Source organism: Schistocerca cancellata, chromosome 7 (genome assembly GCF_023864275.1).
Source record: "Schistocerca cancellata isolate TAMUIC-IGC-003103 chromosome 7, iqSchCanc2.1, whole genome shotgun sequence".
NCBI classification, from domain to species: domain Eukaryota; kingdom Metazoa; phylum Arthropoda; class Insecta; order Orthoptera; family Acrididae; genus Schistocerca; species Schistocerca cancellata.
This window is the reverse complement of record NC_064632.1, coordinates 309154561-309226649: the sequence shown is the minus strand read 5'-3', so window position 1 is coordinate 309226649 and position 72089 is coordinate 309154561.

Sequence of the window (72089 nt, the reverse complement as noted above, 5' to 3'; positions counted from 1 at the left end):
AGGCTTTAATATTTTATTTGTGGGATCTGAAATTTGAAAACCTCTCTCACACCAGCCTGATTTAGCTTCACTGATCAGGATAGTAAAAAAACATGCGTATATTAAGGGAATTTTCATTCACAAAGCAGGCATATCACATTCGCACAGTTCAATACTATTCTATCCTGATTAAATTGAGCATAACTTAAATTCCATAAGGCAGTGAAGCAATTTCGAAGTCTCGGTGCGACGAAAATTGTCAGTCGATCTCCTGAAAACATTTGTAATAATTATTAGCTTTCGGTGATCATGGGGAAGACCGGAGATCTGCTGGTAAGACCGTGTTAGCCTATTTATTGGAAGTAATAAACTGGATATCTTGAGCATACAAAACGGCAGGTTCGTCCAGTGTAAGTCAGACGTTCCCCACTGATCCCGTGCAACACAGCGTAGTAAGCAGACACTGTCAATAATAATCAGTTAAATAATACGCGAACACACTTACTTTAGTTTAGTTCATGTATTAAATTCCTTCTCATACAGAATGTCATCAAGATGGCGACTAGCTCAACAATACATACATATACATCTTCGTTCTTTCACGGCTAATCGGCAAGATCTCCTTCATTCTTTTTATAAGAGAAAACATAGATAGCAGAGAAGCTATTCCATGGAGTAAATGCACACTCCAAGAAATAATAGGGCGTGGAACTACTTTGCTTTGATAATCATCGTATATTAAAGTTAAGGAATCGGTAAGATACAAAGAGATATTTCGAGATATGTACTGAGTTATATATAATTTATAAAATTTCTGAAAATATCGCGTAGAGACCGCATCAACAGACATTACAAGGCACAGCTGCCGATGCAGCTTCAACACGATACCACAGTTCATCAAGAGTAGTGACTGGCGTATTGTGACGAGCCAGTTGCTCGGCCACCATTGACCAGACGTTTTCAGTTGGTGAGAGATCTGGAGAATGTGCTGGCCAGGGCAGCAGTCGAATATTTTCTGTATCCAGAAGGCCCGTACAGGACCTGCAACATGCGGTCCTGCATTATCCTGCTGAAATGTAGGGTTTCGCAGGGATCGAATGGAGGGTAGAACCACGGGTCGGAACACATCTGAAATGTAACGTCCACTGTTCAAAGTGCCGTCAGTACGATCAAGAGGTGACCGAGACGTGTAACCAATGGCACCCATACCATCACGCCGGGTGATACGCCAGTACGGCGATGACGAATACACGCTTCCAATGTGCGTTCATCCAAAAAAATGACGTTTTACCATTCGTGCACCCAGCTTCGTCGTTGAGTACACCATCGCAGGCTCTCCTGTCTATGATGCAGCGTCAAGGGTAACCGCAGCCATGGTCTCCGAGCTTATAGTTCATGCTGCTGCAAACGTCGTCGAACTGTTCGTGCAGATGGTTGTTGTCATGCAAACGTCCCCATCTGTTGACTCAGGTATCGGGACGTGACTGCACGATCCGTTACAGCCACGCGGATAAGATTCCTGTCATCTCGAGTGCTAGTGATACGGGGCCGTTGAGATCCAGCGCGGCGTTCCGTACTACCCTCCTGAACCCACCGATTCCATATTCTGCTAACAGTCATTGGATCTCGACCAACGCGAGCAGCAATGTCGCGATACGATAAACCGCAATCGTGATAGGCTACAATCCGACCTTTATCAAAGTCGGAAACGTGACGGTACGCATTTCTCCTCCTTACACGAGGAATCACAAGAACGTTTCATCAGGCAACGCCGGTCAACTGCTGTTTGTGTATAAGAAATCGGTTGGGAACTTTCATGTCAGCACGTTTTGACACCGGCGCCAACCTTGTGTGAATGCTTGTGCCTATCACAGCATATTCTTCCTGTCGGTTAAATTTCGCGTCTGTAGCACGTCATCTTCGTGGTGTAGCAATTTTAATGACCAGTAGTGTATTAAGGCTGTAAAGCAGTTTAAATACACTCCTGGAAATGGAAAAAAGAACACATTGACACCGGTGTGTCAGACCCACCATACTTGCTCCGGACACTGCGAGAGGGCTGTACAAGCAATGATCACACGCACGGCACAGCGGACACACCAGGAACCGCGGTGTTGGCCGTCGAATGGCGCTAGCTGCGCAGCATTTGTGCACCGCCGCCGTCAGTGTCAGCCAGTTTGCCGTGGCATACGGAGCTCCATCGCAGTCTTTAACACTGGTAGCATGCCGCGACAGCGTGGACGTGAACCGTATGTGCAGTTGACGGACTTTGAGCGAGGGCGTATAGTGGGCATGCGGGAGGCCGGGTGGACGTACCGCCGAATTGCTCAACACGTGGGGCGTGAGGTCTCCACAGTACATCGATGTTGTCGCCAGTGGTCGGCGGAAGGTGCACGTGCCCGTCGACCTGGGACCGGACCGCAGCGACGCACGGATGCACGCCAAGACCGTAGGATCCTACGCAGTGCCGTAGGGGCCACACCGCCACTTCCCAGCAAATTAGGGACACTGTTGCTCCTGGGGTATCGGCGAGGACCATTCGCAACCGTCTCCATGAAGCTGGGCTACGGTCCCGCACACCGTTAGGCCGTCTTCCGCTCACGCCCCAACATCGTGCAGCCCGCCTCCAGTGGTGTCGCGACAGGCGTGAATGGAGGGACGAATGGAGACGTGTCGTCTTCAGCGATGAGAGTCGCTTCTGCCTTGGTGCCAATGATGGTCGTATGCGTGTTTGGCGCCGTGCAGGTGAGCGCCACAATCAGGACTGCATGCGACCGAGGCACACAGGGCCAACACCCGGCATCATGGTGTGGGGAGCGATCTCCTACACTGGCCGTACACCACTGGTGATCGTCGAGGGGACACTGAATAGTGCACGGTACATCCAAACCGTCATCGAACCCATCGTTCTACCATTCCTAGACCGGCAAGGGAACTTGCTGTTCCAACAGGACAATGCACGTCCGCATGTATCCCGTGCCACCCAACGTGCTCTAGAAGGTGTAAGTCAACTTTCCTGGCCAGCAAGATCTCCGGATCTGTCCCCCATTGAGCATGTTTGGGACTGGATGAAGCGTCGTCTCACGCGGTCTGCACGTCCAGCACGAACGCTGGTCCAACTGAGGCGCCAGGTGGAAATGGCATGGCAAGCCGTTCCACAGGACTACATCCAGCATCTCTACGATCGTCTCCATGGGAGAATAGCAGCCTGCATTGCTGCGAAAGGTGGATATACACTGTACTAGTGCCGACATTGTGCCTGTGTCTATGTGCCTGTGGTTCTGTCAGTGTGATCATGTGATGTATCTGACCCCAGGAATGTGTCAATAAAGTTTCCCCTTCCTGGGACAATGAATTCACGGTGTTCTTATTTCAATTTCCAGGAGTGTTGTTAGGATTGATTATCCATTCCTCGGGAAGCTGAGAAGGGGGTGTGGAATGCAGGATCCAGAAGGCAAGAAGAGCAATTGAAATGTTAAAAGGAGTTCTGTGCAGCCGGGCAATATCAAAAGAAACGAAGAAGAGAAGGCTGCAGACATTAATGGAAAGTATACTAACGTACGGTGCAGAAAGATCGTTCGTGGAGAGCTGTAGAGAAGCAGAATACAGGAAGAAGAGATGGACGGAATAAGGAGGGCATCTAGGATATCCAGAACCGAGAGGACAAGAAATGAGAAAATGGGTATGGAACAACCAGTGGTGAATGGAGCAAGGACGATGGCAAAAGCATTCCTGGAGCGGTCGCCGCCAGGAAGGAGGAAGCATGAATGAGAATGGGAGTAATTGGAATGATGAAGAAGAGGAGAGGAGACTGCCACGATCGCGAAAAATGGCGAATGGGAATACAGGGCAATACCTGAAGAGAGGAAAATTCTTTAAATGTAAAAGTAAGTAAGTAACATCGATTTTAAGATGTTTCAAAGAATTCAGTGAACGTATTGAAGTATTTCTGTTGATATTTTGTAAAAGTCGATGCTCATCGAACAGCCGAAGCTCGGACCACGATAGCACGCTGTTTAAGTGCGAGAGATATTTTGTTTTAATGTAGACAGTGACGGGGCTGCAGGACTGCTGTCTGGACGGGCTGCTAGGAACTGGGATGCGGGTGACGGATGGCCCTCCAGACAGTGCAGGTGTGCAGTGCCTGGGTAGAGCGCACGCCGCCGACTCGACGCAGACCGGACTTGATTTGTGTGAGCGGGAAATGGATGGCGCGATGGGCCGTGCGGCCTTATTACAACGCGACGCTCCCTATTACAATCGATTCACGGCGAATGAGTTTATGCGATCGGACACCGGTCGTTGGGGGAGGGGGGGAGGGGGGGAGGGGGGGGAGGGGAGCAACACGGTCGATAGCGCCGCGTCTGGCTTCGACAGCGTTGGCTGGCAAAGGCGAGCCGTCTGCGCTAGGCTAGTGGGAGGGACTTCGCCATTCCCTGGTCCAGTGGAACCGTGTTATCTTACATTTTATCTTCGCTGTCATCGCCTCGATCACAGTGAAACAACTAATGCAAGGAATCAAATGTTTTCAAAAACAGCATCACTCACTGTCACTGCACAGCTGTTCACGTATGGAATCACACAGGCAGAAGGCAGCAAGCCAGGTCGATCGACTGTCTTCGAGCATCCGACAGCCACATTTATTAGGCGATCCATGAGGATGCCATCCACTTCAGGTAAAAAGTATGCCCTGCAATAGACAACATTCGCTCAGAATAATTGAGACGCCTGGGAGAGCTAGCCGTGACAAAAGCATTGCATCTGGTGCACAAGATACACGAGACATCCTTAATGCTCTCACACTTCGATATGAATTTAATAATTCCTATAGATGCAAATGTTACCGAACCATTTGTTTAGTTAGTCGTGGCTGCAAAATGCTGTCACGAATTACTTACAGAATAATAGAAAAACCTCGCAAAAGTCGACCTCACAGAAAATGAGTTTCAGTTCCGGAGAAATGTAGGCAACTACTAGGCAATACAGACCCTACGACTTATGGTGTAAGATAACTCAAAGAAACATAAAACCGCTTTTACATCATTTGTAACTTCAGAGAAAGATTTTGACTCTGTTGACTGTAATACACCCACCGAAATTATGGCGGTAGCAGAGGCAAAAAACAGAGAGCGAAAGTTATCTAAAAGTAACACAGAAACTGTAGTGCAATTATAAGAGTGGAAAGGCATGAAAGGGAAGAAATAGTTGAGGAAGGACTGAGACAGGTTTGTAGCCTCTCCCCAATGTTGCAGTGATCAAGCAGTAAAGGAACAGAAAGAGGAAGTTCAGAAAAGAGAGAAAAAACTTTTAGGTTCGGCGATAACGTTCTAATTCTGCCAGACAGAACGAAGAACGTGGAAGAGTAGCAGCAAGGATTGAACTTTGAACTGTGCCTCGAGAAGGGGTTATAAGGTGAACATCATCAAAAGTAAAACAATGCTGATGGAAATCTTGCAAAAAGGAGTCAGACGATGCCGAGGGAATCAGATTAGGAAATAAGACACTATAAGTGGCCAATTTATTTTTGCTATTCGGCAGCGAAATGACTTACGATGGGCAAACAAGGTAGGACATGAAATGCAAACTCGCAACAGCAAGAAAATCATTCCTGAGAAAGAGAAATTTCTTAATATTTAATAGAAATTTTAGCCAAACGAAGTCCTTCTTGAAACTGTTAGTATGGAATCCAACTCTCTACGGAACTTAAACATGGACGATAAGCAATTCAGGCAAAAAGAGAGCGGACATTTTGAAATGTGACGCTACAGAGGAATGTTGAAAATTAGATGGGTAGATCGAATGACGAACTGGGGAAAAAGAAACTTCTGTCAAAAATGCACTAAAAGAAAGGATCGATTGATAGGATACTTTCTGAAGCGTCAAGAATTTCTTATTCTGATAAGGAAGGGAAGTGCACGGGGTAAAAATTGTAGCGGGATATCATGACTTTAAAACAGGAAGCAGCTGCAAATGGATTTATAACGACCGATCAAAACGTTTCCGTTCGAAAGCTGTACAGTCCAGAATCTGTTTGTCAAGAAGGCAAAATCGCCATGAGTATTCGGGAAATCATCCCCCCGACCCACCAGAATGAAGACTCCCGTTTAGTAAAACACTGTGCCCTGCTGCCTGAAGAAGTCTGTAACTGTCTGCTGCACGTCATCGTCCCACAGTAACCGTCGACCCTTCAAGGGCCCGAAAGACTGGTAATCGCTGGGGAGAGAACTGTAGGGTGGATGATCGACTGTCTCCTACTCGACGTGGATGGCTTTCCACATCGACCAGTGTCTTGTGCTGAACCGCAAACAGCACGGAACTTCGTACACCATTCCACAATGGTGGTTTTCGGCAGACATGTTGCCGCGCAAACATTTTTCCTTCTCTGATGGTTCTCAACCGGCGTTTGTCCTACGGCAGCCGAGGAAAGAATAATAGTGCATTAGTCCTGTTTGGACGCATTTGGTAATAACGTCGCCATAGGTCATGTTTCCGCATTTACGATATGCACGTCGGAAAGACCCGAATACCACATTAATTCCTTGCCTGCATGTCGTTGCTTATATACCCGCATCGCGGTTGCGTTAACTTGCACATAAGCTACAGCAACGCCCTCAAACGGAAACTTTTTGATCGCCCTTTATAGTTTGCAACAGCTATGCAGAGTTGAAGACTGTGGTGTCACCGCCAGACACCACACTTGCTAGGTGGTAGCTTTTAAATCGGCCGCGGTCCGCTAGTATACGACGGACCCGCGTGTCACCACTGTCAGTAATTGCAGACCGAGCGCCACCACACGGCAGGTCTAGAGAGACGTACTAGCACTCGCCCCAGTTGTACAGCCGACGTTGCTAGCCATGGTTCACTGAGAATTACGCTCTCATCTGCCGAGACGATAGTAGCATAGCCTTCAGCTACATTTGCTACGACCTAGCAAGGCGACATTACCAGTATAGATATTGAGATTCTATTAATGTATCATCACGAGCGATGTTCTACAAATGTGGATTAAAGTTAAGTATTCCAGAAGCTACGTACTTTTCTGTATAGCATTCATTACGTATCCTGTTGCAGACTTCACGCCAGCTTGCGTGAGTTTAAGCGCGTGCCTTTCGGCTTCCTCGCATTGTGTCTAGGCTGTCTTGTCTAGACACAACAAAGACACTTGCACAGACTGGCGTGGAGAGGTGCACAAACCAGTCTGCAGACTGAAGACTTCAAGAATATAACGTTTAAAAATAACATTCTTCACGTTCAGTAATGACTGCGATTCTGAAAGAAGAGAAAATTGACAGGAAAATATGATAGGATTATCATCATCATTATCATTTTCTTAGGGACTTTGTCCCATTTCAACGTGGGGTTGGCCTTGTTACTATGGATGTTAGCATCAGAGTGTGGCCAGATGCCCTTACTGTAGGCACCCCGCACCCCCTGGGACGGAATGAATGTATCCCAGCTCTCTGTGTCTAGTTCAAATGACTGTAAGCACTATAGGACTTAACATCTGAGGTCATCAGTCACCTAGAACTTAGAACTACTTAAGCCTAACTAACCTAAGGAGATCACACACATCCATTCCCGAGGCAGGATTCGAACCTGCGACCGCAGCAGCCGCGCGGCGCCAGACTGAAGCCTCAAAACCACTCGACCACAGTGGCCGACCTGTCTGTGTCTAGTGCAAGCCATGAAATAGTGTGAACGTTCCCAGCTGTCTGCGTGTCGTGTAACTGAGGCGGGACGTGAGGTCCAGCCCAGTATTCACCTAGTGGGATGTGAAAAACCGCATAAAGGCCATATCCAGCCTGGCCGGCACACCGGCCCTCGTCGTTAATCTGCCCTTATCGTTAATCCGTCGGGCGGATTCGATCCGGGGCCGGCGCGCCTACCCGAGTCAAGGAAGCCGCGCATTAGCACTCTCGGCTAACTTGGCAGGTGAAAAAATGATAGAATCAGATCCCAGAATTTTGACATATAAGTTACATTCAAATCCCATTATTACGCATGGAAAATAGGCATACTAGACTTCAGGAGACACCACACCAGCGCTCTGTAGCAATAGATAACGGTCTCAGTTCGACGAGGAAGAGACAGCACAACTTTCTGCAGAAGTACCATATCCATCTGAAGTCATTCATTGGTGGTTACGTGCCGCAGAGCTACAAATTTGCTTGGATGTTTCACCCACTGTCCCAAATAGTCCCAGACGTTTTCTATGGGATTAAGATCTGGTAATTTAGCGGGCTACTTGAGATGAGGCAGCGCACCTGAATGTTCTTCAGACCACGACCGTATGCTTGCAGGACCCTGAACACGGTTGTTGTCATCTTGGAGACATCAAGCCCATTATGAAGTTGTAGACGCTTGGTCAACAGCAATTTTGAAATAAACATCCCGTGTCATGTTCACAGTAACCTCAATGAGTGGGCCCAATTCATGGAACGCAAAACACCCTTAAAACATATCATAACCACTTCCGACCTAAACTAGACGATCTAAACACTGCGGGCTAAACACCTCGTCGGTTTGTAAGCGAACTCGGCGGCTTGTATCAACTGGACCATAACAAACTCTTCCAGTCAGCTACTGTCCAGTTTCTGTGTTGATTAGCCCACTGAAGACGTACAGCTTCATGTTCCGCCGTGAGCAATGTCCTTTTAGGGATGAGATTACCGACGGGTTGAAACCGATACCGGTATTTTAGTTGTGAATGACTGCTATTTTTAGATATTTGCTAGGTTTCAGTTATAACAAGTGTTTTTTTATTTTTTAATAATAACCACCGATAGCAGCAGTGCAGAAATTTTCATAATTAAATAAACCTTTGTTCAAAAAGGAGCAGTATTTCCTTGTAAAATTTGCATTGGTTTGAAATATTTTGTTACTATAGGAGATGGGAAACGTGATAAGTGCTATTTTAATACATTACCGACAGAAACGAGCAACAAACACGTGACATTAGAACTGGTACAACATTGCTGAGACAATAATGTCCCTGGTGTGGTGTGTCGTGGCTTAGGGTACGCGTGTACGTGTGGAGTGCAACACTTGGCCCCCAGTTGTCTATGCGGTAGTTCCTCCCTCCTGTTGCCGGTCATCCCTCGTACTGCAGATTGACACCAACACCTGTCTGGAAATGTTTTTAGAAGTTTCACAGCAGTGAAGTACAAAACACCGTTTGCTTTAAAAAATTAAAAATTTGTCTGCCATTTCTAAGAAATAATAAAAGAGGAAGGAAAACAGTTCATTCCTGGTATACATTAAAAATAGAAAGTAGCTGATCTGCTCCCTTTGTCGAGTTCTTCAACCTCTGTTTCCACCCTTTATCACTGACTATTTGTAATGCCCAAATAGTGGTATGATCCCCGCTTACAACATGATTTTTGAGCAGAGTTTCAAGAAACATAGAATCAGTAAGAGAATACTGGTGATTTTTTTGTAGTATTCAACCACTTGTAGAGAAAAGCAACGAATGGTGGACGGACTAAGTTTTCATTTATTTGGCTATTTAATATTTTGAGTCTATGGATCCTGGCACTGAGAGAGTCAATTTTTTTCAATATTTGTTCGATTTCTGACGTTTATTACAGGAAACAATAGAAACAATAAATGAAAATCGGTTACTTCAGAAACCGGTTGTCTTAACCGGTTGTAACGAGTTAAACTAGCGTGGGAAGAAAACGATGTAACCGAATACCGGTTGCTTCAGCGAGAACCGCCATATCTACGGCCTTTGTGAGGTACCCGATACCAGATGCCCAGTGTATGCAGCTATCTTCGTAATACTCGTTCGGAAACTGGTTGATATGGACCTGCGTTCACCTGTCAGGTCTGAAGCCGATTACGAAGACGTGACACTCGTCTCCGGCCCTGTCGCTTATGACGTTTTTAACGACCACTGTTCTTACTCCGTCTTAAAGGGCTGCGAGTGTACACGCTAGACACGTTGTACAGGGAGCATTTATGCACCAACAAAAGGGGAACTTCATTCACAGTGTGGTCTTCGGCACGTCCAAACACTTTCACGCCATTTTACTATTCTGGACGTCACTACGTCGAGTTATTTTACTGCGGTGGTTCCATGCAACTGAATGACTGGGTCATTCACACTACTGTTATATCTTACGTGAAGGTAGCGGTTGACACGGCCGCTAGGTACCAGTTCTACACCACACGCAGCGCTCCGAAATGAGAGGCGTGCTGCATTAAGCGATGGCTTAAATTTTGTCCGGTGATCCTCATCAAGTCCAGATAAAGAGGAAGGGAATAACTTTTCCACAACAATTCTTAGGAAATATATTGTACAAGATAACCGTCTTCTTACTACGAAATAAGGCTGTAAAGTTTCGTTTTCGACTAATAATACTCGTGGAACAAATTTAGTCATTGTGTTAAACGGTAATGGACAGTTTTCTCATTCTGGCGTCTATAAAATAAGGTATAATAATTGTCCCTGTTTCTATCTAGGGCAGATAGGAAAAGCAGTCAGAGTTCGATGCAAAGAACATTAATTGGGTAAAGGGGGCGGCAGCGTTCATGGCTCTACTTATGCCGAGCATCTCATACAATGTGCGCACTCCCCTGATAAACTGGATACACGGTTAAAGTGGTTCAAATGGCTCTGAGCACTATAGGACTTCACATCTGAGTTCATCAGTCCCCTAGAACTTAGAACTACTTAAACCTAACTAACCTATGGGCATCACACACATCCATGCCCGAGGCAGGATTCGAACCTGCGACCGCAGCAGCAGCGCAGTTCCGGACTGAAACGCCTAGAACCGCTCGGCCACAGCGGCCGGCCAAGACACGGTTGTCTTTTACAGGGAAGAGAAGAGTTTTACGTTGAACTTGCTGGAGGAATTTCAAATTTTTAAGCACAATTTCAATTGTAGTCACTTCTTTCTTACTGATCAGTTATAGCTTGGAAACAGAAACTCTTTGGATGGTTTTCAATATTGTCTTAAATTCACATAGCAGCAGTATCGTGTTTTCCGTACTGTTTAGACATATTATATTTCTCAAAGACGCAATCTGTCACTGTCCTACTTTAATGTGCGTCGTAGTTTTATTCACCGTTTGCATACTTCTACATGCTTTTTTTAAATAATTTTTGTTATGTTACTGTTTCTGTAATGTCACTTTAATGTAATTTTATTGGCGTCCCAGCTATCTTTCGTGGCTGGCAGCCCTTCTTATGAGACCGCCACCTGTGCGTAAGTTTCCTGCTGGCTTGTCCCTTCTGTCCTGTTAGTTGTCTGTGTATGTGTGTGTGATGCACGTAGCCTTATATTTTAAATAGATCATTTATACTGTCGACTAAGCCTTGTGGCTATGCCATTGCATTTATACGGATCATTTTACTGTTGACGAAGCCTCATAAATTCGTTTCTCTTTTTACACATTATATAACACGAAAGTTCATTTTCTGTTTACTTTCCATTCATTTTAACGTTTATTTTTACTGCACATGTAACTTTCATGTACGGGTTGTCACATATCCTATTTTTATGTGTTATTACTTCTTCTGAGGAAGACAGGTTTACATCTGACGAAACCTACATAAGGGTTTGAAAAAACTTTTTACGCGCAACTGGTTGGTTTATGATTCCCATTGAATTTACAATTATACAGTTGCTTAGTGCTGCCATATTCAAGATTTCAACTTCTTTAGTTTGAAAGGGACTTCCACTGCCACAATTTGCATTTCTGTGCCTTATTTATTTCTTGTTTTTTTCACATTCTGTGGCTCCTCTTCCTGACTAGCCACTCCTAATTTACCCTTCAACACGTACTTTACATACGCACGTAAATATAACTACAGAAGAGCAGTCAAGGAAAGCAGCTTTATAAGGTTTTCAGTCTACACGCTCTAATCTGCTTCAGCCCGCTAAACCAGTTTGTCAGGTTAAATAATAAAACAACAACGCAAAATTTAATACAAAAACGTAAAAAGCCTTCCTATCTATCCGATTATGCATCAAGCGCCACCTTAAGAAAGCTTTGCGTTTGTTTTGTTAATTTAGGATGAGTACACATTCAAAACAGCTCATTTCTAAACGTCGCACAAAGTTCATTAGTGTCGGTTCTTTGTTTTGAAACACGTTTTGCCTGTAATTTTAAAGGAGCCATGTAAAAATTTTATTTGAAGGTAGTGGGCACCAAGCTCAGCTCGATAGATCGTTACCATTCCTACACCCATGTCCAGATATGTGTCAGTCCGCAGCTCGTGGTCGTGCGGAGGCGTTATCGCTCCCTACGCCCGGGTTCCCGGGTTCGATTCCCGGCGGGGTCAGGGATTTTCTCTGCCTCGTGATGACTGGGTGTTGTGTGCTGTCCTTAGGTTAGTTAGGTTTAAGTAGTTCTAAGTTCTAGGGGACTGATGACCATAGATGTTAAGTCCCATAGTGCTCAGAGCCATTTGAACCATTTTTTTTAGATATGTGACAGGTCTATGTACACGACTTTATACTGTAAGGGTCTGTCGGCTACCAAACCACAGACAGTTCCAGATATATTGTGTGGAAAATGCAAGAGATATTGAAGTTAACGACCACAAATAATATTCCATTTCTACGTGCATTACTCGCGGCCAGACCCAAACTCCCATGTGTCGTCGTTCTTACGTCACAGTCTGCACTCGAACGCACATTATGTGGTTCTCGCGCAGAGGAAGATAATTTAATTCATTCAAAGTGGGTGCTTGGTCTCGACTGATAAATACGATATTGCAGTGCGTTTGTTGTTAATAATCATGCATGTACGCATGTCCGAAGGAACATTGCATCGTTCTTCTTAACAACACAGGAACTGCAATACCGTGGAAATATTTACATTCATTATGTCATATAACAGCTAAGTGCTACGTCCATATGGGTACTTTGGTGGAATCAGTTAATTACATTTAAATGAGTGCTTGGACCGTAACACTGACGGGTGTAACAGAGGTGTGGTGCTAAAAAATGTCAGTCAGGTCAATTCTTTTACTAGTCTCCACTCTTTTCAATGCGAACACTTGCCTGTCAGGTGGACAACATCCGGCGAGGTTTAGTGAACTGGAAAAATATGTGGAAGGCCAAATTTCCAGAGTGAGTTGTGAGATATGTTCCAGAAAACTCAGGGTCCGAATAAAAGAGACTGTAACCTTGAACGTGGAACCGGTTGCTGGGTGCGAGATTGGGATTCGGATCGTTGCTGTCTGGTATCTTCATTACTACGTTCTTACTGCTGACGGCATGCAAGTGGCATACGCATACATCATTATTACAATTATGATGTGCTGCTATAACATAAAATAGAACTGTAGCTTTCCCCACATTACCTGTTAATATATGTCGTTTGCAGCGTTATTGATGTGATGAGCAGATAACAACATATTGTACACTAGTGTTATGCAACAGCAATAAGCCAACATAGCTAATGGTAAGTCGTCTTTTTATTTAGAGGAATAAACCATATTAATTAGAAGAGAAGAATGAATATGAGATAGCAACTCACGTACAAGTTGAATCATGAAGGACATAACACCGCTTTTATTTCGTGAACGGTTCCAAGTTCCGAAACGAGGTTTTCGGCTAATGATAATACGCTAGGTGGTGTACTTTTAATGTGTGATAAAGCGTTTTAAATCTTATATCGATCGAGATATTGCAGCATGTATGGGTATCTAAAGAGCATGATATACTTTCTCTGATGGTTTCCGAAAGATCTTGAAATCACGAACACAGTGAAATAATGCTTGCTAATATTGAGGCTAAAACTCTTCGCAAACGAATCCGAGAATTGCACTGAAATGAGAAAGTAATGTAGCCAGTCAGTTATTGCGGTGTAAACTCCGCCAGGCAGAGCTCTCATGCGAGGCTCCATCGTTGTGTGCCGCAAAATACGCCTACGCTACTAAGATAAAACCTCCTTTCCTGTAGGATATAGATAAAGAGTCAACTATGATTTTTGTATATGGAACTACGGCATATGTTAGCTGTCTGGAGAATCGCATGGGGCTTCGGAAAACTATATCTAATGTACACGTTGTCTTCTTTGTTCTCGGCCTCTTTATTCCACAGTTAAAGTTTCTAAAGACAGTATTTAACCTATTCAACATATATTTCAAATGTGTCTATGTTTCAGGTTTTCGTGGAAACGATTACAGTTTCTTCAGGCAGTTTTCCGTTTAAACCCTCCTCGTTGTTTCTTACTTGTCAAATGCGAAACAGGAACGTCGGGCATTCGAACATCAGTATGACGGACAACCTTAGTCAAGGGGAAAAGGAAACTACCGTATTAACTTTCCCACATTTGAAAAAGATAATTCCCCACCTGTCTTTACCTGGAAACGCCTAAATGCTTCTTAAAGTAAACCATCTGCTTTCAGACAAACGTGTTTGTAAATACTGCTTGAAAGTGTTATTAGACCCAATACACTTTAAACAAAGTAGATAGTTTACTGAGGATGACATGTCACCCACAAAATACTTTCCTTGTCGAAATGTATTTTTACTCCTTAGTTACGTATGTTCTCCAGTTATCTGCCATCGACTGCAAGGCACTTTTGCAATCGCCGTTCGAGAGTTAGATGAACAGAGGAAAGTACACTGGACGATATACCGTTGCATGCTGTGCGATTCAACTGTGCATACCGTCTTGCGTATTTGGTGCTTCATGATAGACTGCAACTTTTAGTGTTCCCCATACAAACAAATCGAGAGGAGTCAAAACAGGAGACCTGGTCAGCCATTATACTGCAGCATTCCGTCCTATCCAACGGTCAGAAAAAATTTCGTTCAGTATTTGCTTTGGCAACAGGAGAAGAGTGAGCTGTGCAGCTGTCGTGTTGGAACCACATACGCTGTCTCTTATCCAACTATCCAGTGGTACCTTTTCTAGAAGCAAGGTAGAATGTTCTTAAAAAATTGTGTGTACGTATTTAACATCGATGGGAAGAAGTAAAGTTCCACAATGGAATTTCTTACGATGCCGCACGATTGTTTTACGATTCACGGTAGTCTTTCTACCTGACGAAGCTAGTGTGTATTATTAGCTACCTCGTAGTGAATATTACGTAAATTTACATTATTGTGTTTCGTAAACGTTGCTTCGTTACTAAAGAGTACACGTTGAAAAAAAGGTAGTGTCGTCTCCCAAGCGATTCAGAGCGAACCAACAAATTTCTATATGACTTTCGAAATCACTTCTTCCGAGTCTCTGATCTGATGAGGAGGGTAGAATTTATGTCAATGCAAGATACGAACGACACTCCTCTGTCTGGTCCCACATTTCTTGGCCTTACGTCTCATGCCACTATTAATCGTATAGCTGGAGCGCGTCTAATTTCTCCTCATTGGTGTACATGTCTGCATTCGGGGAATGTTGAAGCAGAAATGACATGCCGATAGATGACACTGTTCCTGCTAGTTCTGCAGTGAAGACAAGTAAACAGGCTTTATGCAACGACGTAGCCTGGCATAAGTGTGATTACAATGCAATAACCGATTCGAGCCGACTTTCAATTTTAGAATATTTCTTGCAATCTATTGCGAAGAGTTTCAACCCCACCATTAACAAGCGGTATATTATTATACTCGTCTTTTGAAGCGATTTCTGATTCCGTTAAAAAGCATATCACTTTATTTAAAAAAAGCCATACTTGCTTCAACACCTTGATAGATACAAGAGTGAAGTCTTTATCAGATACCAAAGTACATGCCCCTTAAAGTGTTCATTTGCCAAAACTCTCGTTTAGATACCTGGAACTATTCACGAAATAAAAGGGGTGTTACGTCTTACGTGAGTCAATCTGTATATTTCTCTTTGTTGTCCCTGCTACTCTTTTTTAATTCTCACATTGGAGGAGTCTGCGTGGGACTATCAGCACCTATGTTTAACATGTAAATGCACCATTTAATCGACGAATAATTTGTGTCTTCTAATTTATCCTGGCTTAAGGATAATTACAGTTTTCTTGTGCTTCCTAAGGGAAAAATTAAATGCTCAATTATATTTTGAAACAAGTCTGAAGTTTCTTATGTTTATTTCTTTAACAAGGCATTACTTAAATTTTATTTATCTGGATATTACTTTTGTTCTTTCTTCCATTACATTCACGATTGTAGCATCTGGATGTTAGTTTTATATGATACATTTTCCAACACAATCATCGGTCTGGTGTAACAAGAAAGATGATTCGTCCGACCATGTGACACGTTTACATTGACCCGTGATCCAGTTTCAATGATCCTGTGTCCATTACAATCGTAATTACTGACGATGCCACAGGTTCAACAAGGGAACACTTAGGGGTCGTCTTTTGCAGAGCCCCATCTTCAACAAGGTGCACTGAACGGTACCCTAGTTTACAGAGCCTCCATGTACTTTGATCTACATGGATACTCTGCAAATCACATTTAAGTGCCTGGCAGAGGGTTAATCGAACCACATTCACGATTTTCTATTATTCCAATCTCGTATAGCGCGCGGAAAGAACTAACACCTATATGCTTCCGTACGAGCTCTGATTTCCCTCATTTTATCGTGGTGATGGTTTCTGCCTGTGTAGGTCGGTGTCAACAAAATATTTTCGCATTCGGAGGAGAAAGTTGGTGATTGGAACTTCGTGTGAAGGTTTCGTCGCAACGAAAAACGACTTCTTTTAATGATGTCCAGCCCAAATCCTGTATCATTTCAGCTACACTCTCTCCTACATTTTTCTGTAATACAAAACGCGCTGCCCTTCTTTGAACTTTTTCAATGTACGTACTCCGTCAGTCCTATATGGTAACGATCCCACACCGCGCAGCAGTATTCTAAAAGAGAACGGACAAGCGTAGTGTAGGCAGTCTCCTTAGTAGATCTGTTACATTTTCTAAGTGTCCTGCCAATAAAACACAGTCTTTGGTTAGCCTTCCCCACAAAATTTTCTATGTTTTCCTTCCAATTTAAGTTGTTCGTAATTGTAATTCCTAGGTGCCCTTAAACCACAGTAGCACTTGAACAGCGTAACAACTCCCCTCTTTGCTAATGCTGCTTAGGTCAGTGGAGTTCTCCGTTTGCGACCCATATGTGAGTAATTCTCCATTCGTCCCTGCTCCAGTTAATATACTCACTAAGAAACTGGAAATTTTTGGTAAGGTTCTATGGGACCAAGCTGCTGAGGTCATCTATCCATAGGCTTACACACTAATTAAACTAACTTAAACTAACTTATGCTAAGGACAACACATGCACCGATGACCGAGGGAGGACTCGAACCTCCGACAGGGGGAGCCGCTGCGAACCGTGACAAGGCGCCCCAGACAGCACGGCTACCCCGCGCGGCGCTCACTAAGACACATGCCCGCAACACCTCCAGGTGGCTATCGATTTTCCTGTGGCCATAATGTTTTCGATTTTCTTCGTCTTATGTAATGGTCGGTGTTTTGACTCTTGCTACGAAGTCATTCATCGGTAGTTACTTTGTGTTCAATCCCAAAAACCTCTTTCAAGTCATTTAATCTCGAAACAAATTTTATTTATTACTAGTTGACAAACCTGGCATTGCCCAGGTATTCATTTTCACAATTTTCTGTTAAAAACGAAAACAAAAACTAGCTGTGTTTCTAGTGTAATATCTAAAACATTTCAGTTCCACGTTTTCGTGAAGACACCTTTGAAATTATGAAACAGTCGTACAAAGAAATATGCACAAAATACAGATGTATAACTACAGTAGCCAAATCAAGAAAGAAAGTATGGAGAATACAAATTCTCTGTAACGTTTATTTAACTCAGAACTAATCATATTTCTAGTACGCTGAGAGCAGTTGCTTCGCGAGCCTGCAAAGCGATTTTGTAAACGTTTCTATGTTACGCCTCCTCTCTTCGCAGTTGAAAGCTTCCAAAAGTGTTGCCAGGTGTCAAGTGGTGCCTTAAGCTCACTCGACTGTAGGACTGTCTAAGTAATAAAGAATATATGTATTGAAACTTCATGCATGATGCGGCATTTTCTCACGCATTTCAGTGTTATGTCTTGAACAATGTGTCGCTCAGTGATATATTGCGAATAGAGTTAGCACAAAGAAGTAATACATTTATACATCATGCACAATGTGGCAGTTTTCCACACATCTGTTTATGACATAAGGATGTGTGCTACCAAGCCATAATTTTATAGGTGTATTTAGCGGCATATGTGGATACAGTCTGCGAAATGTATTGTGAATGGAATTAGTAGCACAGAAGTAATAAATTTAGATGTCATGCATGATGCGGTAGTTTTCCACACATCTCATTGTTTATTACGTCATATCCCCTGAACCATGAAACGTATGCAGGTCTTACCCCACAGTCATTGTTGCGCTATAGTAAGGGATACATGTATCTGTGTATCAAGTTTGGTTGAAATCTGTCAGGATTAGGAGGAGATGAGGGAAACACACACACACACACACACACACACACACACATACACACACATCCATAAATCTATTTCTATAATATGTGTTGATAAGTTACTAATTGCGCCGCAGGCACTTCCCTACGTAGTCGAATAAGGTTCACGTTCTTCTTAGTTTCCAGAACGTAATATACCCGTTTATAGACTGTAAAGGCAAACAAGAGAAACTGTCTAATTAGAAAATTTCCCTAATCAACAGAGACATGCTTATCGCTGGAGCAATCTTCATTAACCTCGTTTCATAAACACTAGCACTCACAGCGTCATCGGTAAAATCCACTTCCCCTCGTCAGAAACCTGTTTGGTCAGTACACGCTTCAAACAAGCGTGTGTCTCATCGTACTGCGTTGCAACGCAATAGTGCACTAAGCAGGACACCATCAGGAACGGAACTGCTGCATTAAAGCTGCGTTATGATACATCGGCTCCTCCTTGCTCTGGCGCCACTCTCCTTGGCGCACGAAGGTTAACAGCACCTCAAATTATTGCCAACCATTGGCGCATATTTTGTTTCCAGTAACAGGAGACTATTTTCTTATTGACTCTTGCTGTATTTCCCTCAACTATATCATCATTTTGGATGAGAGAGTGAGGCGTAGCATCTTTATATCGCGGCTGTAGTAATGCTACTGTAGCGAGCAGCTAGATAGAGACGATGTGTTACGGCTGTATCATGACATATAGGTATTGTATGCTGGCTACAAGTAGTAACTAAAGGCTGTGGCTGAAAGGTGTCAGCATCGTACACACTATGAAACCCTTGTTCATAAAAACGGAAATGAAACAGTATCTTCTCTGAATATTTCCCATTCACACCTTTATTCACACTATTAGCTAATCATGTTAAATCAGCAATAATTACTGCTGATTTAATATGATTAGCAATAGCATTCACACCTTTATTCACATTAATAGCTAATCACATTAAATCAGCAATAATTACTGCTGATTTAATATGATTACCAATAGCTAATGTTATTAAATCATAAATAATTATTGCTGATTTAATACGATTTACTATTAGTGTGAATGAAGGTGTGAATGGGAAGTAATTTAATAAATAAATATTGTTATATATATTAACTGTATATATGTTAGCATGAGAACTGTAGCCAGATAGAATGAGTGAGTCATAGGCTCAGAGGAAATTTGGTAAAGTGCAGTTCTTCATTTTACGTGTCTCCAGGAACGAGAAACATATTATGATTATTCAGCTATTTAAACAGAGAAGTAATCTGATATTTGCGGGTTTTCTAAATTTGTTCATTTAATACTCAGTAACGGTAGTAAGTTGTGATTTGTCCAATGTAAGACATGGGGGATAGTGTGGTTTAATTCTGACAATACGTACCTTAGAAAATCAGAAGATAATACATTCGCGCATATTTTGTGTGCTAGGAGGATTGCTGTGTGGAGTTTGAATCCAGTTCGGAGCTCAGATACGATCATGGTAGACCGTATTATTAGGAGCTCTGAACAGATGTAATAATATTGTAGGAATTATGATATAAATTTGACTGTGGAGTACCGCAAAGTAATCGCAGGCGAGTGATTAAGACAGACACTTGAAGCTCTCGTTTTTCTTTGTAAACTGTGACATCGGAATTTATGAAAATGTACGTGACGTGTTAGACAAGTCGTGATCGAGAACTGAGAGTTCGAAGAGATTGCTTTTGATAATAAACTCTTAAAATAAAAAAAAAATAAAAAAATTAAAAAAGTGACGCACCACGGAGGAATTATCCGAATGGGATCGAAATCGGTGTATGTGGTGCGGACAAACAAATAATTACAGTTTCAGAAAAATTGGATGATTTATTCAACAGAAAGAGCTTTACAAACTGAACAAGTTACGAGGGTGAGTCAAATGAAAACCTTAAATTTGTAATAACAAATCGAAATTTCGCGCTGTTATTCTGTAAGTTGGTAAGTGTGCTATAAACAGCGTGCAGAATGGCCTGTAAGTGGCAGCATAGAGAAGATGCACACATACTTTCGCAGTATCAGTATAAAGATGGCCGCTCCACTTGCTACTTGCACCAGGGAAGAACAGAGTTCTTTTATTCGGTTTTTGCGTAGTGAAGGCCTGAAACCTATTGAAATTCATCGACGAATGAAGGTTCAGTACGGTGATGCATGTTTGTCACGGCAGCAAGTCTACGAATGGAGTAGGAAGATCGCAAATGGTGTGACTTCAGTGGAAGATGCTCCTCGTCCAGGTCAGGCACAATGAGTTGTGACCCCACAGAACATTGCAGCAGTTGAAGCAATAGTGAAGGTAAACCGCCGAGTGACAGTGAATGACATTGCAGCATGTTTACAGATCAGTCATGGGTCAGCACACCACATTGGTGCAGTTCCACAGAGCGTCTGCAAGATGGGTGCCACGGCAGCTGACTCCTGAAATGAGAGAACGACGTGTTGTGAAAAACTTCTTCGGCGCTTTGAACGAGAAGGTGATGGCTTCCTTGCAAGAATCGTTACTGGGGACGAAAACTAGGCTCACTTCTAGCAACCGGAAACGAAGAGAGCGAGCAAGGAATGGCGCCATTGCTCATCACCAAAACCAAAGAAGTTTCGAACAGAACCATCAGCAGGGAAGGTTATGCTGACTCTCTTTTGGGACGAAAAAGGCCTCATTTAGGAGCATTACATGCCTAGAGGGACCACTGTCACCAGTGAATCATACAAAGATCTAAAAAATCACCTGCGGCCTGCAATCAAATCAAAGCGACGTGGATTGCTGTCAGCAGGTGTCCTTTTGGAAAATGACAAGGAAAGGCCCAACACTGCCTGTACAACAGCTGCAACAATAATAGACCTGTATTTTGAGTGTTTTCCTCATCCACTTTACTCACCAAACCTTGCCCCGAGGGATTGCCATATGTTTGGACCACTCAAAGACGCAATGGGAGGAAAGAAGTTCCGTTCTGATGAAGAGGTACACCACTCGGTGCATGAGTGGTTCCGCGGACTGCCAAAAGAATTTTTTTCTAAGGGAATTTATGCACTTTGTAAGCGCTGGAGGACCTGCATTGAGCGTCGGGGAGATTATGTTGAAAAGTAATACAGCTTTGTACCACTTCTGCACAATAAATAATATTTTAAAAAATAATTACTATTAAAAACAGTCTTAATCACGTTTTATTTAACAAGGTGACCGGTTTCGACCACTACTGTGGTCATCTTCAGACCATTGAGTAGGAACCCCTTTCTGTTGGAGAAGTTGTGATTCTCCAACAGAAAGGGGTTCCTACTCAATGGTCTGAAGATGACCACAGTAGTGGTCGAAACCGGTCACCTTGTTAAATAAATCGTGATCAAGACTGTTTTTAATAGTAATTATTTACAAGACATTGATCACTGCTGTTCCCGTAATGCATTCAAAAGTAACTTTAAAAAATATTTACTGTTTTCATTTGACTCACACTCGTAATAACGCGTTGGTCCGTCTCTGGCCCATATACAAGCAGTTATTTCACTTGGAATTTACTGAAAGAGTCGTGCCCAGCTGGCACGGTAGAACTTCAAAATCCCGAGCTGGTTGGAGAGACCTGTCCATAATTCTCAGAAAATGATTAACCAGGGAGAGATCCGATGACACTGCTGGCCAAGGTAGAGTTTGGGAGGCCCAAAGACAGGCAGCAGAAACTCTCGCTGTGTACGGGCGGATATTATCGTGCTGAAATATGAGCCCAGGATGGCTTTCCACGAAGGGCGACAAATCGGGGCATTGAATATCGTCGGCATACCGCTGCGCTATAGAGGTGCAGTAGATGACAGGCAAAGGTGTTCTCCTACGAAAATAAATGGCGTCCCACGCCGTCGCTCCTGGTTGTCGGGCTGTATGGTGAGCGACAGTTAGGTTGGTCTCCCAACGCTGTCCAGGGCATCTCCAGATATGTCTTCGCTGGTGATCGGGGCTCAGTTCCAAAGGGGACTCATCACTGAAGAAAATTCTGCTCCAGGGAGACTCCAGGCCTAGTCTGACAACTGCACATGATACACACACCGCAAGTGCTGACGACGGTTTTCGAAGAGAACTAAAAACTGTCGTATTGAAAGAACAGCCTTTGTGATCCAGACGATTATGAAGAACTATCATAAAATAACCATAAAGCGAACTCAAATCAAAACAGTACCATAAAAAACGGCCTCTATTCGAAGCTGCAAATTTGGTAAACCAAAATCTGTTGTAGTGGTATAATTAATTACGGTGTTGCCCACTACTTGCATTGTCATATGCTGGATTCTGACTTGGCATGATAATCACCATGTGGTCAGAAGTTGTTACTCAGGAATCTCCCACACTTCTGTGGCAGCGAGTTCGTGTCAGGAAATAAAATAAGCCGGTCCATTTGGAAATCTGTAGTTTGTTGGAAAGCAAACCTGTCGTGATGATGATCCAGATAGCACTAAAGAGCACACTGTGTGTCACAAATCTGAGGAGCCGTATTTAGCCAACTATTGGTCGAAGCAGAAGCAAGTCCAAGTTAAAAGTGAGACAATCATGGGGCGTGCTTTGGAAGGGTCAGGACTCAGCTGTCTAGAGAAATTTTTCGATCAGATGCTGATCAACAGGCGTAGTACTAAACACAGATAAAAAGAAGTCTCATATGACTGAATAATTTTAATATTTAGATACTATATATTCAGTTTTTTGTGTGTGCAAGGACAACTACCATTTACAATTCCGATGTAGGAAAACAAAATCTATAGCATGGCTAGGGGACATGAATCTTCAGACTTTTCCTGTGGAGATGACATGCAGGCCGCTTTACAGTATGTCCCTCCTGTGTCAAATTTACATTTCTAGGAGGAACCCATCAGAGGGGTCTACGCACAAGACATCCATGCGACATGTATAATGAAGTGCTGTGCCTAATGACGAGTAGAATGCGTCACTTGCCGGCCGCGGTGGCCGTGCGGTTCTAGCGCTGCAGTCCGGAACCGCGGGACTGCTACGGTCGCACGTTCGAATCCTGCCTCGGGCATGGATGTGTGTGATGTCCTTAGGTTAGTTAGGTTTAAGTAGTTCTAAGTTCTAGGGAACTGATGACCTAAGATGTTAAGTCCCATAGTGCTAAGAGCCAATGTGTCACTTGTACTTAGAATCATAACCCTGCATATGACAATAATTTCAGTAGTAGTACTAAATATCTACGCTTGCTCTTTCTGTATTGCGCTTATCTGTCTGGATGTGTAAAATGCAGATGGTGGGCCATCAAGGGAAGACAAGAAACGAGGGGTCGCTGCAGAGATCGATGTCTTGGGATGCAGGTAGCAATGTCTCTTCGCAGCTGGATGATGAACTCACGACAGGGAGAAAGCTGCAGAACAGGCTTTGTGCGAGCGGATGACAAGGTGCAAGACACTCCTAGCCTAGGGCAATGTGATAAGACGCAGTTACGGTGGTAAAAATGCAATTCCCCATGTCTTCCTCTAGCACAGCTTGCGGACAGCATGGAGCGTCCACAGGTGGACGAACATAGCTCGTGAGGGCATTCAGAAAAATTCTCGGCATGCAGCTCCCGACACAGCATCTTTAGAAAGCAGCCCAAAAAACACATACCACCATATGTGCTGTTATTACGGGCTAGGTGACTCTTTCAGCCGATGCTGACAGAATAAACTATTTTTTACTTTTGTTTTCTCACTGCGGCCAGCGGGAACATGCCGTGTTACTGGCAGGCAGGCTGTGATGTCCGTTCTGAGTTCCACTTTTGGAGCACAGGTGGGGGGTAAGGAAGTCGATGCGGAGATGAGCTTTTATGGAGCCGATTGAGGGAGTAGGCGAAATTAAAAAAATATATATATACTATTAAGAAATGCATGTGGCTAAATCGGAGACAGGTCGTGGCGCGCGGAAAGCTGTAGCCAGGCATAGGGGAATGAGGTTTTTAGACAGTTGGAACCGAGCAGTCGAGTAAGCAAGATTCTTATTCTGAATCAGATTGTTGTGGGTTGGCAGGAGAGCCAACACCGGGTACTAGAGGAAGCCGAAAGCCACGCGTTTTAGCTCACGCAGGCTGGCGTGAGGTCTGGAACAGGACAGGGAATTTAGACTTTAGAAAAACGGACGTAGCTGGTGGAATACTTAACTTTAGTCCATTAATGATGAGCGTCGCTCTTGACGGTACATGATTACAGTATCAATAGTAACGTAATGGCGCCTTGCTAGGTCGTAGCAAATGACGTAGCTGAAGGCTATGCTAACTATCGTCTCGGCAAATGAGAGCGTATTTTGTCAGTGAACCATCGCTAGCAAAGTCGGTTGTACAACTGGGGCGAGTGCTATGAAGTCTCTCTAGACCTGCCGTGTGGCGGCGCTCAGTCTGCAATCACTGATAGGGCGACACGAGGGTCCGACGTATACTAACGGACCGCGGCCGATTTAAAGGCTACCACCTAGCAAGTGTGGTGTCTGGCGGTGACACCACACAGATAGTGTAGTAAGAGAGATCAAGGATGCGGAGTCGGACAGAGGGCCATCTTGAGTTAGTATGGTTTGTCACCAATCAAGACAGCTCACGTATGGTTACATTGCTGCATCAGCATGTTAGGGGAGGATAGGTCTGTAGTTTGTTCGTTTGGAAGGAAGTGGCTTCGCCCATAACGGTCCCTGTGCCCCAGTTACAGAGCTGTATTCATTCGCTGTCATTTCCTTGTCACACGGTCTCACTGCATACCTACCATACGACTTCGCATTTCTGTTTGTATGATAGTGACGCTTCATAAACCGATTGATATCCTTCCTCGTCACCGGATCTTGAAAACCAATAGTAACGACTGTTAATGTGAACCGTCATAGATTACCAGAAATGAGGTTGTAAAATAATGAATGTCCCGTCCCTGCTAACTTCAATGCTGTTTATGAAAGAAATTGTGTATAGCATATTCTATGATTTTACTTCCATAGTTAGTAAATCGCATGTCAAAGGAACGAGCTATAAAAGATTCAAAGAGACTCCACTTGGAGTGCTGAAGATCGCTTACACTAGACCGTATTGTCAAAACTCGATTGCGTAACTTCATTAATGATCAGTGGATCCCGAGGAGAGACGTGATACTGGAATTTGTCCGGTCGTACCAGACAGGAGAAGTTCCTGATAAAAATGGGTCTTAACAGGTGGACAGGCAGATCGAGAGACGGACCACAGTGAAACCTTGTCTCTTGCCAAATTTTATGATACTAGGTATAGGTCATTGGGGAGCACCCTAATGGTTTTGATGAGTGATTTTGCGAGTGTCAAAATATGTACCATAAATAGTCATATCTTGTGACTGTATTGAGTTAGAAGCTTAAATTTTTCACACCGCCAACTGACCGTAGACCTTAGTACTTGGCACACACTTCAACCTGATACCTACACCCCTTCCTGAGAAAAACAGTCGGACACGCTGTCAGGCAGCAACAAAGTGATCCAATAAGGGTTCCGCGTCTACCGACAGAGGTAAGGTACCATAACAGACTGCCTTATTGAGCGATATGTGGCTAGCAAGTTGCCATTTAGTGAGTGGCGCAGGTAACTGAACGGGCACTGGGCAGTGCAGCCTGGAGGATGCTGGAAGTTGTTAACAGAGGTGTGGGGCCACTTGGCTTAGCGACTAGGATAACTGAAAGGTGATAGGGGAGCAGGTATCGTCGCAAGCTGGAGGAAGTAAAGCAATATGGCCACAAACTATGTTTAAACTCAAACTTTGAATATTCACTGAAAACACTGAAGTTACTTCCAGATGTGTTACAAAAATCTAAAGACAGCGTCAAACTGGTGATGGTGCAATTGTTGTTATTGTGGTCATTAGTCCTGAGACTGGTTTGATGCAGCTCTCCATGCTACTCTATCCTGTGCAAGCTTCTTCAACTCCCAGTACCTACTGCAGCCTACATCCTTCTGAATCTGCTTAAGGTATTCATCTCTTGGTCTCCCTCTACGAATTTTACCCTCCACGCTGCCCTCCAATGCTAAATTTGTGATCCCTTGATGCCTCAGAACATGTCCTACCAACCGATCCCTTCTTCTAGTCAAGTTGTGCCACAAGCTCCTCTTCTCCCCAATTCTATTCAATACCTCCTCATTAGTTATGTGATCTACCCATCTAATCTTCAGCATTCTTCTGTAGCACCACATTTCAAAAGCTTTTATTCTCTTCTTGTCTAAGCTATTTATCGTCCACGTTTCACTTCCATACATGGCTACACTATATACAAATACTTTCAGAAGCGACTTCCTGACATTTAAATCTATACTCGATGTTGACAAATTTTTCTTCTTCAGAAACGCTTTCCTTGCCATTGCCAGTCTACATTCTATATCCTCTCTACTTCGACCATCATCAGTTATTTTGCTCCCCAAATAGCAAAACTCTTTTACTACTTTAAGTGTCTCATTTCCTAATCTAAAAATGGTTCAAATGGCTCTGAGCACTATGGGACTTAACATCTATGGTCATCAGTCCCCTAGAACTTAGAACTACTTAAACCTAACTAACCTAAGGACATCACACAACACCCAGTCATCACGAGGCAGAGAAAATCCCTGACCCCGCCGGGAAATTTCCTAATCTAATTCCCTCAGCATCACCAGACTTAATTTGACTACATTCCATTATCCTCGTTTTGCTTTTGTTGATGTTCATCTTATATCCTCCTTTCAAGACACTGTCCATTCCGTTCAACTGCTCTTCCAAGTCCTTTGCTGTCTCTGACAGAATTACAATGTCATCGGCGAACCTCAAAGTTTTTACTTCTTCTCCATTAATTTTAATACCTACTCCGAATTTTTCTTTTGTTTCCTTTACTGCTTGCTCAATATACAGATTGAATAACATCGGGGAGAGGCTACAACCCTGTCTTACTCCTTTCCCAACCACTGCTTCCCTTTCATGCCCCTCGACTCTTATAACTGCCATCTGGTTTCTGTACAAACTGTAAATAGCCTTTCGCTCCCTGTATTTTACCCCTGCCACCTTCAGAATTTGAAAGAGAGTATTCCAGTCAACGTTGTCAAAAGCTTTCTCTAAGTCTACAAATGCTAGAAACTTAGGTTTTTCTTTCCTTAATCTTTCTTCTAAGATACGTCGTAGGGTCAGTACTCCCTCACGTGTTCCAACATTTCTACGGAATCCAAACTCATCTTCCCCGAGGTTGGCTTCTATCAGTTTTTCCATTCGTCTGTAAAGAATTCGCGTTAGTATTTTCCAGCTGTGACTTATTAAACTGATTGTTCGGTAATTTTCACATCTGTCAACACCTGCTTTCTTTGGGATTGGAATTATTATATTCTTCTTGAAGTCTGAGGGTATTTCGCCTGCGTCATACATCTTGCTCACCAGATGGTAGAGTTTTGTCAGGACTAGCTCTCCCAAGGCTGTTAGTAGTTCTAATGGAATGTTGTCCACTCCGGGGGGCTTGTTTCGTCTCAGGTCTTTCAGTGCTCTGTCAAACTCTTCACGCAGTATCGTATCTCCCATTTCATCTTCATCTACATCCTCTTCCATTTCCGTAATATTGTCCTCAAGTACATCGCCCTTGTATAGGCCCTCTATATACTCCTTCCACCTATCCGCTTTCCCTTCTTTGCTTAGAACTGGGTTTCCATCAAAGCTCTTGATATTCATGCAAGTGGTTCTCCTTTCTCCAAAGGTCTCTTTAATTTTCCTGTAGGCTGTATCTATCTTACCCCTAGTGAGATAAGCCTCTACATCCTTACATTTGTCCTCTAGCCATCCCTGCTTAGCCATTTTGCACTTCCTGTCAATATCATTTTTGAGACGTTTGTATTCCTTTTTGCCTGCTTCATTTACTGCATTTTTATATTTTCTCCTTTCATTAATTAAATTTAATATTTCTTCTGTTACCCAAGGGTTTCTACCAGCCCTCGTCTTTTTACCTATTTGATCCTACGCTGCCTTCACTACTTCATCCCTCAAAGCCACCCATTCCTCTTCTACTGTATTTCTTTCCCCCATTCCTGTCAATTGTTGCCTTATGCTCTCCCTGAAACTCTGTACACCTTCTGGTTTAGTCAGTTTATCCAGGTCCCATCTCCTTAAATTCCCACCTTTTTGTAGTTTCTTCAGTTTTAATCTACAGTTCATCACCAATAGATTGTGGTCAGAGTCCACATCTGCCCCTGGAAATGTCTTACAACTTAAAACCTGGTTCTTAAATCTCTGTCTTACCATTATATAATCTATCTGATACCTTTTAGTATCTCCAGGATTCTTCCATGTATACAACCTTCTTTCATGATTGTTGAACCAAGTGTTAGCTATGATTAAGTTATGCTCTGCACAACATTCTACCAGGTGGCTTACTCTTTCATTTCTCTCTCCCAATCCATATTTACCTACTATGTTTCCTTCTCTCCCTTTTCCTACTCTCGAATTCCAGTCACCAGTGACTATTAAATTTTCGTCTCCCTTCACTACCTGGTGCAACTAGCTCTACAAAATTACTACGATGTGCATAAATTCACTGTTAACAAAGTTACTAATATTTATACTAAAAATTGTTTGTAAAATCACTAACTAATGTTACAATATATGCTTATAACACACAGTTCAATAGTGCTTGTGTCAACTAGAGAATAATCGCGTTTCTATTATTTATAAACACATGCACTAATTATTATAAATAGTTTATTGAATAAATCGCAGAATAATGCCGAAACAAAGATTTCTCCTCATGTACACTATTGAATACCGCCAACATGAGTGATCTGCCCCATTATCCTTATACTGTTTAATAAGAATGTAGTAACTTAATGTCTGTAAGATCGTGATTTGAATAACATAGGGCTGCAGCGCCAATCTGAATGAAGTTGTCAACCGGGCTAGGTTCCTGCAGTTCGCTTCATAGTGTGTAACATTTTAATAAAGCCAGTGGTTTAGGTATGTATAAAATTGGATAATGTAATATCAGACTGCTAATCAATCAAAAGAATGTGACATATTTGATTGAAAGGTGTGAATGTTATACTGCTTTACAAATGGTGATCTAAGTCGCTACTGTAAGCTAAGCAGTGGGTCACATGGCCAAGTTTTTAAACAGGCTGGCAGAGCAAGATTCGTGATGTTTCGTCTTCGCTTTTGGTCAGTAAGGTTTTGTTTGGTACGGTTTGCTCTGCCTGAGTGCCGCCTGGGCTGAAGGGTTTCAGGGGACTTGGAAATATTTCGATGTTTACCAGTTAAGGACCTACAAACATTTTCAGACAACGAGTGCACTTGGCATAGACTCTTAAAAGAGCTGTCACTGATTGAACTATTTAGCCACGGTTAATTATGCTGCTGCATAAAGACACCGTTTACGTGACGTACATCTCAATGTCTCTGGTTTACATTCGTTAGTTACTGCCTGCGAACGCTCACTTTGGTTTCTTATTTCTATATTGTCTTCAACAACAGCTTGTGTGAGACCACCATAGGAAATAAGTTTGTGAGAGTTGAAAAAGCGAACAGTCAAGATTAATCAATCGGTTATCTTGCGACATCAGAGTCTTTATAACTTTTATTAATATTCTCCATCGATTTATTAATTTGAATGTTTAATTTGCTGTTATCTCTCTGTTGGATTAAGTTGCCTCATTATAGAGTCATGCTTCTATAGGGGCTTAAAGCAACAGTGCAGGTCTGACTACAGTAAGCACGTTCAAATGGATGTAGGATCCAGCAGTTGTGCAGAAATGAAGAGCAGTGGCGGCTCGTGAGTATACATTCTGGGTGTTCACAAATTTTTAAATTCAGATAAATATGACGCTGTGATGTTAATAGCATCAGCCATATAACAGTTATGCTGATCAACATATTTAAACAACTTCAGCCACTCTCAGTAATAACAACAACAATAATAATAGAAATAGCAATAGTAAAAATAACAAAAGTAATAATAATAATATGCAGAATTTTTCTGAAAAAAGAAAAATTCGCTTTTGTGGAATTTTTTTGTTTTGTACATAATTAACTACAGTTGATGGCAAGAACGAAATAATGTTTAAGCTTTCTTTACTTTCCGTTTCGCATTTTTGTGTAAGTAGAAGTTTTCGTACTTTTTTATTTTTTCGTACAAATGTAAAAGAGCCCTAAAACATATATTAGTTACCGAATTAACTCCTGGGCTGAAAATCAGACATTCTTACGTTGCACCTCAGAAGAACTTTCGCTTATTATACACTTCTTTGCTAAAAGTTCACTTGTATTCACGCCTATTTGATTTCGTCACTTTATCATACAAGAGATCTCATCCGGTAGGCCCTAATTCCTTTGCGGCTAACTTTTCCTGGTAATTTTCTTTTCTGTTAGCTCTTAAAGCAGATTTAACACAGTTCATGTTGACACTGCATAGGAAAGCCGATTGCTGCACAGTAAACAACCAACTCCAAACACGAACAGCCGTTTGCGAAGCGATTAAATTCAAGTAATACTGTCTACCAACATGGTCACTTGACTGGAAAACAAACGAGGTGCAGAGAACCATAAGGCCTAAAAGCACGCCGTCTTCGGCCCCACACTTAAGTGAATCTCAGAGAAACCAGTGAGACAGCTTTTCGTGATGGTTCATACAGGGTGTATCGTAATTAATGGCGTAAACGCATACAGTTGAAAGTACACGATACTAGAAACAACAATGTCTTAGTAAACATAGGGTCGAAAATGCATACCTGGAGAGCTACGGACAATTTTTCATCTTCGATACTGTGAAACAAATCTCTTCTACTGCAAGTTCTTTGCTTTCTATATTCTGGAAAGTGCTAGTATGAACCAAAATAAGAAAAAAAGTCCAGCAAACATATGCTCTAAAACGCATACCTAAAAATTTACGAGCACTTGATCATTAGAAGAGTTGTGTTTCAAAGTAGCAAAGATGAACGAGTGCTCATAGCTCTTCAGGAATGCATTTTAGAGCACATGTTTACTGGACTTTTTTGTCTTGTTTTGGTCCATACTATCAGTTCCCAAAATACAGAAAGCAAAGAATTTGCAGTAGAAGAAATTACTATCGTGTACTTTCAACTGCATGCGCTTAAGCCATTAAATACGACACACCCTGTATATACGAACGATACACAAGAGATAAACCTGTCCCACCATAAAATCAACAGATGTCAGAAACATGAATAAGTGCTACAATCTCATAGTTAAGCGCCTCAAATGGATTACTGTGTGATAAAATCCAAAACTTAGTATACATTACCTCATTCAGAATCCTACAAAATAGGTTTCCTATCAGTATAATTGTAACATACATTGATGTCCGATCTGATTTTACTACATAGTACGTTAATTGGTGTATCTGAGGAGTGTGCTAACGCCTAGAGGGATTTATGCCAAGCTAACGTAGATAAAAGTCTGCTGCAGTGTGCTACTAACTAATGGCACTGATGTAAACTTGTGATTGAATGGTTAGGGCTAGCTGTGCACGCCTGAACCGTGACGGTGTCTATCAAATCCGTATGTATTTGGTCAGTAACACATTTGCATCACGCCAGTTGCGCATGCGCAGAAGTTCCTCAAAACGTGTACAACTAATGGTGTGCTCGTGATCCTGATGCGAAGTTTCACCGAGTCTATAGGAGTAGCACTGTAGCATAGCGCGGTAGATTTAGTGCCGTGTATTTCAGATTACCGCACCTACATTACGTTTAAAAGCATTCAGATAAAAATAACCAATAAACCCGGAAGGCGTCAAAGGTTAGGGTGTTCACGTGCTTTTGTGCTCTTACACAACAGCCGCCATTGATGAAGAAGCTTGCACAGAATAGGCAAGAGAGTCTTCGAGCTGCCGGCCGCAATACGGATAAAGAACGAGCGATGCTTTTGTGACGTGTTTGTTAGTATGGAGAAGGCAGGCCTCGTTGTGAAATTAGACAAATGGCGGTAGCATTGTTGCCTGACAGGCGTCAGACTTCAGCAACAGGGGGACTGTGATGTAACAGGCCTCACGTTAAGGTCGGCAAGCGCCGGCGGCTCGAACTGCTGCCAGAGAAAGTAAAACACGTGGTTCAGGACGTGATATGAATTTTGGATCTTTGAAAGGTTAAACGTTCCGCGGCCGGGAAACTTACAGGTCCGGCACCCCCAGTGATGGCTTTTGACTGTTAGCAGTTTGTGTGCCTCAAGAGCTTCGCCGCAACTGAGGACGACGTCCGACTGCAAGTACCGTATCTACACGAATCTAATGAGCCATAGAAAGTAATACGCAGCTCTATTTTGAATCATAAAAAAAGAGTTCATTGGCTCATCACTGTAAGCTACACTTACTTTACAGAAAAAAAGGATGTATTCAAGGACTAACAAAACAACCATTTTAAATGACCTGTTGTTAAGTGACACATTCAGTATTAAAAGGGAACCACTAACTTAATTAATTACTTGAAATTCAAAAAAACATATCGAAAATTACACGCAGCATTCAATCATTATTCTATAATCTCATCATTACTGGTATCCTCAGTGGAGTCTACGTCGGAAACTGATTCATCTTCTCTTCTCCCATCATCCTCTGTATCGTTTCAAAGCACATGACCTTCACTACCATCCAGGGTATTTCAGATACATCGTTTCTTGAATGATTTTGCGACCATTGGCCTTGCTATGATTTTCCAGGCAGCCGAAACCCACTGCGCAATAACGTGGGGTGCAGCACGCTTAATTTTTCATGTCGTAGACAGTTCACAGTTCGGTCAGAAAACCATTTTCCGTACTTTTTTTTATTTTTTTTACTAGCCTCCAGGGCTTGTAACACAGAAGTCATTATTCAAGGATTAACAGCAAGGCCACTGGCTGGGCTGCAGACCGTTTTTCACGTCGTCAGTGAGATGACCACGAAATAAATCAAGGCAACGGATTTCCTATACGTTTTGGAGCCACTCGAGCATTAAAGTTTCAGTCATCCATGCTTTCTCTTTATTTCTAAAAGTGACGTCATCAGGAGGTAGTTGTTTATTTTTAGGGTTTTCCCCTTGAAGATTAAGAAAGGGGGAAGTGTGCGCCCATCTGCTGTACACGGTTTCTCACACACTGGTGTTTTGATGGTAGCTTGTTTCATCCTCTCCTCGTCAGTCGTGTCATTGCGTGAATATCAAACCAAACTGACGTCTTATCAGTGTTACCACTCTGGCCCATCGAAAAATTCTTCCTTTCCGAAGTGTGATGGCTTACCGCTCAAATGCTTTGAGTTTTTCTCAAAATTCTATAGAAACTTTTCGCATACCGTTGTACAGCGTTGCAGAGATAAGCCAGCCCGTTTGATAAAGTGACCAACTCTCCCACGACTAGCCTTAAACTCCTGCCTCGGTATATTAAGAACTGTAGCCACCTCTTTTAATTTATTTCTTACTCTGTCACTATTCTCCCTCCTTTCACAGTCGAATTCTGCAACTTTTATATCAGCCTCAGGGTGTCTTCCTTTGCGAGGACCAATGTTCTGCCTGCAGTAGTTGTAAATAATGCCAATTTCTGTTTATTCCATAAGCGAACGTTACTCTCAGCAATACTGAACTCTCGTCCCGCCCTTCTGTTACCATATCTTCCAGCACAAAGAATTACTTTAGGCTTGGAAGTAGCATCATACGATAATCTTCTCTTGCATGCCCTTCCGTTCCGTAATTACCTAATGCAAACACACTACGCAGTAGTAGTACGTTTACAATAAAGAAAAAAGTTGAGAATCTCAACAATACTTTCTGGTGTAATGAACAATACCTAAATTGCAACGATATTGGTGGTAAATGACGGATTCAGTTTCGTTCTCGAATGTAATGCGCCATCGAATCTTATGCGCTCTCCAATTTTAAATACTGGATATGGCAAAAAAGAAGAAGTGCGCATTAGATTCGCGTGGACATGGCAGTTAAAAAGGAGATGGGGCGAAAAGAAAGGAAATAAGTCCTCTACGAGAAAAGATTTCTTCGGGAGATCAAAGAGATCTGCAAAAGGAAATTGTGCATATTACTTTGAAACTGTGATGGTCCATTTATACTTAGAGTCAAAACATTAGGGTCAAACACGTAAAAGCAACTTGGTCCATATTTGGGTCGGAGTAGAGCTGCAACTTTGGGTGGCATGGATTCCATGTGTTCTTGGTATGTTTCAGGACATATGCGACACTAAGGTGAATGTCAAGCAATTCCCGTAAATACCGGGCCTGTGGTGTGTGGCTGCAGAGCTGTTGCCCAGTTGCTCGATAGATGTGTTTAGTCAGGATCAGACCAAGCGAATTTGGTGGTCAAGACGACAAACTCAGCTCACTATCAAGCTCCTCAGACCTACGTAGAACCAATCTAGGTAGAAGATGGAACCACCTTCGGATAAGACATCAACTATGAAGGGATACAGGTGGCCCACAGCAATGTTCACGGAGTCCACAGGTGTCACGGTGCCTTAAATTACTGTAACAAATCTCATGGAAGCCGAGGACAATGCCCCCTATTGCACCATACCGACCCCACCCCCCTATGTCCGTGGCTCTGTGGCTGAATAACGACGTGTCCCGTGGCCGAGTGGTTCTAGGCGCTTCAATCTGGAACCGCGCGACCGCTACGGAAGCAGGTTCGAATCCTGCCTCGGGCATGGATGTGTGTGATGTCCTTAGCTTAGTTACGTATAAGTATTTCCAAGTCTAGGGGAGTCATGACCTCAGCAGTTAAGTCCCATAGTGCTCAGAGCCATTTGAACCATTTTTTACATCCCGGCAATAAGAAATAACTTGGATTCCGAATGCAAATTTCGATCTAATTGCGGAGAAATCAAACTACCTTTTTTTTTACATTCGTTGATTTAACATACAGTAAGTATGCGTAGCAGCTTTTACAAATGACTCAAATGTTTTATTTACTCCTCCTGTTTGACAGGCATTTGCCAAATACGTTGAAGCGCCAAAGAAACTGCTATAGGCATTCGTATTCAGAATTCACAGATTTGTAAACAGACGGAATATGGGGCTGCGGTCGGCAACGCCTAAACAAGACAACAAGTGTCTGGAGCAGTTGTTAGATGGGTTACTGCTTCTACAATGGCAGGTTCAGGTTATCAAGGTTTAAGAGAATTTGAACGTGGTGTTATAGTCGGTGCACGACAGATGGAACACAGCATCTCCGAGATAGCGATGAAGTGGGGATTTTTCTGTACGCCAGTTTCACGAGCGTACCGTGAATATCAAATGTCTGACATCCCTTCGGCCGGAAAAAGAGCCTGCAAGAAGGGGACCAACAACGACTGAAGAGAATTGTTCAACGTGACAGAAGTGCAACCCTTCCGCAAATTGCTGTAGATTTCAATGCTGGACCATCAACAAGTATCAGCATACGAACCATTCAATGAAACATTATCGATATGGGCTTTCGGAGCTAAGGCCCACTCGTGTACAATTGATGACTGCACGAGACAAAGTTTTACACTTCTGGGCCCGTCAAGACTGACACTGGACTTTCGATGACTGGAAATATTGTCTGGTCGGACGAGTATCATTTCAAATTGTGTCGAGCGGATGGATGTGTACGAGTATGGAGACAACCACATGAATCCATGGACCCTGCATGTAAGCAGGGCACTGATCAAGCTGATGGAGACTCTGTAATGGTATGGGGAACGTGCAGTTGCAGTGATATGGGACTCCTGATACGTCTAGATACGACACTTATAGGTGACACGTACGTAAGCATCCTGTCTGATCACCTGCACCCATTCATGTCCATTGTACATTCCATCGGACTTGGGGAGTTCCAGCAGGACAATGAGACACGTCAGACGTTAAGAATTGCTACAGAGTCGCTCCAGGAACACTCTGAGTTTAAACACTTCCACTGGCCACCAAAATCCCTAGACATGAAAATTATTGAGCGTATTTGCGCTGCCTTGCAACGTACTGTTCAGAAGAGATCTCCACCCCCCTCGTACTACTACGGATTTATGGACAACCCTGCAGAATTCATGGTGTCAATTCCCTCCAGCAGCTCTTCAGACATAAGTCGAGTCCATGCCACGTCGTGGTTCGGCACTGCTGCGTATGGACGAGGGCCATTCACGGTATTAGGCAGTTGTAGCTGTTTCTTTGGCTCCTCAGTGTAAATACAGTGTGACAATTACTGAACTATATGAAATAAAATAGTCATACCTTGTGTAAGACGTCGTGGTCTCCTGACCTTCATTGCTTACATATTCCGCCCTCACAATCATATTCCCAACATCAAGCCGCTTCGTTCGAACCCAAACTCGATAAGATAAAGTCAATGTTGTATGAATTCATGTAAACGATATGCAAATAACTAATAAATCGTAAGCGCGCACCATGGTTGAAATACTTGAGGCTGGCGTACACACATTTATTCCAGACACGACGGTCACAGGAGCTTTTAGTTCGAGAGAGCCAACCGCATGCCAGGAGGCCAGTCCCAACCCATCTACGTCGGCCTGTGGACGCCCATGGAGCAGACAGTGTTCGCCCGAGGGAAAGGAGGAACGACCCCATGTTTGGCTTAAAAGCAAATTCCGTTACATTGTGTGGGAGCAGCCAGCCTACACATTCTTTACACATAGCACGCAGTTTCAGAGATTTTCACAGAGAGACAGCGAACGCCAAATGTCGATACTACAGATTTCCGGATTGGTCGCCTTAAACGAAACGTCATTCTCCCGTTTTAGAAGAGCAATGCTGATTGGCAGACGATATCTCCGACGCCTTGAGCTGAAGGAGGAATGGAAGAGAAGGAAAGATATACCCCTTGTAAGTAGGCTGTTTATGTTTTCTTATTGGCAACGTTACGTAGCGCTCTATATGAAAATCACTGGCTGTGCTGTGTGCAGTCTGTGGCTAGTTTGCATTGTTGTCTGCCATTGTAGTGTTGGGCAGCGGCAGCTGGATGTGAATTACAATTTTATAACATAAGAATACAATTACAAAGGTACAAAATACATCATTAAAGAACATAACAATACAGATAATATTTGTAATACAGGCTTTACAAAAGAATCGAAATAACATATACATCAGTGTTACAGAAATTATGACATGAGTACATACATAAAAGATCAGAATAACTTTTGAAACATCAACTTTACACATGAGCATTAAAACAAAACAGAAAGAATAATGTCTAAACATCTTTACAAAGTACATTACAGATTATTAATGCAAATTATATTTGAGGATAACAGTATTCCTCATCATAGTTCATGTAGCTAGGTATTAGAAAAATTCTACAACATAAGTCTTTTCAGATAAACATATAAAGACAGGAAGAACATAAATACACAAGGGTACACAAACACATAGTGGGATAACACAAAAGGAAAGGACAGGGTTCGTTTTCAGTGTAACATTTGGTACTGCAGTCCAACCCAAAACTTCATTCCATAGATCTTTCGTCTTATTTCAACTTTTGCTTCCACCAAAAAAATCCTATCCAAGCATGCTTTCTGTATTTTTCTCGTATAACCTCTCAGTGCATTTCTTCAAATTCATCGCAACTCATTCTCTTATAGGCTACCCGCTCTTAAGCTAACTTAAATCTACTGGGCTCAGATGCTAAATTAAGGGACGAGGCAATGCAGCACCACAAAACAATTAACACGAACAGCAATGACAAAAAAATTCAAATTGGCAAAGTAAGCAACAATATTACAACTAATATAAGGCAATGAGCAGCAAACAAGAAAAATAAATCAGTAATAAACTGGCTTAGCAGAGTAACACAAAGTCAAATTCAGTAACACTATGCCTGGCAAACAGCAGTAACTATACCTAAACATGGTAGCGCTCTATATGAAAATCACTGGCTGTGCTGTGTGCAGTCTGTGGCTAGTTTGCATTGTTGTCTGCCATTATAGTGTTGGGCAGCGGCAGCTGGATGTGAACAGCGCATAGCGTTGCACAGTTGGAGGTGAGCCGCCAGCAGTGGTGGATGTGGGGAGAGAGATGGCGGAGTTTTGTAATTTGTCATGAACTGCTATATATATTATGACTATTAAGGTAAATACATTGTTTGTTCTCTATTAATATCTTTCATTTGCTAACTATCCCTATCAGTAGTTAGTGCCTTCCGTAGTTTGAATCTTTTATTTAGCTGGCTGTAGTGGCGCTCGCTGTATTGCAGTAGTTCGAGTAATGAAGATTTTTGTGAGGTAAGTGATTTCTGAAAGGTATAGTTTAATGTTACTCAGGGCCATTCTTTTGCAGGGATCTTTGATAGTCAGATTGTGTTGCGCTAAAAATATTGTGTGTCAGTTTAAGCACAGTCATGTATAATTGTTCAAAGGGGACGTTTCACCCTTCACGTCTGGCATGGAGAGGCGCCGTTCTGTTGTCGCTCTTGGAGCGAGGAACAAGTTTCTCTCAGTACTTCACTGGGAGAGCACGTCTGGCGAGAGCGAATGGAGGTGCGACTCTCTATATTGAGTCCTTGCGATTAAGCGTTGTTCACTGTGTTGGCCGACACACTTATTGTGTGGTGTGAACGAACAGAGTTATAATTACACGCCTGTGAGCGAATTTTTGAGTGGCATGACGGTGGACTGGTTATCAGACAGGTGTACCACGCCAATGGTTAGACTAGGGGCGAACAGGAATCCTTGACTTCATCAAGGCATAGGGAGAGTTTGATTGGCGAAGGTCAATCCAGATAGAACGAGAGTTATCTTATTTGTCAGTAGCGAGCGCCTCAGACATCAGTCATCGCAGCTTACGGTATTTTGCACCACAGCTATTGCGAGCCCCATATTTCCTCCACAACAGTATACTTCACTGCATTTCAGATGCGACAGCCTCGACCGTACCTAGCAACATTCTAAAGGATAATTATTCAAGTTGAGTAGGCGCACCTCTCAGCCATTCTGCCAAGTCAACAAACATCTTAAACTTCATATAGAAATTTCATTAGCGAATCCTTTCCTTGAGAGGTAACTTCACATTCCGAAAAGAACCAGGATATAACTTGTTCAATTCGTAACTAAAAGTGCCATTGTGATTTCTCAGAATATTTGCAAAATAAATAATAACTTTCGTTAGTTTCATGTTTTTCTTACACTAACTAGCCCTACCCCAGTACGCAAGTATCCCACTAGTTACGTAAGAAATTTTGTGAATTTTTGTGTCATTTCCTTACAGCGGACGACTCCAGAAGATATTTATTGCTGAAAGTTTTTCAGGCATTTCTCTTTAGAACGTCTAATGAATGCCCTTACTACTTAAATCGATTTTGCTGAAAGTCTTAAGTTGCATGAAATCAGCCTATTAAAATCTCTGGTGGAGCCCTTCTTCTTAATATTCAGCGGCTGGCTTGCTAGAAAAGATCTTCACATACGTTATTATTATTATGCGCTGCATTCAGTTGGGAAAAAATCGATCGTTTTGAATACTTCGTTCAGTTTACGACAGATCTAAAATTTCAGATGTGGACGAAGCCTTTTTGGACGATTTCAATAAAACTCAAAGATTGCAGGCTCTCTTCGTCACAGCTGAAACTTCCCAATTAATTACAGGCCCCAGACAATCATCAACAATTCAGACAGAGAACGCATTCGTCATTCACTCTAAAATGAAATGGTCACAAACCTTATTTCTGAGGAAAATTGTATATTGAATCCATTTCCGTACATGTTCCGTTTCCGTGGATTTTTAGTCTCATGAAATTTACTTTTACAAGTCCTTCTTTCTCTTTGTCTACCCCGCTAGCGGCACAAACTTTCCTGCCTCGCTTTATCGCGAAGAAGAGTAAATAAATCTCCTTTTGCAATACGAAAATCTTCCAACCGATACTTTCCGAAGCTGTTCCTTTCTCTCTCTTTCTATCTCTCTCTCTATAACTATAATGACCATGGAGCATACACCTGTGTACCTCTGTTGTTCCAAAGAATAAACGTACTCGAAAAATACCTTGGCGTCGACGAGCTGTCGGCGCATATATTACTAGAAAATCTGCTCAGATACTTTTCATACGTAAATAAATGTGGATGATTTGATTGACCATTATTAATTATTGCGTGGTAGAGGGTAATTTTCCGTGGGGAGATTACAAACGTTCGGAGCGTCTGTCTGACTTCTGTAGTAGTGTGGGGGTGGAAATTGCATCTTGCAGGAGCCACAGGGTAAAGGGTACATCTGAGATTAATCCGTTGCACAGAATAACATAATCTCAGATCAACCCCACGCTCACACTTGTAAACGATTTCCGTTAGAACGTTCAAACTGCACGATTGACCGCGGGGAATGATGGGAATTAGTACACATGAATTAGCGATGCAGCCCACGTCCATGTGGATGGGTTCGTCAAAAAGCAAAACTGGCGCATATGGGGGACTCAGAATCCATATTTCGCGACCGAGAAGTCTCTACACCCTCAACGGGTGACTATGTAGTGTGCAACGTTCAGTTAAGGAATAATCGGTGCGATATTCCTTGATGGGACCCTGATTTCGACAAGATGTGGTTCATACAAGACGGAGATCGACCCCCACCTCAGCAGGAGATTGTCTGATGTCCTGGAGGAGCACTTTGGGGACCGCATTATGGCCCTGCGGTACCCAGAGGCCACTGGCATGGACCTCGATTGGCCGCCACATTCTCTGGATCTGAACACGTGCGCGTCCTTTTTGTAAGGCTACTATATTAAAGACAATGTGTACAGCAATAACCCGAAAACCATTACTGAGCTGAAAACAGCCATTCAGGAGGTCATACACACTATCGCTGTTCCGACACTTCAGTTGGTGATGTAGAATTTCGTTGTTCGTCTTCGCTTCATTATCGTCAATGATGGCAGTCATATCGAACATTTCATAACCTAAATCCGAATATCTGTAGTGACGTTTACAAGTTGAATAATGTGTGCACGCCGTAGTTTGTAACTAATTTACATTTTTTTCATATAGTTCAATAATTGTCACAAAGACAGCAACTAGTGTTTTTAAAATGTTCAGTGTTGTACAGCAAGTAGACTAACATACCAATTAATGAGGGACATGAACATGAAGCAGCCGAGAGGGATGAATGCTCGCAATTTTTGAGTGTGCTTACTGAAAGTTGAAGCAAAAGATGTATGTTGCTGAATTCTTCAGACACATGAATTTACAACTTTTTTCATAGTTACTAGTTCTGGATACAATCAGATGAACTTATTTAAATATTTTAGATGCTTTTAGTCATTAACACCTAATGTCACAGATTTCTGAGGTAAGTTACGACTTAGGAAGGAAGCATTGATTGTACAAAATCCAGCAGTGAAAATAACACGTGGTGTTCACCACACGTCTTGGGGGTGGGATCCCACTGACTGGAGTAGCATTACGTTCAGTGATGAGTACCGCTTCGAACTGAGGCCCGATGACCAGATGCCATGAGAAAAAAATAGTCTTGAATGCAGCTGCAACACTCGACATAAATTACTCGCTGCCAAAGCTGTCGGTGGCTAAGAAAGGAGTTCAGTATTATTCGTCCAATAATATAGATCCCTCACATGTAGCAGGAGCTTCTGGCATTCAACGGCGAGTTTATCAGCGAACTCACAGCAAATCTAATTTTAAATCTAATTTCCGATCGTATCGTCCGAACAACTCTTTTTATTCCATAACTGAATATTTAGTTAAGGCCTAGTGAACCGTGGTACTACTCAATTATTTAGGAAACCAAAAATTACCATCTCACCACAGTTATTTAAAGGAAATAGGAAGCCCGGGATCATTGCTGATGGACAAGCTTGTGATTGTTTTACAATTTTAATTTGACTCAAAATAGACTTTATTATAAACTTCAATTCGGACATTTGCCCTCTTACTGATGCAATATACAAATTTTCACTTTAAATGAATTACATAAACACGAATAAGAATCCTATTTTTCACCCGCAACCAAAATCATAGATAGTAGGCACCTTGAATAATCAATCATAAATAATCGTTCTTGTTTAACAATATCTCAAAAGACTAGTAACACTATACACTTCCAACCCAAAGTTACACATAATACCACAACCTCAATAAAAAAACAAAGATCTTAAAGCTTAATAAAAGTGTACTGCCCACATAAAGGTTCACAGTGAAACATGCTTATACCAAAAATGCAAAGTGGGCCAACCAAGGTCGCAAAACTGGCACACAGGAAAAATAACAAGTGGCACATTCATTAAAGATACACAAATGATTAAGTGTTAAATAAGCTAGTAATAACTCAACCAGTAAAATAACTTACAACCGAGAGAGGGAGCGCAGTGGCTAGCGCACTGGACTCGCATTCGGGAGGACGACGGTTCAATCCCGCATCCGGCCATCCTGATTTAGGTTTTCCGTGATTTCCCTAAATCGCTCCAGGCAAATGCCGGGATGGTTCCTTTGAAAGGGCACGGCCGACTTCCTTCCCAGTCCTTCCCTAATCCAATGAGACCGATGACCTAGCTGTTTGGTCTCTTCCCCTAAACAACCCAACTCAACCCCAAAATAACTTACAGAAAAGCTAATATTAACAAAGTGGCTTCACCTAACTTTAGAGAACAGCGTTAAGGCCCACAGCAGTATTTGGAAGCAATAACGGTACAGTCGGCAGGCAATACGAGCGTTCACTCCCCACGGCTTGTGCACAGGCTCACTAGCAGGCGGTATATACGTATTTATATATAGTCCAACCGGCCTCACAATGAGCGGTCCTGACTATAATCCATAACCGTACCGACGCCAGGAAACGAGCAAACAAATGGCCTGCAGCACAAATAGATTGCAATGAAAACCAGGTCAAATCACAGCCATACTGGAATATATGATAAGCATGCTCTCAAATTCTTATGGAGCAATACTCTAACATTACCCGTCTCCCAGTAAATTAACAGGAAACTTAGAGATCACTTCCAGTTGCCTTAAGGCACTTTCAACATTAAATGAACATACCAAATCCTGCCGTGACAAATGATTAAACCATTAACTCTACGGCTGCCGGGCGCGTACACAACAGAAACCAGTCCCCAAGCGGTCAGTATGTCCTAAAACAAGTTAAAAGTTGCATGAAAACCACTTAAACCACACACTCCACAGATGATGAGAAACGAAATGAGGAACATCAGCCTCCTTAAAATAGCCGCTGTGGAACCAAGTTCAGAACAATCTCCGGCAGCTACCCGAGCCACAATAAGTTTCAACAATCTTCTTAGCTGAACACAGGATAAAATTCAAACATAACTTGGAGCTTGCAAATTACGAGCTAGGAAGCTGTTTGGCGTGAGACGACGAACCCACCACAATTTTGCACGTCAAGGCGTCCAATGATCGGCACCGTACATCCGGCGAGCGCAGCGAGGCCCATGCACCACTGTTAGGGACGCCGGCTTGTTTTCAACACGAGTTGGATCATCTGGTAAACCTTCCGGGATGTAAGGTCGTGGTCCATGAAACTCTTCAGCTCCTAACGTTTCGTCCAGAGCTGCGCTGGACATCTTCAGAGGGGTGTTTCTTCTCTGGTGAGTCTTGCCGACTCACCAGAGGAGAAACACCCCTCTGAAGATGTCCATCGCAGCTCTGGACGAAACGTTAGGAGCTGAAGAGTTTCATGGACCACGACCTTACATCCCGGAAGGTTTACCAGAAGATATGTCATCCGGTCGTGAAAGACTTCATACTGTGACGAGTTGAATCGCCAAATATTGACATCAGCGATGCAAGTAGAACGCCCTAGAGCCTGCCGCCACGGCTCAACTAGTAACATGAGGAGTATAGTAGAAAAATAGATTAACTTTGTATTTAAATCTCTGTTTCACTTGTAACACTGGTAGTGGTAAGAGCTATTACGTCTGTTTCTAAAACACTAATCGTCCAGATCGCAATTAGTATTTTACTGTTTTTAATTCTGGAAAGCAGATTCGGTCTATAAGCCCATTCTCAGACCAAGGGCAGTATACTAACACAGCGGTTTACAACTTTTTTCGACTAGTGAACCCCTTCTACAACGATATGAGTTGGGTGAACCACGGACTTTTAAATATACTTCAACAAACATTCATAAAATCTAGTCTTAAGCAAAAAGTTTAATAACCTTAAGTTAACTTAATGATTAGAACATAAAGTTACTCTAGTTACGACTCAAAGGTTTCACAACATGTAGGCCTAGTTGTGATAAGAAATAAAGTTTTCACTGTTATTACTCATCTCGTTCTTGGAATTCAGTGAGATGGTTGCGCCTGCTTTGCATGGCACAGAGCTTTGAAGTAGGGAACCATATAAGTAGAATAAAGTCTCATACCAATTTCAGCACAAAGTCTGTTTCTGTATTTAGTTTTTAAATGGACATCTAAAAAAATGACTTTTCGCAGAATTATGTGGATGAAATTGGTAACAAAACCGTTATGGCTTCATTCGCTAACACTGGGAACTCTTTTAAACTTAACCAGAAACCAATTAATGACAAATATTAAGAGCTTTTCAGTAACTGACAATCAGTGGAAATTTTAGGAATTTTATTTTCTTTCATTTACGCTTAATGTGGATTCTAAAATCGTTCACTCTTCGAAGTAATTTTGAATTCAAGTGTTGTTGTTCTACATAGCAGGGAAATATTCTCTGAAGTTTTTCCGGGTCTCTTCATCATTCTCTAACCATGTTCTTGACATTTTCGTCGAAAGATAGATGGTTTGCTACCAGAAGTCGTGAAAGGCATCAAAGCATCCGGTTTCATTCATGTTGGAACATGTTTCCCAAAAATGTGTTTAAAGAATGATTCGATGCTGTCTCTTGTACACATAAACTTCTATATTTGACCGCTGGAGAGATAAGTCTCAACTGTTAATTTTTGAGAAAGTATCTGCCAAATAAGCTACTGTCTGAAGCCAGATTTCACCTTAGATGGAGTTTACTTTGTGAAAGGTATGGCTGGTGAGAAAATTGTAAACTTCATCTTCAAGCTCTTGTTGATGAAGTCCTATACTCCGAGGAACGTAGGGGACGATGCGGTGGACCGCCGACGCGGCAAGGTTCTAGCGGAGGTGGTTAGCCATTGCCTTCATCCGACTGTCACGGAGATGAATGACGATGATTAAGACGACAGAACAACAACACCCAGTCATCTCGAGGAAGGGAAAAATCCCTGAGCCCACCGGGAATCGAACCCGGGACCCCGTGCGCGGGAAGCGAGAACGCTACCGCAAGACCCCGAGCTGCGGACATCAAGCTTTTACAGTCTGCAAATTGTTATGCCTCCAGATAGCCCCCCTAACTTCAGTGTAAGACAAGCACTCCAAAGATGCGGGAATTTGTAGAGCGACCCTTAATAAAATTAATTATTTTTTGCATCGTCCGGCACAGGTTTCAATCCATCAATCATGCGTTTAGAAACCAGAGCCTGTTCATGAATGCAACACTACCGTTTTCACTTGGACAACAGACTCGACATAACACCCTGGAACCTGTGCCTACACAGTGAGTGCAGTCTACTGAATTTTCGCGGAAGTATTCGTTGCTTACTTAAATACATTTCCTACCGTAGTTCTCTCTTGTCAGGATCTGCAGAATATTAGCTCCTGTTCTGCAGACCTCCCATTAATATAACGGGCGAAAAGTAACAAAATGGCTAAATTAGCACCATCAGTCGATTCGTCAACCTGAATAGCATGAGGACTGGCACAAACTCATTACAAAATTTCATTTTCGACATAATTTGTGATGTCAGTAATCGGATGGTTAATCGTGTTATCGGACAATGGTACCATATTGACTTTTGTGCGAAATATTCTCCAAGCATGCACTGCACTACATCTTTTATACATGGTCGCACTAGATCTTCAGTGACTGAATGAGGTTTTGCAGTGTTAGCAGTTCTGTAGCTAATGCGATAAGGCCCTTAAACAACATTCTCTTGGTCACTGTTTACTGCGGATACAAATGTAGTTAAAGTATATTTTAGTCGTTAGTTTTTCGTGTTACGTGGGTGGAGTGTTTAGTTTCTAAATGGCGTTTAACTAGAGAAGCTTTCAGACAACTATCAGCTAAAATGTCGCCACAAACAGCACACTGTGTTCTTGGACATTCCTTGTCACTTTTAGATGAAAATCCAAACCTAATGTCACAGATAAAACATACCAGAAGATGTAACTTAAAAGTAACAAAACCTCTCAGGGTCTATAATTGACTTGAAAAAAATAGAGCTACAGCGCACTAATGGACTGTATTAAAAAACTGTTTAATGGATGAATTGTCAATCAATTAGCTAAACCTAATGTGATTATCTTCTTACTGTCTTTTCTTTACGCGCTGCTCACTTTTATCGGACTGATGCACATCCCTAGAAGAATGAACTGTTAACACAACACTAACTTGCGGTTTTATTAAACCCTATTTCTCTTTCAAACTTCCACTTTTCAACCAGTTATCCATTCTAATTTAAACGGAAATGATCCTGGTACACAACTGACAACTTACTGCTGTGCTACAAGCCAAGATGAAGTAGATTATTGATGAATATCAAAGGCCTGAACGCCACGTGACAGTTCTTTAGTGGAGTCGCGATACTATTGTTTGTACTATTAGAACACAAACAAGCTGGCAGGCTGAATTTCCGTTGTAGCGAAATCAAATGCACTCCTAACGTTGTAACATTACCGTAAATCGGGTATTCACGCTAAATATCTTGTCGAAATAATACGATAATTTCTCGATGTTACACATGTGTAACAATGGCATTGTAGGGTTAATTTAATTTTAAAATAATAATAATATTAAGAAGAAGAATTACTGATGTTATTATTATTATTATCATTAGTAGTAGTAGTAGTAATAGTATAACAATGCCACAGAAACTAAGAAAACGGCAATAGGCCTAACTTCTAAATCCGCCACTATGGAAAAGAGTTTTGATGAATCCATTGAAATATTTATCGACCCTCATGGGGGTTTCAGTACCACGGGTTGGAAAATGATGTACTAATACACTGCAAAAGTTAAAGACCGATAGCAACAGCCAGAATATTAGGTTGTGCACACATATTTTAAACATTTTTAATGTATTAATAGATTGGCTTTGGTCAGAGGATAGTCTTAAAGACCAAACCCACTTGTCAGACTTAAAAATAATAAAAAAAGTATTGCGACCTGCAAAGCTTTTCATTACAGTATTAAGCACAATCTCCGTTTTTCCACTATGATACCAAGAATTATTATTTTTTAATTTAAGACACCTTTGTATGTAATGAGCTGTAAATGGTCAGCAAGTAGCCATACTTATATAAAATCATACAGGTATACAGAAAGTGTACAAGCGCCCAATCAACACCATTTCAACAGAGGATGTCCAAATGAACTCTCAGATTTAACTAATTATGTTCTATTCTCTAACAGTGTGGAATCCAGGTATAGTATTTCTGCACCAAACCTCTAGAAATATTAGTTTGTCATTTCTCATGAAATGAGATTGCTTTGAGCTTTATATGTAAACTAGCCTTTTCGACACAGCTTCAAAAGCATGTGTATTTGCCACATATATTGAACACATCTCCTCCTCCCCTTCTCTGTGTCCAACTCTTCCTGTCTCTGTCTGCCCACCTTATCATTCACCATCTATCTGTCTGTCTCCTCCGCCCCACTCTCACTACCTCTTCATCCTCGCTTCCCCCCCCCCCTCTTTGTCTGTTTTCTCCAGAGCCTCTCTCTGATCATGTCTACATCCCACCTCCCTCTGACCAAATCCTTCCACTCCCACTCTCTTTCCATCTCTGCCTCCCCCTCTTGATTTTCCACCTGCCCAGAACCCCTAAACACCTTCCATCTGCCTCATTCATCTCCCCCTCCTCCTCAACGTCTGTCCATTTCCTCATCCCTCTCACACTGTCCATCCGTTCCTCTATCCATCTCAACCTGTGCCATTTGTACACATAACCATGTGGAGCTCGTGCAATACAGTTCAATAAAGCAGGCCAGTACTACTCCAATACAACACGCCTGTGTCATCACTTACACATCAGAGCCTGGAAAACCGTTTAATGTCCATGATATATAGGTTGCTCTGCAAAGCAGGTTAATCTGACAGGCTGATACTGTTCCCACAAAACATACGTGTCATTCAGGGCAGCGGGGACTGCAAAAACACATTTTTTCCCCATATCTCCACTTCTATTGGAGGTAGGTAGTTATAAACTCCATAGTGCTGATATTCAGGAGACCTGCTGTTACTGTACCAAATTTGCTTAAAATCGATGCAAAGGTTAGGAACGGTATCCTGGACACTCTGCTATATATAAGATATAAAAGGGTGGTTGCGCTGGAAGTTGATTTTCAGGTTGTACCCAAAGTGATATTGAATGCTTCAGCTAATCCCTTTTTTCAATATGTGTGGTGATCAGGAAATTGACGTCATCGTCTCCTCCACCATTCCAGCCAAACACTGACGCTGAATCTTTTTTCTGTTGTCAGGATTCGTACCAGCTACCGCCAAGTCAATCACCATCCCACAAGTTTGCATTACTGACCTCGACTGTGAAAGTGTCTAACTGCACATAGAATAACGACACAAAACAAAAAGAATGTGCCAATGAAACATCCTGCTAAGTAGTTTCTTTTCACTACAATACGTTGCTGGCAACATCTACAAAACTGTTGGAAACCGTCTTTTTGAATCGATCGAAGTGATGATGTCATGCTATTTCATATGGTTCTCGAAACATGATGTACACTTCAGTACACAGTGACAATGATCGTTCTCCACAGAACTTAGTCGCATCCTTTGTGGTGACGAAAAAAGTAAGGTGCCTCTGGCACATGTGCAGTGACGAGTTGGCTATGACTGTTCATGCAACTGGGTATTTACGGTACCGGCAGTCCTGGGCTACTGGCTGCCTTCGAGAGGAGAGCAGCAGCAAAAGAGTGCCTTAATAACCTCACCTGCAGAGCGGTTTATATAAAATATACTAGGTATTAGTATTTCCTTTTCTTTAACCCTTAACTTACGACGTGACTTTTCTGTGACGGATACCATGAGAAGTGTCTCTGGGACCCCTATGTTTAAACCGAGATTTAAAGCAAAAATAATTTGAAATTTTTAATTTATCCTATATAACATTTATTTTTACAACTATTTAAGTGTTGTTTAAATACTTCTAGTTTATTTTATTGCACTAAACAAAGCCTGGAGCATTATACTATTTATCACACAAAAGCACATAATTCTGTGTGGTTCTTTTAAATAGTACACATAAATAGACTGTTAGAGTACTGAATTTTACATTCTGAAAAATTATACCATCTCTGAGGCAAATAAATTTCCAAATAAAACTAAACTCCAAGGTTTACATTTGCGCATAAACATTCCACCCGATATGTACAAAAAGAAAGTCTGTCAAATTGTCATTCATTGCTGGGAACTACATTTTTATTACCACTCAGAACACATTCGATTTTAATAGACACTGTAATTATTTCATTGAAGAAACAGATAGATCCCCATCTCAACTTTCCTGAAGTTCTTTCTCTGAAGGATACTATTGTTCGATAGCTGAACTGTGATCACTGGCTAATGTAAAATCGTCGCCTTTTTCGTTTATTTCTTGATTTATATCACTGACATCTTACTCCATAGACCGACTATCAATTTCATCAAACTCGGGAAAGCTGAAAATGGCACATTCGTGCCAACACATTTTGAGCTATACGGTACCGTACTGAAGAAAGCAGGTACGTAGTTCACGTCTCAACAATAAACACAGAAGGCGATAACGCAACCGATAGCAAAACATCGTAGGCTTGGCAATTTAAGGAGCTTAGGGGGAGTGCAGAAGCATTCCACCACAATTTGCCTTGGAGAGATAATTCGAAAATTTTCGCGCGGTCTGAGAGACCACACCTCGTGAGTTAAGGATTAAACAGCGAACAAATAACAAATATGTGCTGGGAGTGTCATACATCATTTCAGGGACTTGTAACTACTGCATTTTATTTACAAGTCTATAACTACCTGGCAGACAAATAGAAAGCGAAATGGCGAACTGTTGCGCCAACATGTGTTACATCGCTTTCTTGGCTGTGAACGGCTCGCCAGAGATAATGACGCTGTGTTAGTAATCCTGGCAGTTACTCGAGAGTTACCGCAGACGTTGGAAACCAAATGATGGTTTATGGCCGCCACTTTCGCTCCAGTTATTATCGCAGCGCAGCCTGTATACGGAGCAAAGGAAGCGATTATTTGATTACATAACGCCAATGGAAGCCCGACCCAGAAGAGGAAACTCGCGTATTTTTATAAATCATATGACACTGCCGCCTATTTAAATAGGGTAATTCTAAGCTTTTAGTATTCAACCAGTTGCAATGATGGCAGGAATTCAGAATTGATCGTTAGAGAACGCGCGAAATCTGCGCTATTCGGCGGAGAGATTAGCGGTCATTAATGTGACCACGCCCACATAATCGGTGGCGTGGGTTTGGCATTAGTTCGTTAGCACGTGACTGCCATAGGAATTGGGTGTCAGTGCAAGAGCAGGAGCATGAAGTAGTCACACTTTGAGTCTGAAGAGCAGAGGGAGAGACTGTTACTCACAGCAAAGGTCAGAAGTTAAAAGTGGAATCTGGGACTCCGGTGAGAATGTGTCTAGTGGGCTCCTCACGGTAAACGCAAAATGGTGAAGCAGGCGCTGATTTCAGTGAAGTGGTCTAAGCCAAGTGAACCTACGAATACCGGATGGCGGGTCCATACAGTGACATAATGAAGGTATGGAGTGTTTCGTCATACGTGCGCAAACGGAAAGAGAACACAACAAATATTTCTTCCTCTCGCTAGCATTTGTGTGTGTGTGTGTGTGTGTGTGTGTGTGTGTGTGTGTTTCTTTCTTAAAAAAGGAAAAAGAAAAAGAGATCTCTAACCTAGTCACATTCTTCTTGATATTCCCCTACCGCTGATTTTACAATTGCTGTGAAACGTGTGTGGCGTTCGTGTCCTTTAACGCCTTCTTCTACTGTCTTTCCAGTTCTGATGGTATACACTTTGCCGAAGCCACAATTCGTTTCAAGGGCACCAAAGGTGTGGAGGCGGTCACGAATGACCTTTGAGTGACGCGGCCCAACATCTAAAATTCTACCATCACTGCCAACGGCCCAGAAAGCCTGCACACATAACTTAAAATATATCTTGTGGAGCTGGTGGCAGAAATAAGAAGTTTCATTACACAGTTAGAGAGATTTGGCTGCTTAGTGAATGTGTTCTTGCTTTAGTAAAATCATCCTGGTCGCCTTCTATAGTTTGTACACTTGTTTAAAGAAAGACTAAGTCATTTGTATGAACAATACCATGTTAAACGCGCGGAATGCACTTTGGCAGGCATTTAAAAGCCGCCACACAAAAAGCTATTGCTCTAAGAAACGTTTTAGGTCTCTTTCAACATAAATGACCGTACAAAATTAGATAGGCTGTAATACTAAAATACCATCCTCTTCACGGAATATTTCTTTCACGTTCTGTCAGAAAGATTTCATTTATTTTTTCATACAGGTCAACTGGTCGATGGTATGCCGGCGACCGTTTTTAAATGCAGCTGTTATTTACTTCAAACTCATAAACGTTCGCCTCACGGATGAAGATTGATAATACAGTCAGCTATTGTGAATGGGCGTCTACAAATACTGCGCGGAATTGGCGGAAAGGAAAGAAAACACTTGAAACCGTAGGTAACACGTCATTACGAACGTGGCTATTCATGTACTGATCTAGTTCACTGCAGGGGGTAACAATCAACACAGCGTATATGGTGACGTTTACGCAGGCCAAACAACTTCTCTACAAGAATCAGTTCCTATATTTCCGAAAGAAGTTCGCCACTGAACCGCATCTCGATCAAGAGACATTCGTCTAGAGTATCTTCACATGTATTCGACTGGCTAGAATCAGCTTTGTCCAACAGAACCCAGTACGTTATACTGGACGGCTAATGTTCTATAGAAATAAAAGTACCGTCGTCTCCAGAAAAAAAGTGATACGACATGTAAAGTCCTCAGTATATGTCAACGATTTATCATTTCGTATCAGCAGCACTATCAGATTGCCCGTGGATAACGCTGTCGTCTACGGAAATGTACCGTCTTAGGTCGATCTTACGAAAATGTAGAAAGACTTGGACAACATTTCTGCTTGGCGCAACGAATGGGACAAACGTGGATAAATACAAGATAATGTCCACAGTACAGATAAAAAAGCACGATAGTATGATAAAAAAATTTTGGTGAAGATCTGGACCACCTCACATAAGTATGTTATGGTAATGGTAATAACCGATATGGAATACCACCAACAAGTAAAATCATTAGTAGGAAACAAATGGAAGTCTTGAATTTGTTGGAAGTGCTTTGGGAAGACGTAGTCCATCTATAAAGCAAACTGCATACAGTTAGAGCAATCCAAGAGCACTAATTCAAGGAGTATGTTTTGGAGTTTCTATCAAGCAGATATATTTGCAGGAATGGAACGAGCAAAGATATGAGCTGCTATGGTCATAAAAAGTCGATATACACTATGCCATCAAAAGTATTCGGACACCCCCAAAAACATACGTTACTCCTATTAGGTACATTGTGCTGGCACCTACTGCCAGGTACTCCTCTGCAACCTCGGTAGTCGTTAGACATGGCGAGAGAGCAGAATGGGGCACTCCGCGGAACTCACCGACTTCCAACGTGGTCTGGTGATTGGATGTCCCTTGTGTCATGCGTCTGAACGCGAGATTTACACGCTCCTAAACATCCCTAGGTCCACTGTTTCCGATGTGATAGTAAAGTGGAAACGTGAAAGGCACAAAAGCGTACAGGCCGACCTCGTCTGTTGACCGACAGAGACCGCCGACAGTTGAAGAGTGTCGTAATGTGTAATAGGCAGACATGCATCCAGACCAACATACAGGAATTCCAAACTGCATCAGGATCCACTGCAAGTACTATGATGGTTAGGCGGGAGGTGAGAAAACTTGGATTTCATGGTCGAGCGGCTGCTCATAAGCCACACATCACGCCGGTAAATGAACAAACGACGGCTCGGTTGGTGCAAGAAGCGTAAACATTGGACGATTGAACAGTGGGAAAACGTTGTGTGGAGTGACGAATCACGGTACAGAATGTGGCGATCCGATGGCAGGGTGTGGCGATAGTAAATGCCTTGTGAACGTCACCTACCAGCGTGCGTAGAGCCAACAGTAAAATTTGGAGGCGGTGGTGTTATGGTGTGGCCGTGTTTTTCATGGAGGCGGCTTGCACCCCTTGTCGTTTTGCGTGGCAGTATCATGGCACAGGCCTACACTGATGTTTTAAGCACCTTCTTGCTTCTCACTGTTGAAGAGCAATTCGGGGATGGCGACTGAACTCTTTTCACACGTTCGAGCGCCTGTTGATAATCGACGGCCTGTGGCGCAGTTGTTACACGACAATAACATCCCTGTAATGGACTAGCCTGCACAGAGTCCTGACCTGAATCCTACAGAACACCTTTGGGATGTTTTGGAACGCCGACTTCGTGCCAGGCCTCACCGACCAACTTCGATACCTCTCCTCAGTTCAACACTCGGTGAAGAATGGGCTGCCATTCTTCTTTTGTTGCTGTTTTAGTTATTTTTTCTCCTCCTGGCCTGTTCCATTTAGTTATATGCATCATTGTAAGGTTCTCGTAAGTGAGAATAATTACTTATTTTCGTTCATGTCTTATTATTTAATACCATTAACCTAATTAACATGTTTTTGACATGTTCCCAAGTAGAAATGTCGATGAATCGTGTTGTATTAACGGGAAAAACCTGTATGGACGATACCCATTCAGCAGCCATGGTAGTAATTGCTTAGAACCTGCGTATAATTCAACTAAAAAGACCGATTGTCCAGTGCAAATCAAAATTAGCGCTCTTGAAATGTTGCACCCTTTCACGGTCGCGAAAACACGGAGCCAAGCCATTCATTCCACTAACAATATTTCGTGCGAAATTAGAATTTTCAATTACTCTTCAATTTAACTCTCAGACTTTGGCGCGTTAAATGCACAATCGCCTTAATTGCTTCGTGCCCTCCAGGTGTAGGCCACCGGGATCCCTCCTTACTGTTTGGTTACTTACGCACCATAGATGAGTGTACTTACAACTGCAGAATGATATTACCGACATTTTTCGGTTTTCTTTCTTACGATCCGTTACCATGTCCCATATTCCTTATGTCTTCACTGGATCATTGCGGATGGTCGCATTATATATTTCACATTCTCTCAGGCTCGAGAGCAACCGTAAGAAAACGTGAATTCTCGAATGAAGCCAGAAACAGACATATTGTAGAAGATAAATGACCATTGTTGAAGTGGAATATCATCTGGAGATACGTCCGCAGTCCAAGTCTACCATCATTCTTAAGACATATCACAATGGTACCTCACAGTAAACGACAAAATACCGAAAAACGAGAAATTGAAGAAAATTCGTTTCTCTCACTCATCAGCACACGGGATTTGTTGGCTGTTGGATTCTCTCATTTACAGGTTTGCATGTGGATACTCCGCTGCAATAGCTGTAACCTGCGTCGCAAACTGACAATGGTAGGACGAACGGACCCAAATTACTTCTGCGTGAAGGAACTTATTTATCCTGAGGAGCCCCGATAAGCACGCACTTAAAAACAATGCAGGTACATGCAGTGGACGAACTCTGAACTACCGGCATATAATGTGAAACCCCTACGCCAACTCCTGCCTTGAAGACGAACATCATCAAATAAGAACCGAAGAAAATATCAAAAAACGTCAGGGAAAATGCTACAAATTATCATCAACCTTTAACGATACCACTATTCTAAAAAACACCTAATAATCACTGAAATGTCGCCAGCTAAATACGCGGCGATCGGACATTACTGCTTCTTTCGGTTTACAAACTGTTGCCTCTCACTGAGCCTACACTCCTGGAAATGGAAAAAAGAACACATTGACACCGGTGTGTCAGACCCACCATACTTGCTCCGGACACTGCGAGAGGGCTGTACAAGCAATGATCACACGCACGGCACAGCGGACACACCAGGAACCGCGGTGTTGGCCGTCGAATGGCGCTAGCTGCGCAGCATTTGTGCACCGCCGCCGTCAGTGTTAGCCAGTTTGCCGTGGCATACGGAGCTCCATCGCAGTCTTTAACACTGGTAGCATGCCGCGACAGCGTGGACGTGAACCGTATGTGCAGTTGACGGACTTTGAGCGAGGGCGTATAGTGGGCATGCGGGAGGCCGGGTGGACATACCGCCGAATTGCTCAACACGTGGGGCGTGAGGTCTCCACAGTACATCGATGTTGTCGCCAGTGGTCGGCGGAAGGTGCACGTGCCCGTCGACCTGGGACCGGACCGCAGCGACGCACGGATGCACGCCAAGACCGTAGGATCCTACGCAGTGCCGTAGGGGACCGCACCGCCACTTCCCAGCAAATTAGGGACACTGTTGCTCCTGGGGTATCGGCGAGGACCATTCGCAACCGTCTCCATGAAGCTGGGCTACGGTCCCGCACGCCGTTAGGCCGTCTTCCGCTCACGCCCCAACATCGTACAGCCCGCCTCCAGTGGTGTCGCGACAGGCGTGAATGGAGGGACGAATGGAGACGTGTCGTCTTCAGCGATGAGAGTCGCTACTGCCTTGGTGCCAATGATGGTCGTATGCGTGTTTGGCGCCGTGCAGGTGAGCGCCACAATCAGGACTGCATACGACCGAGGCACACAGGGCCAACACCCGGCATCATGGTGTGGGGAGCGATCTCCTACACTGGCCGTACACCACTGGTGATCGTCGAGGGGACACTGAATAGTGCACGGTACATCCAAACCGTCATCGAATCCATCGTTCTACCATTCCTAGACCGGCAAGGGAACTTGCTGTTCCAACAGGACAATGCACGTCCGCATGTATCCCGTGCCACCCAACGTGCTCTAGAAGGTGTAAGTCAACTACCCTGGCCAGCAAGGTCTCCGGATCTGTCCCCCATTGAGCATGTTTGGGACTGGATGAAGCGTCGTCTCACGCGGTCTGCACGTCCAGCACGAATGCTGGTCCAACTGAGGCGCCAGGTGGAAATGGCATGGCAAGCCGTTCCACAGGACTACATCCAGCATCTCTACGATCGTCTCCATGGAAGAATAGCAGCCTGCATTGCTGCGAAAGGTGGATATACACTGTACTAGTGCCGACATTGTGCATGCTCTGTTGCCTGTGTCTATGTGCCTGTGGTTCTGTCAGTGTGATCATGTGATGTATCTGACCCCAGGAATGTGTCAATAAAGTTTCCCCTTCCTGGGACAATGAATTCACGGTGTTCTTATTTCAATTTCCAGGAGTGTAGAATCTTGTCCACACCCCCCATCCCCCACCCCCCTCCCTATACTTCCACCCACCCCTCAGGATTGTGTCTTGCAGAGGCAGCTGTCACTGCACTTCAGGACTCCGTTTCTAAATTAAAAATTTTTGGCTGTAACTGATGTTGAAATCAGGTATCTTCTGTATTACGTGTAATCAGTTTAATAAATGATGTTTTTTATAGAAAAAAAGATCTTACACAAAAATAGCAAACATAAAGAACCGCATAATATCTCACTGTAAGATTGTTGGTCAACATGTTGAGCACATCACACAAGCATTTAGGGATGACGCTAAGACATGATATGAAATGCGATAATAACGTGAAACCGCTAACAAGGACGACGAATGAAAAACTTAGTTTTATTGGAATGGTTCTTAGAAAATGCAATACATCTGTAAAAGAAATCGCGTACTAGAAACTACCGATGCCATTTCTAAAATATCTTGCCAGTATTTTGAATCCTTAACAAGTGGGCTTGGTAAAAGTCACTGAAGTGGTGCTAGAATCTTTTAAGGTCGGTGTAACCCTCACGATATTACACCAGAAATTCCCGGGGAACGGAAATGGGGATCCTTTGAAGAAGGACGACGTAGATCTCGCGAAAGCATGTTCGTTAAATTTCGAAAACCTGTATTCGAAGAAGATTGTGCAACCATTACGCTAGCAACAAAAATTTTCGCGTAACGCTCGTGAGAATAAGGCACGAGAAATTAGTGCGCGTACAGTAATTTTTCTCTCGCTCAGTATGAAAATGAAATAGGAAAGATAATCGATAAAACCGCTCCCCGTTCGTATCACATTCAGCAATATACACCTTGTCAGTTGTTCAAGCGGGAGAACCTGAAGACTTCTGATTTGTTCTCCATTCGGATAAGAACTTCTGTTCTCAAAGACAGCACCACGTAAGCCACACTGTGAACGTTAGCTATGGTCGTCGTACAGAGGTTGGTAGCAAATTACATATTTCACTGTCGTTCTTAACCACAACAGCAGTCATTTATGTTAGAGTTGCAAGAAAGCTGTCATCTCTCGCGTCCCGTATCCTCCGCTAAATGTCGGAGACGAGCGAAGTCTTCAACAATGAGAGATGACGGGAGGCGGGATGTATCGTTACCGAGCGACAGTCTCAGGAAAACACTGAACGGATCGTGAGCATACTGACGAATTCTGTTTGCGTTGCCGGTGAAGGCTCTTATTATTTGTCGAGGTAAGCACTAAATGTCTTTCGTTTCATCGTCTGAATGAGCTGTCTGAAATGTTTGACACTCTGATTTATGAAATAGTGCTTGAAAAAATACAGTCTGCACCAAGAGATATGTGGCGCACGATTGTAATTTTGTGAGTTACAGCTTCAGTTCGCATATCGGTAGTCCTAGAGCCAGGTGTAAGTTATTAATGTTAAAACTGAAAAGGAACATACGTGACATATAGAATTATGTGTAATTATAATGTCTTATGACACATTAATTAAAGTGTAGAATAGGAGCCGATCCTCGCTGGAGTTTAGTCAGCGATATGAATTAGTGCATTTTTAGTTTAGGTTAGTTTAGTATGTATTAACCAAAAAGAAGGGAATTGTAGCGAGTATCTCCTTGGGTACTGCTGGCGCATCTATCGGAAATCTGTGAATTTACACATCTCGCTATCAGATACACTCTGTGTTTTATGACACCCCATAAAAATGTGAGTTATGTAAATGTGGTTGTTACGATGAGGAATTCAATTTAGCTATTTGAAAACGTTCCTGATGACCGTTTTATTCATATGGAACGTCTCGCTAGGATGTAGTTAAGGTGGGATTACGTAGTTCAGCTTGAGTTACTGCGAGTGGCAACTGCCATATTTTCATATTGCAGATTTATAGAACATGTAGCGTATCTGAAAGTTAGTAAGATGACACTGTAAATTTGCGCGCGTGTTTTAAGTCCTGTGGTTTTATGTCCATCCATCCGCATACTTTTTGTTAACGCCTGACTTTTCATTTCGAATTTCCACACAGTTAGAACCAGGGGGAATGCAGTATCTGCGGTATTGCTCAGTATGTGACCCCGTCATTTTAAATTAAAGGTAGTCTCTGTCACTGTTTATATTTTTTCATATATTTTATTTACAAATGAGTTACAGCAAGATAAAACTAAGATACAAATTTTGTTTGGCACTACTGTTACCGACGCTGCGGAAATAAGGGTATCATGCAACGTGTGGCACAGACCTACAGTAAACCTCCTGCTTCTTGACAACAATAGCTCAAAATTTTACGTGTATGCTGTGTTAATTTCAGAGTAACTCTTTAAGATGAACGGAATGGTAGAACGTTGTATGTGACTTCTTGCAAACAGGAGGAGCTGAGACAAATGATAAAGTAATACCTTACTAACATCGTTCAACAGAGTACTCAAGTTTGAATGTATAGCCTCAGGAAAATTTCTGGTATATAGCTTTTTTTCCACAATTTCCTCAAGAACATGTCTTTTATCTCAAGACTTGGAGTATGCTTGCGGGAAAGAGCAAATATTTTTTGAGATAATGGATGTACTAAATTTACAGTAATGTTTTAGTGCCCATTTTAAGTGGATAGCGTTTCTTCAGCATTCTGACTTGTTTGATGTAGCCCTTAGTAGTAGGGTAAAGGGGTTATGACACCAATTTTGATATCAACTTGATATGCAAATTAAATGGATCAATTCATTCCCCAACCACCCCCACCCCCACCCTCGATCACGCCCACCCCTACCTGAGATGACGTCATGTGTTTAGCAAACCCTACACGTTGGTCCCAGCCCCCTCATTCCCCACCTCTCCCCCTCACGCAGCCTATGCTATTGGTCAGAATTTCGAACTTTGGCAGGACTTGTCTTCACATCCCACCCCACCCAACACCCGAGGACTGATGGGTAACTAAAACTGGTGGTGCCCTCTCTGTGACTCGATCTCTGGTGGTAACTGTCCAGATACAGGAGAGGAAGGTTAGGTTAGTGTATTTTCTTTATTTTGATTGGGAACCTGATGAAAAGATTAATTACATAACTGATCATAAAGATTGGACCTAATAACGTAACTATATGCTTTTTGCTGTACAAGGATAGCCTAAAATCGGAATACAGCCAAAAATTGACTTTACCATACAACTGGTGTTATCCTATTGGGAAAATATTTCACAATACCTCTCAGAACTAGTAACAGACACACTCAGACTCTACTCTTCACCTAAAAGCTGACAGTAATAAGGCAGGGGTGTAAGGTGTTTCTTTTGGTGGGAAATACATAGGTTGTAACTTAAATAGTGGCAACACTGCTGTAGTTGTGCGCCCTAAAACCACAAAAAAATATGCAATGGTATGTACTATTGCCGCTGATAGCACACGTTATTGACGTACCTACCTTACCTCTGAGCAAATGGACTCGCCTGTCCCAGGTCACCAGCATGCGCACAATCGAGGGAAACACTTATGAGCGAGCGGTCTAACGCAACAGTGTCACCATGTTTTCGAAACATGAACAACAGAGTTGAAGCAAGATTGATTGTGCTAGAGGTCGTACAGCACAACAGTGTCATCAAAGTCATCAAGAAGTGTGCAGGGACTCGGCATTGCTGTACATAACAGTGGCTTGTTGGGTGAAAGCCTACAACGAAGGTCGGCAAACTGTGGCAGACATGCATTGGGCAGGTCCTCCTAGTGCCTCTGAAGAAGCAGTGCACTCTGTTGCTGTGTTAGTGGACAGTGATCAACACCATACGATTCGTGAGCTCACATACAAAACCGGATTATCACATACGACTGTGCTTCGCATCCTGAAGGAATGCCTGGGCATGCAAAAAACTGCATCACGATGGGTTCTGCATGACTTGATGGAAATGCAGAAATGGATGCATTACGACACTGCTCAGATGCACTTGGAGCGCTATGAGAGCGGAGAGACTTTCTTACACCATATAGTAACAGTGGATGAGACATGGTCCACATCATACAAGCAAAAACTGAAATGCCAGTCCAACGAATGCCGTCATTATGGGTCGCCGCAAAAGTCGAAAGTGTGTCAGAGCCGCAGTATGGTGAAATTTATGGTGATTCTTATGTATGACTTTGATGCTGCTATCCTAAAGCATTACGTTCCTACATGGCAGACCATCAGTGCGCAGTATTACTATTCATTTTTGGAGCATCACCTGCGATCAGCTTTGCGAAAGAAGCAGCGACATTTTCTGTGCAACCCACCTATCATTTCGCACGACAACGCACGGTTCGGTCGACGGGACTGGGAAGTATTGTACCATTCACCATACTCCCTGGACTTAAGTCCTTGTGACTTTGATTTGGTTCCGAAGATGAAGGAACCACTTCGTGGCATTCGCTTCCGAACTATTCCAGAGATTCGACAGGCAGTAGACCACTCCATTTGCACCATCAGCAGAACACGCTCTGCTAACGGTATGCTATGCCTTCCACATCGCTGGCAACGGGTTCCACAACGCTCGTGACTACTTTGAACGACAGTAACAGGTGCAAACATGTAACGGTTTTGTATCGGTTGTGAAAAAATAGTTGCCACTATTTAAGTTCCAACCCTCATATGTTCAACTGACGAGATGCTGGTGTTGGACAGAGAGGAGTTAAAAATGTGTATTTCCTGTAAACATACAGCTGAGTACAGTATCTATCGTTGTTTCATCTCAGAGTTCGCTACAGACTCCTGCTCAAAAACCAGCCTGCGGCCCAGGTAACCAAAGCCAATACACACTACTACAACTGATGGAAAAATGCATCACAGTTCTAATTCCATCTCAAAACTGTCATGAAAAAACCAGCACATGTATTGAATGGGTCACAACGCAATGTATGTACTGGGAAAAATCGTTATACCAAAAGACTGCAAAGGCGGTGGTAGTTGAATGTGCGTTCCCCTCGAGAGGCGCTCACAAACTGCTGAAAATCGAGCCCCTCTTACCTCCCCTCATTTCTCCCCTCCCTTCCTCGCTCCAGCTATCCACCCAAGGGGAGGACACAGACATTTTCAAAAGGCCAGCTGCTATGCCGGGTTTTGGGCTCTACCGCCCTTCCACCTCTGCTGCAGTCACTAACTGCATTGATGCGACACTCCTTCGCCAATAGAATAGCATGTACAGTCAACTGAACAATAGGAGATAAAAGGATTACAACCCCAAGTGCTACTTGTTCGTCTAAAATATAGTGACACAGCCCCCACAGGCCGCCCCCAGGTCAGAGTATGGCGTAAAACCAGGAAAAAATAAACTCTGACTATTTTGCTGCGAAAATTACTGATTACCGCTGTATGTCCTCATATTTCGAAACCGTTATCAGACTAAAGAAAAAGCGAGAATTTAAACTCATGAGAAAAACATCTATATTAAGGAATTTCTTTCAGCTTGATGGACGAATTACATGACCTCAGAGCGTCTCTCAAGTACAGTGTCTGTAAAAAACTGTCATGCATGTGTGTATTGCAAACATGTCAGACACTTGAAGTAACATTAGAGAATACATTCTTTCATGCCATTGCCTCACATGTCAGGAAAAACACAATCATTTTACGTTCGACGGCAACAAGTTATAATTAAAGAGAATGTAGCTGTTTTATACTCTATGGCAGGTCTCTTTCTACCAATGCGATGCTATATCATATTAGCATTTATGAAACGAATCGTGAGAGCCTGTGAAGAATCATTCTGTGGTGCCCTAGCCATCTCCTCCACCCACCAGGTGACATGTCATTGTTATCAAATTGATAGGCTAATTAATTAAATTCATCATGAGAGTCACTTCACATAGCGAGCAATTTTTTGTTTCAGCAGTCAGATTACAGAAACCAGGTAGGTCAAATGGGAATCCATGGAGTGAAGACGATGGTGTAAGGACAGTGCTATTAAAAACATGATCATAACAAGTATTTTACTGTCACTCTTATAAAAAGCGGTCTGGAGTCTACAAGCACATACAGGTCGCTGATAACGTTACACTTTCTGGTAGGAATTCGGAATCAAATTTATCCATTCAACCGCATGCATGTGTTGGATCCTGTAGAGACGTCTTTTAATGATTACAGCACTGGTGAATCATATTTGTGCCACTCTCATATCTCAAAACGAGTCACCTTTTTCGAACCTATCTGCTGAGGATCCTAGACAGCTAAAACACCAGAGCTGTTTTTTAGACAGTTCCTCTGCATCTAATAACTGCTTCTCAGTCACTGCCCCACCTTCCCTGCAGCTTTGTCCATGTGATCATCCCAATTTAAGTCGGACCTGAACTGCAGTCGGAGAACGCTATATCTATGACCTTCTGTATCCTGTGGAGAAACAGGACGAGCTGAGTTAATGCGACAGGACCATGTTTTAACACGTGGAAACCTGCTGTTTAAAAACCCAAAGAATTCCCCTCCTTCTGATGATCTATATGGACGCATTTTGGATAGAAAGATCATGAAAAGTATATTAACACTCGCCTGAGATTGGTGCTAATGCAAACAAATCTGTGTACTCATTAATTAAAACTTCCGGGCTGAATTGCCGTGGTCCATAAATAAAACTTCTTCTCCTTCCTGACTTTTCGTTGCCTACTGCGGGCAACATCTTCTGAGGTGAGTCGGGCCCAGGCTCCTTGCCGCTAACGAAGTGATTGCTTTTGCTGACATCATTTGCAATAGCGAGTGCGTGAATTGACGGTACCTCGTACGGAAAGAAAGAGTAGCTGGTGCTACTCAGGACTCGGCTGCGAGCGTTTCCGACGACTTCTTGGGCTCTTATTCGTGATGGCAGGAGAAGATGGAAGGAGAAGAAGTTTTATATATGGACCACGGCAATTCAGCCCGGAAGTTTTAATTAATGAAGACACCGGCCGTGAAAGCTTACATGTTATGAAATCTGTGTACTGCTATGGCACATCAGAGAGCATGTCTGCAGACTCATGTAGTGATGCACCTGATGGAAACTCAAAGTCTGACACAGTTCTACACTTCCGTCTGACTTCCACTCTACCATGTAGGGATCTGCAACAGGGAGCTGACATATGTACAAAGGCAATTTATGCGCTGCTCTGATCTTCTTTTTTCCCCATAAGTATATGCTCTTATTGCTTATAAAATGAGTTTCGCTATTTGTATTTACATCGCCCAACTCTGATATGCCCCCACAACCACGTCAGAACATCAGCAAACTGTAGGTTTCGGGCATTTATTTTATCCTAGTAGTAAGTTATTCGTTATTTGACAGTATGTTGACCGCACACAGCATCCTGGGCCTTGAGCCTTCCCCTCCCCATACTTAGGCAATTCACACCGCCAGCAGTGTAATTTATAGACGAACAGTTAGCAAGTTATGCATTCGACCTGCAACCATCAACTGCTGACAGCACTACATACATACGTATAAAGACTATGCATGCATATTACTAGTCGCAAAATCTCGATTTCGACCACTTATACTTTATTTTCGACTATGTTACATTCCCGCAAATAGCGAAAAACTCTTCGCAAAGAGATTCTGTAAGCGATGTAAGCATATTCAAACGTCCTGCTAAAGAGCATAACATCTGTGATGCTTGTTATATTACCGGTATTTCGTAACAATATTGTCGAGATTCGCCTGTAATAACAACAAAAAATGACATCCTGCTGTGCCTATCATGCCTACTTTTATACTCTTAAAGATCCATGATGATGGAACATAATAATCCCCATTCCGCTTTTTTGTGTGCTAGATGTCCATCAGATGGTGTGCAATAATCCTTCGTATTATTGTTATGTGTGGTCACTCACAACGAAACATTATACAGATACAAATCGTTTGTTCTATTTTACTGTGTGTCTATGTCTGTGAATGTGTTGCGGATGACTCCTGAAAACCCACTTGGGGATCTGCAATGCAGTACGTCCAGGATAGAGTCCAGCAGGAGTACTTGGAGAGGTTTATGGCCGCCATCTGCAACACGCACATAGACATACATAAAAATTCACTGCATCATGCAGAATATTTGGTTGTGAGGGGCCATACTTAACAATAATACTCACAAAGGACTGTCGCCCTCCATAAGATGGACATCTAGCACACAAAACAGCGGAATGATGATTATTGTCTTCCATCATCATGGATCTTTAAGAACATAAAAGTAGGTGCGATAGACACAGCAGGATGCCATTGTTTTACGTAGGGTGGACGTGTCTCTGCTGATCATCTGTAATCGAAGGTGGTACACTTCGTTGGATGTCACAAAATAATGAGATGCCAATTGTATCCTCAGATGAACATAAAAGCTATACCGATTTTGCTCATAAAACTAAAAGGTATCATCGCAACTGTATTTTCTTTTTTTAATAGATGCTTTATTATAGGAAATGCATTGATGTCAAAGACAATTGTTCTCCATTGCAGAACGGCAGGCTGCTGAGGGTGCAGGGGGCAAGTCTACCGTGGGTGGTCACCGATCACAGCTGCACTCTGACCAGCGGGCGGTGTGTAGCGCCGTGTCGCTATATTTTAGACAAACAAGTTCCACTTGGGGCAGCCATCCTTTTATCTCCTATTCTTTAGTTGACTGTACATGTTGGCGAAGGAGAGTCGCCTCAAGGTGGTTAGCGACCGCAGCGAAGGCGGAAGGGCGGTAGAGTGCAAAACATGGCGGAGAAGCTGGCCATTTGAAAAAGCCTGTCTCCTCCCCTTGGGTGGATGGCTGGAGGGAGGAAGGGAGGGGAGAAATTGGGGGAGGTAAGAGAGCCTCGATTTTCAGCAGTTTGTGAGCGCCTCTCGAGGAGAACGCACATTCAACTACCACCTCCTCTGCAGTCTTTTGGGATGACGATTTTCCCAAGTACATGTTTTGCATTATGACCCATCCATTACCAATACTGATTTTCTCACGACAATTACGAGGTGCAATTAGAACTGTCACGCATTTTTCCCTCAGTTGTGGTTGTGTGTATAGTCTTCAGCTACCTGGGCTGCATGGTGGTTTTTGACCAGGTGCCGATAGCGAACTCTGACGTCAAACAACGATATACACAGTCCTCAGCTGTATGCTTACAGGTAATACACATTTTAAACTCTGTCCAACACCAACATCTCGTCAGTTGAATGTATTTTCTGCCAAAAAGAATAATGGTAACACCATACACCCCTGCCTTTTTCCTGCCAGCTTGTGGGTGAAGGATAGAGTTTGAGTGTGTCTGTCACTAGTTTTGAGTCGTATTGTGAAATTCTTTCTCAGCAGGATAACACCAGTTGTATGGTATCGTGAATGCTAGAGCTGTATTGCGATTTTGGGCCGTCCTTGTGTTGCGCTCATTTTCACTTGCTTATCATTCCCTTGCAAATCACTCCTGTTAAACTTTTTTGTCTCTGTGCGACGATCTGATTGTATAACTGTGTTGTGATGTTATCTTCAGGAAACTAGCAGTCTCCTCGGAGTCAGCGGTAAGTATATTTGAAAAAAGGATGCTAGCATGGCTTCTAGAATGCCTTTATGCCTTGACTTGCCACTGTATTCCTCACAGCTAAAACATGTTGTTTTGATCCTGACCTTTACAAATTGTCCACTTCATTCTTCACTTTACGACAAATGCCCAATATATATGCAGGAATAGAACACACACTCACTCACACACACACACACACACACACATATATATATATATATATGCACGAAAGCCAAACTTCGCATTGTAAGGAATTTGTTGTTATGAACACCAAACCACATGATACCTGCTGTTCTCCCTTCTATTATCCATACAGCCACTGCAGTGTCAGAAGTGCTTGATCAGAAGCATTTTATTCTTTTCATAATTGCTAATATTTGTAAGTATTCTTGTTTAACTGACTCTGAAATTAGCTTATGTACCGGTGACTACCATGCCTGGATATATTTTATGGCTTTATGGTTACTCCAAATTATTGTGTTTTATCAGCCGATTGTGTAGAGGAGACAAGAAGAATATGGCTTTGGAACAGTTCGGGCAATTATGTTTCACGCACCGATGGGCAGCATCTGAAACAGATTGTTGTCTGTCACAGATGTGGGCGCGTCTCAAGAATCGTTTGTTCTACTGTGAACAATCTTGTTGCCTATGGGCGTTCCGTAGGCGAAGGCGTAGACATGAGGAAGCTGATGAAGAACTAATGTGCGTCCAGGAAGTGATCGACAGCGAATCGGAGGTAAGCAGGCCTTGCTACCAGACAAGGATTTTGTATCACTAGTGTACAAGAGGTCGTACATAGTAGTCACCACCAGACATTATTCATTGCATCAGGCTGATGTTTTCTGTACTTTACAGGCACTTACACAATTGTCGATGTGAAATGCGCTGATTCTATCTTCCCTTTCACACTCCTTCACAGCTTATGTCATGAGTGTGACTAAAATACTGACTGTCTGCACACAACCAAACATTAGAGCCCTTAATTAAGGGAAGGTCACTTCAGTGACAAAACTGTTTCTTTTTCTTTTGTTTTATTCATTACAAATGGCTGATGAGATCCCACGACTGTGAAAACAACAGGTTTGTTTATAAAATAACTTTGTCTGCTGCTAGTCACTGCTAGAAAAAGGAGACGCTAGAAACATACTGGATATTTTAAATTGTGTCAGTAGTGTACACCAGAAAATTACATTTTACAGGGGAGCAAAACAAAACGAAGCATCAATAACCTGGACGTAAATAACACTACAGACAACTCTCGTAATCAGTTTTGATAGGTATGGTACAATGACTAATATTACAATCCCTGCACTGCATGCCTCCAAAACGTACATAAACAAGCAGCAACGATGTTAGTGCTACACAGGGCTAATAAAATACATTTGAATCAAGAAAACATGGAACCGGAAATTAACATAGTGAAACAGATTGCAGTTGCCAATGTCTGAACTGCTTCCACGGTTGACACAGTACTGAGTATAGTAAAGGAAGGTCCAAATATAAGACATGCCACAGAAAAAAGTTAACAACAAATTTGTATATAGTGGTTTCTACATACAACAGATTCCAAATACCGTCAAAATAAACATGGCAGAAACTGGATTCTCTACATCTATACCACAAAGTGTAATCATAATACACATTCAGATTCTGAAATATATAAAATAACATGCCAGGATTATTTCTGTTCTGCCTAAGATAAACAGAGACAGAATTTCACACTAGGTTTACAGAGCGCATTGTAGCCTACACACACAACAAACATACATCAGCAATAGTCCTACACATGCACAGTACAGGTCACCCACTTGTTAACGTAGGCCAAAATGTCAATGAGCGCCACCGACTAAATGAAGAAATGGAGATATGTTCGCATCACAAAAAATAAGAAGATGAAATATTCAATGAAAAATTGGAAATGGATTCAGTGAATTCCTTTGGACCCTTAGATAGGATCCTTAAAGAAGCAAATAAAACACTGTTACGTAACAATTAGTATCTTTGTAAACAATGTATAAGCAAATAATGATTCAGATTACAGATATACCCTTTCCACGAAAGAGTAATATACACGCTCCGTGAACTTTCTATAGCGTAAGCTCTACTCACTATACGTCAAAATATCTTTGCGACTGTTTGTTATTGTATGTTTGTTTTCAGCGTGTTCTGTGCCGTTTAAATTGTATCACTGATGTTTAATATGTGTGAGCTTCTGCGTAAGTGAACCAGAAGAAAGCTGTAAGAAAAAGCTTTTTCCAAATTCACCATAACCTATACGCATAGATCCAGCGTTAATTAGAAAACTTAGCTTGTTTATATACTACTGAAAAGGCAGCAGCAAAATGCTTCACCTCACACAACGATATCATCACGCATAAGTGCTATAACACACCATAAAATGCGCTTGAAAATGAGAAGTGAAAGAAGAACAGAACTGGTAACGGTTGAAGGCGTTTTATAAACAAATCTATTTTAGTGAAGATCAAAAATTGGAACACTATATGTGAACGCACATTTCGAAATATAGTCTCTTAGACGTGTATTACATCTACATAGGTATTTTGTGGTGTAAGAGAGATAATGTAACAGTACAGGACGCACCCGCCCCCCGCCCCCGCCTCATCATGTCGACTCATCGACACCAGCCTACTTGCGTATGAACACAGCAACGAAGACCGTCAGTATCAAAGTTTAGCGCCGTGGCATGTGAGAAATTTCATGTTACAGGATGTACGAGTAGTATGTTTCTTAGCTTCTCGGAATGCCATTCGCCCGAGCTTTGTGTGTACGGCTTCTCGGGATCAAAAAGTCTGCCTTGCGTCGTCCCCCAGAGCAGTTTGTTGGGCACCTCAGTGCTACTGACTAAACAGACCTGTGACGAATCGTTCAGCTCTTCTTTCAATCTTTTCTACGTGTCGTTAGTCAAACTTGGTAAGGATCCGAAACTGACACACAGTGCTCAAGATCTGACCGTTCGCGTGTGACCTTATTCGTGCGTTAATTTCTGTTCTTTAGGATCCTTGTAAAGAATAAGAGTCTGACACCTATCTTGACCAAGTCTACGGTTATGTTATTGTCCCATGTTGAATAATTCTTCACAGAAACTTCTGGATAGTTGATGGTTGTGACTGCTTAAACTGCAGTTTGGGCTGCTGAGCCTCTGCAAGACATCCCAGTCTTAGCGCCATATGACATTAACAGTTTACAAGTCACATTAAATACTGGCACAATAGATATCGAACCAGAAAATCTTCCGAGACTAGTGTTCGATTTCCTAATTTAATTTCCTTAGCATCACCTGACTTTTAAGACACGATTCTGCTCAGTTGCTCTTCCAAGTTCTTTGCCATCATTGACAGAATATCGCCAGGAAATCTCAGAGTTTTTCTCTTTCAAGATTCCATTTTTTCTTTTCAAATGATCTTTCAAGACACTTTCTGTGTATGAAAGAATTTCCAGGGCACTGGCTAACCTTAAAAAGTTTTATTTCTTTTTTCGGAACTTAACTTCCTTTCAGAATTATCCTCGTTTCCATAACTACTGAGTCAATATACTAATCGAATACATCGATGAAAGGCTACATTTTGTTCTTACTTTCCACTACTTCTGTTTCATATTCGCTGATTCTTGTAACTGCAGTTTTTCTATACATGTTGTAGATAGGTTTCGACTCATAGTTGTAACTGTTTCAAATTGTAAATACTATATTCTAATCAGAACGATCAAAATCGTTCCAGAAATCTGCAGTGTAGGTTGTCATCAGTCTATTTTCTAAGATCAGTCGTAGAGTCCTATTGCCTAGCGTGTTCCCAGTTAACTTTTCCAGTTCGACTTCTCTCAGTTGTACCACTCTTCAGTAGACATTGTTTTGCGACCAAGTGGAACTATGAAATTAAAACGTGGAACTACGAACCTTTTAATTCCATAAGATAGTTTATTTACGAGGTGAATGCTTCATTATATAGTAAATGAAATAGGATAATGAACGGTTTGTCGTGAAAAACTGTGGACTCATTTCATAACTGAAGTGGAAATTGCGATAGGTCGACTGTAATTACTGAATTCCTAAGCATCTCAACGATTAGTCCCAAATATGCTGCGTGACTGATGCTGTTTCAGAACCGAAATGATATTCAAGCAATTTTTATTTCTTGTAGAATAATGTGCACGCAAAATGTTACGATTAACAATAAAGAAAATGGAAAATGGGTATAACGATGTTCGGGGCTTTTAGCAAACATTTTGTAGCTGTTTTCAAAGTAAACATAGTACCTTCGGTGACACACTGTCACGTGCCTTTGCTAACTGCTTCAAAGAGCTTCTGGTTTCTAGAAACATACGTGTTCTTTAACCTTCATGATTGTTATAATAGCTATTTGCTTCAACATTCGAGGTACTTTTTTTGAGCTTTTGGCTGAAATGTTAGACAATAGAACGCTGACATTTTATAGTTTTTCTATGTTCATTCCCATATTAGTTCTGTTTCCTCTTCAGCCTGCTCTGGAGCACTCTTCAACAACAGAGGAATCACATATGTGCGACACAGTGCAGTGCCACAAGAGGGAGTTAACTCCAACAATATTTCGTCAATACTTCGAAGATCGATTCGTCTCCCTCTTGAGTATATTAACAGCAGAAGAGTCAATTAAGTCTAGAATTTTAGCACGCACGCTCCTGTGTAAGTGCTATGCAGATCTTTCGCAGGCTGGAAAAGGTAATTCGCCCAGTCCAACTAACTGTACTCATCTGACTTATGGAGAATGCAGTAGGAAGTGTTAGTGTTTTACTTCCTTTTTCTTTTATTACTGTGTATGATGGGTGGACGGAATGTACATTTGATGTCAAGCAGGATTTGACTTGATTTTTTTTTGCATAAATAGAGACTACGTCATTTCTTCAGTCTGTGATACTAGCTTTTACATTAGTGTCAACATATGGGTTACTGCTTTCAACTGAGATCAATCGACGACGCCGGGATTAAATTTTCTGAGACGACGCCGGGATTAAATTTTCTGAAAGTTACACACACGTATTTCATAAAGATCCTACTGTCAGTTCAAAGATTATTTCATCTCAGATGATACTTCTATGTGACGTTAGTTGTACCCTTCACGGTAAAGGAAGTGCTTACCATAATATCTGTAATGTCCTGGCCAAATATCTACTACAAAAAAGTATATGTTTATAAATGGAGCAGGTAATATTTGTCGGAAACTGCTTCTTTCCAAAAGTGGCGCGTACTGTTCAAGCGGTGTTCAGAGACAAACTGCTTAGGAAGCTCAGTGACCAATTATTGAATCCGAGTTTAATTTAATCTGAGTTCCTGAATTTGAGAAATATGATTGCCCACATTAGTCTAAACACTGTATCTACCTAATGGGCTACCACAGGGTGTCACGGTGGTAATTTCTATGCTGCATTGATGACGGAAGAGGGTTAACCATTACGATCCAGAGACGCTAAGCTTCAAGCTCAAGCTGCAATACTTGCCAATGACGAGCATGAGAGCTGAGGCCAAAGAATCTATAGCTGGCAGTCTCTGTAGGTCCTGCGATATCCTAGCTACCACAAACTTTCCGTATCTGGGGGGTTTTGCTAAGGCTGACCGATATTTCTGTTCTGTCTCTTGACATCAGTGTATAACATAGTAATGTGCGAGGAGAGGTCAAAAACGGAGTTACACTTGTCGTCCCACGCTAAGGCCATTGCCCAACAAGAGTTGTGCATTATCAGAAAAGAGTGTTATGTTCTGGGATTCCTGAAGACACAGTGCTCTTTCGGTATGGACTACCGGTGCATCATTGTGTGGCAGTGAAATGGTGTGGCAGTTGGGAAAGTACAGCAATGTTGAATTGAACTGGACAGTAGGATTTTTGTGGGTAAAATATGTAATCTGAACAGAGATTCACCGTGAAATTCTGGCGTCATATGGACCAGGTGAAATTTGCGTCCAGC